Consider the following 72,089-nt stretch of genomic DNA (forward strand, 5'->3'; position numbering starts at 1 on the left):
CATTATGGTGTCACAGGCTTGGCGTTTTGAAAGTGCTAATTAATTTTTACAGCCAGGGTCCCAGCTGGAAAGCACTGTAGAAAAGTAACGTAATTACATTTCCACATCACCTAAAGATGAGGGTTTGCAGACAGAACATTTGGCCATGCTCAGACAAACCCAATCGAAACCTGAGACGTCATCTACTCTGTTTCTTTAGGAACAGGGTTATGTCATGGCGAGACATTACGATGCCAAAGAAAAAAGAGACATAACTATTGGCCACAAGAGTTCCTAAAGTAATTTATCAGTCCCGGCAGCCTACTTGTAGTCTAAAATAATGTTGTCTAAAGTTACCTTGACTCACTGGACCTCCAGCCAAAAAATTAAGTCAGACAGAAAAAGAATTCATGGAAAGTTGAAAGGTTTCTATACATACATATATTTTGTCTATTTACTGTACAGAAAAATACAGATATAAGCTTCTTTTGACCTTACAGTCTCCCAAAGACTTACCATTCAGGTTTTCCTTGTATATCAAGTAGCACAGTTAGGGTTGGGGAGTTGATCAAATGGAACTGTCATTACTTTTGTAATCACACAACAAATTGTAACTTCAGCTATTAGCCAGCTTCACAGTGACCTAGTTAGAAGTTCTATTAGTGAAATTGTTGAGATCTCTCACCATCCACTGTCACCCGCCTTTCACCAGTCAGGCAAAGATGGCTTGTAATTAAGATATTTTTGCATTTGCACGAACTAGTGGAAATGTATTCGCTTTTTCTTTTTCTTTTTCTTTTGGAAAAAGCGAATAACTTCCCAACGCTGCTCCTAAATAAGACTGGAAGTGCAGCAGAACTTTAACAATAAATGTAATGTAAACTTTTCCTCTAGAAGTCTATTTGCTGACTTTATTCTGTTTAGTTTGCTTTAATCAAGATGAAAATGATTAAATGAAGGAAATGGATGACTGGGAAGACACACACACAAACACAAACACACACACACACACACACACACACACACACACACAGAGAGAGAGAGAGAGAGAGAGAGAGAGTTTTGACCGCCCACCTCTCTCACCAATGTTAAAACTAGGTCTCTTTATCAATTTTCATCCCTCCCACTCTCTCTCTCTCTCTTTGTCGTGCTCTCTCTCTCCCCTTCATGCACACTATGTCTCTCTCCCCTTCTGTCAACAACCCTCACTGGTGATGTCAGAGCTTAATTAACCAATCACCAGGAAGCCAGTCCATCAATGTCACACACTTGGCCAATCATTTGCCACATTCAAATTCTCCACAAGCCAATCGCAGCAAGCCTGCCTCGGTTGGTTTGTTGTAAAACAAGGAAAAAGAGTCTAATCTGCTTACATGCAGTACACATATTAGGACAGCATGATGTGCTTTCATGAATAAAGGAAGGTACTCAAACAATATGGGGAGGTGGGAAAGTCTGGTCCATGTTTGACAAGTAGTCCCTGTCTCTCTCTCTCTGTGCATGTGTGTGTATAGATATACATACATATATTTTCCTCTACCACACACTTAGACACACACATCAGTGCCAAATCAAACAAAGTGACTAATTTTAAAAATTTTATGTCAGTAAAAGGCAGCTCCCCTTCTGTATGTAAACACCTGCTGTAATAAGAGCCAGACCATCCTGAGAGACAGGATGATGATGTTGATCATGTTTTTTTTCCCTGTCAAGTTAGAATAAATTCAGAACACATTCATTACATTACAGCCTTCTCACCCTTTAACAGTAGAGTATATTTTCCATCTCTTTGTATTGCTGAAGTGCACTGCATCTCATCTCAGTGTCAGCTGTCACAAAACTGGCTCTCTAGAGCAAATGTGAATGACTTTTATGTGTTTATGCATGCATAAGCACATAAAAGGTCATTCACATTTACTTTAATGTGGCCTTTTTCACACTGATCAACAGCTAAAGAACCTTTAATGTCACAGTGAAAACTACATACTGGATACACAGTGCTGTGCAAAAGCCTTGAGCCACCCCCTTATTTCTTTGCATTTTATTTCCAAGGAGCCAGACCTTCTTATCATTTTTAAAGTGATATTGAACAACAGTTCTCCAGCTTTCAGAAGGTTTTCTTTGGACATTGGGTACTTTTCCACTCATTTTCGGTCCAATCCTTGTGTTCAGCTTTTTCAGAGGAATGTTTTTTTTTTTGCTTATATAGAATCATTCAGACATAAAACAAACGTAACGTAACCTAAAGGATGAAGTGATCTGGTGTCTACACATATTATACCAGACAACGCAGCAGATAACCAATTTTAAATTGTATTTTTTGCCACTTTGTTACTAGCAACCTGTCAAAAAACACTTAATTTGTTCTAATTTCTTCAATTGACTCTACAAAAGGTTTCAAAGTTAACACAGTTTGACAGGCATAAAATTGTGTTTTTGTATCAGCAAGGTGACTCCCAAAGAGCTATTAGCTAAAAACTATATCTCAGCATGATGTGTAGCATGTCCTTAAAAAGTGGAGGGCAAAACAAGAAGTGGCACACCTATAAAAATATATACAGCAAATGAAAGGTATCTGAAAGACATGTCCTTAAGAAACAGGAAAAACTCCAGCAATAGCCTGACACAGGGCCTGAGAGATGCATTAGGGCCTTCCATCTACTATTCATTTATTGGTTACTGAAGCTTTGCTAGAAATCGCCTTAGTGGAAGTTAAAATGACAGTAAACAAGTAAAAGTTACGCAAATTACACAAGAACTGAAATGAAAATCAGTGGCAATGGGTCTCGTGGAGTGATGAATCCAAATTGGAAATTTTTTACTCAAATTATTATTCAAATTATCAGTGAATGGTGTTGGTGATCATGCCAAAATTGATGGAAATATCAATGTAGAAAAGTGCCATCAGATTTTGATCAATAATGCGATATCATCAGGAAAGCATCTGATTGGCGACAGCTTCATTTGTCAGTATGACAGTGATCCCTAACGGGTAGAAAAACACACAATAGAACATTATCATTATCTGCCTCCCCACAGCAGAGACCTCAATATTATTGAAGTAGTGTGTCCTAAGAGAAAATGGAAAAGAACCCTGGAAAACTATTCCAGAAAACTACTGACAGAAATTCTAAGAAAGCTTAAATAAAACTGTTTAGGCTGTGTTAAAGAATAAAGATGATCATACCAAATATTGACTTTCAAGGTTGTCAGAATTGTACAAACTCTGTTTTGCCTTACTCCTTTAAGTATATTAGCCCATGTTTCAATAAACCTGTTTCCTAGTTTCCTGACAAAATCCATCCATCCATCCATCCATTCGCTTATCCTTTTCAGGGTCGGGGGGGGCGCTGGAGCCTATCCCAGCTGTCATAGGGCGAGAGGCAGGGTACACCCTGGACAGGTCGCCAGTCTGTCGCGGGGCCAACACACAGGGACAGACAACCATTCACACTCACATTCACACCTAGTGGCAATTTGGATTATCCAATTAACCTATCCCCACAAGTTGCATGTCTTTGGACGGTGGGAGGAAGCCGGAGTACCCGGAGAGAACCCACGCAAACACGGGGAGAACATGCAAACTCCACACAGATGTGATGGTGGAATTGAACTCAGGACCTTCTTGCTGTGCGGCAACAGTGCTAACCACCGTGCCACCGTGCTGCCTTCCTGACAAAATATCAAGAAATAAGGAGTGGCTCAAGACATTGATAGATGGTAAGTAAGAGATGGTAAGAGATGGACAAATCCCTCCACATTCTGAAACTGCAACTATGTTTAGATAAAAGTCTTCTTTGTCTTTTGACTGTTCCCTTTAGGGGTCACGACAGCATATCATTTGACTCCATCTCATCCTATCGCTAGAATCCTGTTCTGTGACACCATCTCTCTGTATGTCCTCCTTCGCTACATCCATGAATCTCCTCTGGGGTGCTCCTCATTTCCAACTGCTGGGCAGCGACATATTCACCATCCTTTGTCAAATATATTACCATATAAAGCACCTTAAGGCAACTGTTGCTTTGATTTGGTGCTATATAAAGAACAAAGAGAGCAAAGCACTCTGTTGTAGAGATACGGTACTATGAGGTCTTTAAGATGAGATGGGGCCTGATTATTCAAGACCTCATATGTGAGTATGAAGAGCAGCTACATACATATATACATATTTGTTTAATATACACACTGACGGCCATATCCTGAACAAAAGTAATGCCATCCAGGGTAAGTATCTGGTTAGACAACTAGTTTCTAAGATTTTTAAGGTCAAGTAAAGTAATGTTAGTTTCATCTGAATTTTTGCTCTGTGCAGAGGACACACCAAACACCTTCTACATCTGTACTGTTCCAGTCCCCCCCCCCCCTACTCCCAGAGCATGCTTCGGCATCTGTATGTTGTGCAACATTCTTCTTTGTTGAACTCTCACTATTTAATTCTTGCCTCTGCCTTCACTTGCTTTCTCTGATTTCTAAAGTCCTATTACAGACTACCATCCAACGTTAGACAGCTATATTTTCCCCTGATGCAACTTTGAAGTCTTCTGTCTCTTTCAGATTGCACCTTCTGCAGAAGATGTAATCTAGCGGTCCCCAACCTTTTTTGCGCCACGGACCGGTTTATGCCCGGTGTTGTGCAAAATCTGTTAGCATCCATACTTCTGCATTTCTCTCCTTAACACCCTACCTACTCTTTCACAGTCTTCTCCATTGTCTTTTTTTTTTTTTAATAAATAGACCAGTTTTTATATAGCTTTTCTGCTCTATCTGAACTTCACACAAATTGTACATTCACCAACCTGCATCTATCTAACATTCAACATTAATGGGGTTAGTATCTTGGTATGCAGACTGGAGGAGACTGGGATCAAACCACCAACCTTCCGGTTAGTAGGCGACCTGCTCTCCTACCTGAGCTACAGACACCCCACACAGACCGCTCTTATCATCAATCTGTTCCCCCATAGATCAATCAATCTATCTATGAAACTGTATATAGTAATGTATATAGTAATAGTGTTTTTACAGCTTAGTAAAAACTTAGCAAAAACCTTTTGTAGACCCCTTGTAAGTAATCACCCCTCCTGCAGCCACCTGTGTTAGGAATCACATGAGATAAAAGGAGCACACTTGTGTAAAGTCTAAGAGTTCCAGTCTCTGTGTATAGACACTATAGATACTCATATATTTGTATTGTAAATATGTGTATTTGTCTGTATTCTGAGTATATTTTTCAATCTGTAAAACACATCTGCGTAAATAGTTTGAAGACTTCACTATCTTTTTTTTTTGTGACTGCTGCCTTTAGGGGTCGCCAGATCCTATATGCAAAAGTGCTTTCGGTTCTGGAAAAACGCACCTTCATTTTGTGTTGTCAGCAGCTGAGGTGGCAAAAGCACAGACTTTCTTTACTTACCTAGATGTACAGATAGCTGCAGTACTTCAACAATAAAAAGCTGAAGTACTGCAGCAACGTTTTTATTTAAGTAAAAGGGAAAAAGTACAGGCTTTCAAATGTACTTAGATTAAGAAAGTAAAAGGTAGCTCCTTAATGGATAATTCTACTAACAGCTTTTGTGCAAAGGTAGCTGAACCTTGGGATATGTTAATATGATAATAAAATAATATTAGTACATGATAATACAAAAATTGTTCAAATTTAAAGTCTAATTCTAATGAATTTACTTAGCTTGAAGTGTGTTGTCTAGGACACATGCAGTGAAAAATATTTTATATATATATATATTTATCTTCCCCTGATTTGTAGAGGGTGACTTTACCTCCACACATAAACAGTAAAATAAGATCAGTCAGGCGTTGAAGTGGAATTCAGCAGGTTGGGAAACCCGAAGGTCAGTGTAGTGGTTCAGCATGGAGAAAAGAATCACAACTTACAATAATTTCTAATGTGAGCTTCAGTGGGTTTTCTTAGTGTACACGTTATGATCAACTGACCTGCTGCTCTTTGTGGATTTACACAGCTAAACTTAACAAGATGTCTGCAGTTTCACTAGCTTTGATGGTTCATGTCCATCCTCTGCACTGAAAGTCTTTATACTATACAGTATGCGGTTGGTATAAAGCTGGAATTCAGTGATTGAGTCTGAATTCATCATTGTAAATGAAAATTTATTTCTGCATTTAATATAACCTAAATCTTACCATGAGCACCAAAGCCACTGTGCACAAGTCCAACACAGAACTTTACTGTGAATTCACCACAGTACTCCAAACTAACCTGTTTATCCTGAACAAAACTACCCAGACCACGCCCACACAAACGAAGTCCTTTAGAGTGCTTATTAATATTCATTATGTTAGACACTTTTGAACGCAAATAAATGCGGCATCCACGGGGATGAACTAATTGAAAGTAAAAATAAAAGTACAAGAATATATAATGGCTAAGCAGACCATCTGAAACCAGGACAAATATAGTTTTATTATCTCTCTTGCAGACAGAGAAAACAACATTCATATGTAAAAATAATAATTAGTTTCTCTTTGGCCATATTTCTCTCCACTAACAAAACATGTAATGTCTTTTAAAATCTTTAATTATCATCACAACAGTAGAATAGACAATATTCTTTGTAACTCTGGCCACAGGATCCTGTGCACTTTTTTATTTATTTATTTTTATCTTTTTTAAGCTCCCATTGGTTCTAAAATTCATTCACATGTGCAGACTTTCCTTAAATTAGATTTCCTGCATCTGTACCACAGTGCCTTCTTAGTGTCATAAAACATAACTGCATTTGCTTTTGGGCTTCAAAGAAGCATTATGGAAATCATGAGTGTAACGAGTCAATTGAAACTCAATACAACAAACTTTTAGTATTACCTTCTGTATTCTTGTAGTGTTGTAATAGAAATTAATTTGGCTTTGTAATATTGTTGACACAGTCAAACACACACACACACACACACACACACACACACAATGTGAAAGGGGGGGGGGGGGGGGGAGCATAACTCTTCAAAGAAACCCAGAAGCCACGATCAGTTCGGTGGGACTGAGAACAATGTTGTTCCACCAATCTCTTGCACTTCTTTTGATAATTCAGGTACTGGATAGCTGCCTGCATATTACTTATGATAATAAAATAAGAAGTGTCATTTGGCTTGCTAAATGGCACCTCCACATATGGGCTATGTTTACTCCCAAATGAATTAAATACTTGTCACACACAATAGAAAAAAAATGTCACAAAAAACACACCTAAGGCAGCCTATTGGCCATCACTTCAGTAACATCCATCCCTTCAGTTTGGCCCTGTAAAATAGCTTTGGGACTGGAAACATTCTTTTTGGAAAATCAGATTTGTTTTCAGTCATTTCAGTATAGACCATTTGATCTGCTCCTTGGCTGACTGCAAAACCTGCAAAAGTAAAAAAATGAAAGAAAATTATATAATAACAAAACATGAATGACAACTGCTTTATAAACAAACAGAAAATGCAACCTTTGTGTAGTATGCACATATATCATTTAATGTGTTTATTCTAACTTCTGATATGTATTTGGTTTAGGCATCAGAAATAGTTCGTTTTAGGAAAAGATTGGGTTTAGACTATAGTAACTTAGTTATAACACTGCTCGTTCTGTTGCTCTCATATATGTGTTACAGAAGTTTTTGAAACCTTAGCACAGTCCAGTATTACCCTTTACATTACAATATAATGTCAAAAAGTATCTTACCGTAGAATACAAGTCTGTTTAGTAAAGGTAGAGTGGTTCTAATGCTTTACATAACTGAGAACTCCTGCACAGTAAAGCATGGTGCTACAGTACGACTGTTTAAACACTAGAGGGCAGGCTGAGCTTATGCTCACAACCATGTGAAGTCATGCCACCATGTTAAAGCGCAACAAAATCGTAATACAAAACACATCTTTGTTCTACTGCCACTAAATAAATACAGTGGGTTAATGTTTTCAAAATCTACATGTTTCAACAGCTTGTTCTTGTATGTTCTTTACTGGTTTATCTTTTAACTGTTTTTCAGTCCTTAGAAGAGGTTAAATTACAGCAGTGAGAAATCGGCCAGCAGGTGGCGCACTAAGCTCAAATTTAAAGGCCCTTGATTCAGTATGGCATTTAAAGGCAGCCTAATGTGCAGCGTGTCTATTGTGATGATCATGTAAAAACGTTAGATGCACGTTAGAGTCAAGATATACCGCAAGTTGTGTTTAGTCAATAGCATTGCATTGGTCAAGATCTACAAGCTGTCAAATTTCTATCATCATGTACAGGCAGCATAATTAGAAACTAATGGAAATGAGATGAGAATGTCAACCAAGGTATGAACGTTCATAGCTTATAATCTTTTCAAAAACTCTTTTAATTTGAGTAAATGGGGAAAACACACGAGTGGACATGATCTCTGAGTTTAGTATTCAGCTCTCCTCCATCTGTCCATCAATCAAGATAAATAATAAATGTGCATGCCAAATATTCTCGGCCAAAAAACTAACCGCAAGTTGCTCTCCGATGCATCAATCGGCGCATGAATGAATGTCAGATATAAAGCACTTTAGCAGAAAAAGCATTAAAATGCTTGTATGAATGGGTGAATGAGGCAAGTTGTAGAAAAGCACTATATAAGAACCAGTCCATTTACCATGTGACTAAAACTTTGGAAATATGTGAGGTCAGGCATTGTCTGTTATAGCTCAAAACATAATTGTAATTGCTCAGTAAGCAATTGATACGTCAACTAGAGAATCTCCTCTTCTGCCACTAATGGTTATCCTCCTTTTCTTCATTGTGGTGTGTCAGTTATAGAGCATTAGCTTTTTTGGGGGTGACATTATTAAATGCCTTTATGTCCTTCCAGTGCCTCTAAAACAGCTCCGACCCACTGAAGGATTGACTTTACAATTAAAACTGCCTTGAAAAGACTGTTGTTGCAAATTGGTGCTATATAAATAAAACTGAACTGAATTGAACTGCATTTGTGTATGCATGTGATGCCTTCATGTTTGTGTGTGTAGCTTTGGCAATGATATTCACAGAGTCTGTTTGCTTGTGTATTACCTGAGCCACGCTTTGTTCAGTTAATGGGTTCTCATCCGCCTGTAATCAAAATGACATGAAAAAAAGTCAAATACTTAACACACACACACACACACACACACACACACACACACACACACACACACACACACACACACACACACACACAGTGCATTAGATCTGTGGAACAAAGAATAGCACACTATAACCCAGTGACATTCAAACAGTGCTAGTTAACAGTTCAACCAGTCACAATTCATAGTGGAGCTTGTAGCCATGCTTGTGGTGTAGCTTCAGGGCAAGCACCGTCTGGTATGCAATCATTCACTTTAATTATCTGATTGACACAGTTCCCAGAGAATAACTCTTTTCACTTGGATGACGTCTTCAGTGTTACTCTAGCGCCACCAGCAGGTCATAGTTATCAAGTATAGAAAAATAACATGTTAGTCCACATGCTCTCCCACCATGCATTTACCTTTTCTGTTTTGCCCATTCCTCCTTCCTCCCTTCACTGAGTCTTACTCCTTCTCATCCATTCATTCTTACTCTCTCACTCACTCACTCTTTCTCTCTCTCCACGTCACTATCTTTCACATTGGCCTTCTTCCTCTCTCACCCTCGGTCTGTCTGTCTGTCTACAGCAGCTGGCTCCTGTCTGTTTGTGCCTCTAGGTTACCGGTGATGTAATCAAAGAGGACGAAGCCATAGGCTGGCTCTGACATTAGCTGACACCAATCAGAAGAAGAGAGAGAGGGAGAAGGACAGGAAGAAAAGTAAAACAGGGAAGAGAAGGCAAGAAGCAAGTCAAAAAAGCTAAAGGGAGCTACAGCAAATCTTGATGTAGCCGTTCTAATCAGACCAAACACCTGCATTGATTTGTATTTCTACAATCTAACACACTTGTTTTCTGTTTGAATTTCCAATGGTTATACTGATACAATAGGTTTTGGGGAATAACTGACAGAAATCTTACCCTGTAGTTGACTTTCTGTAGGACCTGCTGTGGATCACTCTCCAGAATCACCCTGGCAACAGGAAAAACAACCAATAAGGGTAGAGTTCTGTATAAGCAGGACTGGGATTGCTTATGGGATCATGGCATTTTACATACTAAACATTTTTTTATTTTAATAATAGAAATACCTATCATCATTTTGCCTATAAATATCAGGCAAAATGATCAAAAGGAACTCATATTGACTATTCTAGTTGGATAAACTTTTCTTTCTCTCACCCCCCATCAATGATTTCATCCACAACAAGAAACACTCCTTCCATGTTTTCCAATAAACACCTCCGCTCCACATTTTTCCTGCAGGATAAATAAAAAAATTACACGCGTCATTAGACGAGTTACTTAGGATCTCATATGATCATCATCATTTTAAGTTAAAGTTTTTATTCCTCTAACTTAAGTAACTTAAAGTATTCACATTTCTGGCTTTTTAAAAACCCATTATTGCTTTATTTTTATTTTTTGCCCTCACAATAGCTCAATCTCTCCTTAGTCTCAGTTACTCACACACTGCATTACTATTGCATTGGTTCCCATAGCAACCATACCCATCATTGTTTGACTAATGTTGCAATAAACAGTGAGGGACTCTGATATGAGCTTTAACAGGTTAAAATGAAAAAGGAGTACTATTTGTCATTTAGTTTAATTTATTTATTAAATATAATTATTTATATTTCACATTATTTATTATAACACTTTGATGCTACTGAGGCTACATGGAGGACAAAAGCTCTAATTCATTTGCATGAAGAAAAGTCTGAAAAAGAAGATTGTGAATTTCTCTATTTGGGCTCTGATTACCTCTGTATTGTTCTAAACATCATTACAAAATATCAATGAAACCACTCACTTATGCAGTTTTTGTTTTTTCTTGAAAACAAAAAACTTTTTTTTGAAGACGGTACCTGAGGATGTGACTGGTGGAGTCAAACAGGCAGTTAAGTACTGACATCAGCATGAGCTACCAAGAAAAAGAAAAGTCAGTATATGAGATACAAAGATATAAATCAATGCAAATTGATGTTAAAGCAGAATCAATTAGATTTCATGGCCTAAATAAGCTAAATACTGCACATTCAACATATACCAGCTTAGCAAAGTATATAGGTCAGAGGTGTCGAACTCCAGGCCTCGAGGGCCGGTGTCCTGCAGGTTTTAGATCTCAATCTGGGTCAACACACCTGAATCAAATGATTAGTTCATTATCAGGCTTCTGGAGAACTTCAAGACATGTTGAGGAGGTCATTTAGCCATTTAACCTGCAGGATACCGGCCCTCGAGCCCTGGATTTCGACACCTGTGATATCGGTGAATATGCTGCTCATGAGAAGTGTTCTTTTATTAATCATTATAGGTTTAAAACTTTCCAACCAAGCTGTAACCCAAAATAATCTCCACACAACTGCAACATATAGAACAATCCCTGAAAATAGCTTAAAAAAATCCATAAATCCCACAGGCTGTACAAATGAAAGAGACTGTAGCTAACTGAACCTTTATGGTAAATGTTACTGCCCTGAAGCACCTCAATTTGAAGAGCAATTACTAGACTAATTAAGTAGATTTCATGGAGTATCTTATTTTTCCTTGAAAATAATCTTTAGCATTTTACAATAGAAATCATTATTATGTGAAGGTATCGCCAAGTTTTCAATTGTAGTGTATAAACACACAACTTTTTCCAGGTTTTTTTCCGTCTTTACTTTTTTTTTTTGCATTGCACCAAAGAGTATTTATAGAAACACATAAATATTATATTTATGTATTTCTATAATACATAATACAATAAAATATATTGTATTTTGTCTACAATATATTGTAGACAAAATACAATATATTTTATAGTCTTATTTTATATTATATAGTAATATTAATATAATATAATATTAATATAATATAATATATAATATAATATATAATATAATATTAATATATATGTAATATTATAATATGTATAATATAATATAATATTTTATAGTCTTCTAGAAATTTGGACAATTGACTTCATTTGATTAACTTTAAGGAGTATTTTACTTCTAACACTGAATTATTAAAGTTCAAATAACCCCCAACAACGTTCTAACAGAGCAAAGAAAACCCCAGCACTGTCTTTGTTTCTTATATTCCTAAAATGTTCATTCTTACTTTGGCTCAGTGTCCAGTGGACATGCTGACCTATTCAAGGTTTTTTGTTTTTTGCTTTCTTTGCCTGTTTGTCTTAATGTCAGTGAAACATTAATCTGACTCTGAGAATGCTGCATAAGAAATGCAACCTTTCTGTGACACCAGAGCAGGCAACTGAATTTAGAAACAACAAGTAATTACCTTTAAACTGTCTTGTGTGCCTACAGCTGAGAATTCCATAAAAAAATATTGATATGAGCCTAACTCTTGTTAAGAGGTTACTACTGTAACTTATGTGATTTGTGTGAAAAATAATATTGGATGAATTTGTTGTTTAAGAGCTGAGAAGAAACAAGAAACCGTCTGGTGACATGGAACACATGCCATTCTGCCTTCAGAATACAAAGCAGAATAAAATTTAAAAAAATAAATAAAAAAATAAAAGCACGCTTATGTGAGTAAACATTTGAACAAAAATGACTGAGCTCCTTTTAAAACATATGCAGATAAACTTGACGTAACATATTCACAATGAATTTTAATTTTATTACTGCAGATGTACTTTATTGGCAGACAAAATTTAATTCACCTCATTTTCCTGAGCACTTCCCACAACGTAGAAGAAAAGATCTATACTGCTCTTGTACACGATGGTCATGCCTTCCAGAAAAGCTATTTCATCTAGATAGAGAATGAGACGTGACAGGGTTAGCATAAGCATGACTTTATTAATTTGCTTCTATATAGAAGTGTAAAATAAAGTTTATTCAGTGACACAACTGCCAAATATATAGTGACAGGCAAGCAAAGGGGTGAGAGGGAAAGAAGGCAGAGACGAGTGACAGAAAAGCAATTAGACAGAAACTTGATATAAAGAGAGGAAGGAGATGAGTCGGAGAAACAAATGATACAAATGAATGTTGGGAAGGAGTGGAACTGATAGATAAAACATAAAAGGGGAGAAGAAAGACAAAGCAGAAGTGGAGAAAATAAGGAATGAAGATTAGGACAAAAGGAGAGATAATGGCAACGTGTTAAAGAGGCCAGGGGTAGAGACTCAGGTATCAGTTGGGTGAAACTTGGAATCCTACAAAAAAGCTTATGGGTAGGTCAGGTTTTTCATCCAAATGAATGAAAACCCAAAAGTTTTACAAGGGTAATACCAACTACAGCGTTCTGCCACAAATAATGGTCTAGCATGGTTTGGCGGGTGGAAACCAGGTCAATGTAAAAAGTGATTTAGGTTACAAGTGACAAGAGAGTGTGTAACAGTCTGGACACTGGAGACGTCTGTGAACATTCAGCACAATACAAAGGGAGGGAGCGACGGGTGGGGGTGGGGGCGCATGCATCACACACCAGAACAGATCTACATAAAACAGAAGAGAGTGGAACTTACTGTCTGCTTTGTGTGTCTTGTTAAAAACATTCCTTTCAAAGGTTTTCTGCTCCTTCATGGAGGGGTAAAGCTCTGGGTCATAGTACTAAAACAGGAACTTTTATGAGTGACTCAGTTTACTTACATAGTGCGTTGCTAATAAATTCTAAACTTGATAGTTAAACTTTACCAGTTAGTATTTACTGTTACAAACAATGAAATCAACTCAATCAAATGCACCCCTAACCCACACAAACATATCAGCGGCATCCTTTGCACTCACTGTTAGTTACTTTAATCAAGTTGAAGCTGAGAAATCTTTTCTCAGGTTTATCTACTTCGGCCATAGCCACTTATTATTTCTGACTGTAGGTAGACGACTCAGCTGGTGATAATCAGGGCAGTCGTTATTTGTGAATCAGTCACTGAAAACTCAGATTTTGTTTTGTTTGGAAATTTCCAAGCTAGTTGGTAAGCTAACTGACTGGTTTCATATTTACTCTACAGACATCGCTTGTCCTATTTTCTGTCTTCGCTTTTCATTCACCCCCCCCCCCCCCCCACACACACACACACACACACACACACACACACACACACACAGCAGGTGACTGTCTCTCACTGATCCTGGTCCTGATTGAGGTGCTTTGAAGAAAGGACGTTCTTCTACCCTACTCTCACTAAGTGCTGCTCTTAATCATCAGAGGTCTCTTTCTAATATTGTACAGCAATAATTATTTGGAACAGTTCTGAAATAAACATTGCAGATGTATAAGACAACAATAAGGCTGATCAAGGCACATCTTAACAAATATATTAATGTGTTCCTCAAAATACTGTTTACATTTTCTACAAGAAAAAAGTACAAAAAATTCAGATACAGGGCTTTGAAGTAAATTTAAATTACCCTCAGTAGTAAATGGTTATTGTTTATTGTGCAATGTAAATTTCATGTTTAAGTCATATAAAACTTATGTCCCATATTGTGACTTATTCATGAAAGTACTCCCTTTCATATTTTTGTCATACAAAACAAAGTTTATATTAAAGCGCTTCCATTTTTTCCCTTGTGTAAAGACCACATTGAACTCACCTTTGACAAAAGTCTGTTTCCATCATTGTCGAGAATAAAAACTGCTTTAACTGTGTAGAGGGACGGTTCCTGCAGCGATAAACAGAAAGAACATTGAAAATATTTTAGCTTCGCTGAGTCATCTTGGGGAAACATCTTGAACATAATAGCATAGCTTCAGTCACATCTGTTCCTCTCATACCTGGATAACACTTAAAAGAGCATTGCAGCAGCAGCCTCTTTTAAATACTCTCTCATCTACTTACACACACTGAAGCTGCCCAATCCAACCAGTTTCTACAATTTATGCTGCAGTTTATTCAGTGTTTTAATCTTTGTTGTTTATCCTGGTTTGTTTTACAGTTTTCCAGTTCTGGGAATTATCACATATTTCTACTTAATACATTTTCCATTCTCCTGCATCCACATCTAGACAGCTATCTGTCCATCCCTGCGATGATTTTTCAGACCCGGGACAAAGTTCTGTTATGCACTGACTAGCACAGATTCACAGTCAGAGTGTATCACAGAACTTAGACCAGACACTTAGCTCATCCAAAGTCCAGTATTCCAGGCTCACATAACCAGAGTCCTAAAGCTGTAGATGGCTCAGTCTATCCTTCATTTGATCAAACGTGTTTCTTGTTATGTTGATGCTGACTGAACTTTAAGTGATGAGTAAACATACACGGACATACTCCAACATACTGTAGTTATAGCATATAGCATTTGTAGGTAAACACTACATAACCAATGACAAGTACTGCAAGTCTTTTACTTTAATTTGTCATGTAACGAGGTCATTCTTAATACTATTTTTTACTCCTTTCTTTTCCTTTCTCCATACACCCTGGAAGCAGGTGAAGATGCAGCAGAAATACCTACTCTTAACAACATTCTGATTAGCAAAGTGCACGTGAGGTGTATGCTGACAACTGACTGAAGGAAAGCTAGCAGCTAGCTCAAGTCACAAGGCAAGGCCATAAAAATAAAGACTATTATTTGCTACCAAGTGCAGAAGGAGTTCTCAATATTTTTCCAGGAAACCAGAAACTCTAAAGTATAAAAAGAATATCTTTGATCATGGAGTGTAGGTTATGTCAACCTATAGCCCAATACATATTATATTAAAAAATGTTACATCAAATAGTTTTCATTGGGTCTTCAGAACATGTTTTAGCCGGTAAAGATGCCACTGAATTATGAATTAGTTACTAGGAGACAAATGTACCACTGTCCAATTAAACAAATATGAGTTTCAGGCATGAGAACAGATCCTATATGCTTATGTCTCTGTTCTTAGCTAGTTTGCTAATGGCTACAAGCACGAGTACATTCAGCAGTCACCTAGTTAGTAAGTTTTATTAAGTGCTGAAGGGTCCAGGTGCAATATGTCAGCCATTATTAAGTATTGTGCAGTCTATGTTTAGATAAACAGCAAACTTAAACTCATTAACAGATATCAAGCTGAAGAATCATATTTTGGAAAGAGATTTGAATACTGAAACTTCTGGTGCAATCTGCCTCTGACCCTGTCTTTCATATCCACATTGCATAACATTATGATCACTGACTGGTGATATGAATAACACTGATTAACTCTTCATCATGGCCTCTGTTCCACCAGAGAGTCTGGCAAGGGCCAAATTGTGGTGGCTAGATGACTGTCAGAGCATCTCCAATACTGCAGCTCTTTCTTGGATGTTCCCAGTGTATAGTTTTCAATATGTATCAAAAGTAGGGATGGGTATCGAAAACCGGTTCTTGTTGAGAACCGGTTCCCACTGTTTCAATTCCTTGGAATTGTTTGCCATTTTTGCAAACGATTCCCTTATCGATTCCAGTCGCCCCGAATGACGTCACCACGTTGCGGAGCGTCATTTACCTGGCAGGAAACGGCGCCTAAGCGGCTTAAACGCTCAAAAGTTTGGTTATACTTTATGAGAACGGATGACAACAGGGCAACTTGCAATACTTGCAAAGTAGATATTTCATTTGAGGGAGGAAACACTGCGAATATGCAAAAGCATTTGCTCACAAAACACGCGATGACCTTAAATGAATGTCGTGATTTTAATTCCGCTCCGGACTCGTGAATCTCAACCCAGCAGCAGCGGTAACGTTTGCACGTCTTCTCCCGTTAATGCGGCAGGTAAATAATCAACTAACAGTGCATATTATGTTAGCGCGATCCGCCTTATTACAAAACCTGCTATTACTGTGCATTTAGTGACCATGATGAGACAGAGTCTGGCTGGCTCAGATGCTGGCAGTTCTCGCTGCAGTCTACCGGTAGCGTCTCCTTTCAGGCCAGGATAGACGAATGTGACTAAGTTTGAGCAGTGACTAAGTTTGTGGTAAAAGGCTTGCACCCATTTGCCACAGCAGATGCCCCGATTTTCGGTAAGTGAATGTATTTAATTGTAGGCAGGGACATTACTGGATATTCTTGTGTAATTGCTACAGAATAATTTATGTTATACTTTGTTATTCCTACAGAAGAATATTTATTTTATTATTTTACAGTTTTTTTTCCCCGGGGACCCTGTGACACCCCATTGAAGAGCCATAGGCTGGATCTCTTAAGATCTCACTGTTGGGTTTGTAAGGCCATGCTACTCCTAAATTTCTATCTTGTTCAAAGGGAAGATATAAAACAAAGTTCTAAGCTAATTGACTTTAGTGTTCTCCTTTTTTTAAAAAGAATCAATAAGAGAATTGATAAAGAATCGAATCGTTAAACAGAATCGAAAATGGAATCGGAATCGTGAAAATCTTATCAATACCCATCCCTAATCAAAAGTGGTCCAAGGAAGGAACAGTGGTGAACCAACGTCATGGGTGGCCAAGGCTCATTGATGCACATGGGGAATGAAGGCTGGTCTGTGTGGTCGGATTCAAGAGACAAGCTGTTGTAGCTCAAACTGCTGAAAAATGTAATGCAGATTCCGATAGAAAGGTTTCAGAATACACAGTTGGAGCATCATGGCCGCAGAACACTCAGGATGCCATGCTGACCCCTATTCACCGTGGAATGTGGCAACAATTGGAATGTGAATATCAGAATTGGACCTTTGAGCGATGGATGAAGGTAGCTTGGTCTGCCAAATCTTTGAATTTTTTTCACATCAAGTGGATGGCATGTATGTCACTTACCTGAAGAACACCTGGAACCAAGATGCACTATGGGAAGAAGACAAGCTGGCAAAGGCAGTGTGATGCTTTGTTCAATGTTCTATTGGGTTCTGCCATTCATGTGGATGTTACTTTGACAAATACTGTCTCCCTAAGTATCCGGTCTTTAAGTGATGACGTATCAACCCTGCTTCTGGGTCCAAACTACTCTGCGTTTATTAAGGCTGTTGTGTTTTTAACATGTTTTAATGTTTTGTATCTTGTTCTATTTAATCTGAACAAGCCCCTAAAAAAAGGCAGTGATCACTGTCAGCCTCTGTTTTTATTACCACTATACATTTTAAAGCTCAGTTTTTAAAACCTTATGATGTAACTACAGCCCAGCCCATGCAACAGTAAATTAATGACTAACCTCGTATTGTGGATGGGTTATCTCAGTTCTCCTGACTGAAGTTTGGTCCATTTACAGCATCTTGCCATGCGATTGCATGGTAGGAACACAATTTGCAAAATAAAGGATATTTTTAGCTGATGCTGTAATAAAGGAAATGCTAAATGTGGCTCATTTTAAAGTCAAACATTGATTTTAATAAAAAAAATGAACTGTACTTTATCAATGACCTCTTTGCTGTTTGGTACGGAGCCCCTCTGATGACATGGTCCAAAATATAAATAAATTGTGGCCACAAAATACTACTTCGTGCCCTTGAAATAGTATAACGTGCCCACGAAATACTTATTTGTGGCCACAAAATACTATTTCGAGGGCACGAAATAGGTATAACGCACGCACGAAATGCTAATTTGTGGGCACGAATTGAGTATAACGTGGCAATGAATTATGCGTTTGTGGCAACAAAATAGATAACGTGCGCACATCATATTGATACAATTCCTGGACAGCTGTGTAGAGACATAAGCATAAGAGTAGGCTAAACCTATACACCATGGACAGAGACAGTATGATTGAGTTTTATTTTAGGCTGGGAATGAGCTACAAATGCATTTTGAAAATCCTGGCATTGCAAGGAACCATTATTACGGAGAGACATTTAAACAGGATATTAAGATAAGATAACCTTTATTAGTCCCACACGTGGGAAATTTGTTTTGTCACAGCAGGAAGTGGACAGTGCAAAAGTTATATAGCAATTATTATTATTGAGAGCCCAGTTGCTTTACAGACGTAAGTACGACCTGGACGCCGGGATAGATTTTATTGCCAACCAACTGCAAGGGCCTGGGAAGGATCACGGTTATCGGTCAAGTGTTTTGTGCCCACAAATTAGCATTTCGTGCGCACGTTATACCCATTTTGTGCCCACGAAATAGTATTTTGTGGCCACAATTTATTTATTTTTTGGACCATGTCATCAGAGGGGCTCCGTAGTTTGGTGATCTATTATGTTTCTTTTTTGCTGAAGGGTTGTCGGATGTTCAATACTGATTATAAATTTTACCCCTGTGGCTGATACTTTTATTGTCCTCTTAATTTAATTGTTCTGGTACACTGTTATAATGTTAAACTTTTGAAAATATTTTGTGGCTCATCTACACCTTTTGGACTACAATGTCAGTCTCAAATCTCTGAGATCAGTTTTGAGCTGCAAAACTTGCGCTTTGTGTGGAAGCACAGTTAGCATGAACAAATAAACGGGGTTTAGTGATTTATCATTGTAATAGATTAGTCTCCTCTTGCTAACCACCTTGGCCAACATGTTGAGAAGATAACATGCGTTATTAATAACTCCTTTAGTACATTGACAAGCAAAGCTCTAATGATGATGGCGATGGAGAAGCAACAGCAGCTCTCACCATGTCTGGGCCAGTAAATTGGGCTAGCTAACCAAGTACAGACTTAGCTGGTTTAGCATCTATGTGAAATGAATTTGTTGGCTGAATATTTCACTTGACCTTTTTTTTAATTAATATTTTTAATCCCCTGTGTAGATATTGAGAGTTAACCATGTTCCCCAGTGTTTTAAATGTGCAACTTATAGTGGGGGTTTTTTTCTGAAGGATCAGTTGTTTTAAATGACTCCACTTAATAACAGTGATCCAAAAGAAAAGAACCAGAAAAGGCCAGATTAAAAACAGATCATGTAAATGTAACTTTAATTTCACAGACATGCAATAGTAAATAGGGGGTGTAACCCTATTATTAAGATGCAAATGCATGAGAAAGGAGCAAGACACATACAAGCAAGAAGGGGCAGAGATGAAACCAGGGAGGCAGGAAAAAGAAAGAATGAGTCTGAGAAAGACGCATAATCAAAAATCTCAACGGAAGTGAAAGAGCAAGATGGTGAGAAGAAGTAAGAGAAAAGTAAAAGAATTACTCAGATAATTTACATTAGCTAGACGTAAATCAAATTATACAGCTGGCATTGTAAGAATCATACGCTGACGATGCAGTTCTGAGTATTATCAGAATAATGTACTTATATTACTTTATTTAGGATGTCAATTTAGAATTGTAGTTACAGTTACATTTATCCAAAAGTATTTGGATAAATATCCATCAGTGCATGGATGGGGATGCAGTAGGCCAACATCTATACCAGTAACATTTGGGCAGTAACCAGTGGCATCTGTAGTATTTTAAAGAGTTGCATTTTTACATGACCTACCTTATACACGAGATACATGTTTTTATATTTGACTTTTGCTATTACTTTTCCATTGCTCACTTTTAGTTGTAAATCAGCCAGTTAATTGTAGAAGATTCTTACTTTAAACATCAATATCAATATAAACCACGATCTCTGAACATTTAGCCAGTGGAAAATGGTTGTAACACAACTAAAAATAGTACACTGATATCAATAAACACATTATCCCTGCTTTCTGTCCTATATATGAATGTATTCCTCTTATAAACATGTAAGCAGCAATTTGGTGCTGTGGCTGTTCCAGCCAATTTAGAGCTGAAAGAAAGGAATGGAAAATGTGAATCTTTCACTTAGATTAAGTTACTTTGTTGTAGTACACATGGTGATTACTTGAGTAGCAAAGCCACAATGTAAAAATACTCAACACTCACAGACTACTTACACAGAAACTACTGACTAGAAAAGTGTAAATAGATAAGTATATTGAAAGTAACAGCCCTTATATTATATGATATTCATTCATTATCAAGTAGATTTCTCCTGTTATAGATATTCGAGTTGGGGCTGTTGGGACAATAAAGGATTTTGTATGTAAAAAATGCCAAAGTTCTACAGTAACATGCAGTAAAATGCAAAGTTTCTTTAAAATACTTTAGTAAAATTACATAAGAAAGCTACTTTTTGCCTTTGTTGCATATTGTTCAACAATATATAACAAAGCAAAACATTGTGTAGGAGTATCACTAGTTTTGTATGCAAAATGATGCAATTTACGGTCCTTTATAAGGAAAACGATGATAAGCAGGCTAAGATCATACTTTTAAGAGCCGAGAAAGAGTAAACCAAGAAGAAAGAATTAGGACAGATAGAGGTATTCTGGAGAAGCACGGATGAGAGAGAAAGAGAAACTTACACTCACACACGCAGAGAGAGAGAGGGCGAGAGGGAGTGAATAAATGGTGCGCAGGGCAAAAGAGGAGCGAGCGAGCGAGAGAGAGAACAGTGGACGTGGCACCTGCTCTGGTCTACACGTCAGTCCACATATGCTCAACACACGCAGGCATTTAAATACGCAGACCGGCTTTAACCATACCGCTTGTTCCATTAAACACTACAGTGTCCGCTTTACACGCGTGATCCGTGCAGGAACCGAAGCTTTGCTTGATTACCGTGTAGCGCCATCCTGTTGCGCTCCACGCTGGACTCTGTGTGGATAAGTGTGTAACAGCTGTGGGTCAGCCGCTCCACGGTAATGGAATTTACTTCACAACGTAAGAAGTTGTCGCGCTGTCAGCACCATCAGCAATAATATTTGTACATATGACATACACATAGAAAGAAAAAGTGTGACTTTAGCTTCGTGACAAACAGTTACCAGGCCTGCGTGTCCACAGTCAGCTCCAGTCCGAGTCCACTAGCATTAACTTAAAAATAAAAGCTGTTTCTGCTTTATGGACAATCTGCACCCAAGCCCCCCTCCCAGCCTCCCTCCCGCCTGTCTACCACCCCCCTTCTTGCCGAACACCTTAACTGCTATAGTGCAACAAATGTCCCGCACACTGCTAACCAAAATATATAAACCGCCGAGCACATTAATATCCCATCCACCTGGAAATGAAAGCACACTGGTTCCCGTTCTAGTTGGTGAAACGGCGGAGAGGCTCACCGGAGACGTGGAATCCATTGCTGCTGCTGCTGCCGTCGCTCCGCTCGCTCGGTGTGTTGACGTGGACAGCTCTGAGCTGTCACGCCGAGATCAGCGCTTTTATTTTTTTTCTTTCTCTTCTTTACGGAGCCGCCCGGGCGCGCTCACGCGCTCGCAGCAGCCAACCGGATAGAACCATAGGAGTGAAGCGCGATCCCGACGCTTCGCCCTCCTCCCACTTCTTGTCTGTCTGAGCCTTTCACGATAAAAGTCGAGATGCTCTTAAGGAGTCTACTCTGGATAAGAGCAGTTCATGTGCCACATGTAGCAGGCGGCAGTCAAACACACCACCCCGCACATGCTAGTTCGATCCACATCTACAGTAAAATCATTCCTTGATCCAGTTATTTACTGCAATACTTTTCCTAATCCTAGTGTGGTGATGTCACGAATATTCCACGGGGGGGGGATTGGTGGAAAGTATTTTTAGATCTTAACAAGTTAGATGTGGAAACTGTTCTTTGTGCATTTCTGCTATGATGTAGAAATATAATGACAGCTGACTGGTGAATTTGGAAAAGCAAACATTGTATTTTTACAGTGTAAGAAAATCACAGTCAAGGCTTTACATGTTCCGCTCTCCCTGTAAAATGAGAAAGATCACAAATAAAAACACTGTAAACCTTTTATAGAGGTAATTGGTTATTCTTTTGTGTTCTATTAGAAAAACGTATTCATTACTAAAATCAAATTCTTTGTTTGAATGATTCAGCTGAAATGTGAAGTGCACTGATCATGTTAAGTGGGGGTAGGTGATTATATTAAATACTGTCAAATCTATACGGTAGTCAAACCTCTCTCATATAGTGCTATGTACCCAGATCTTACCTGCAGAGACATCTCAACCTTAGGATCCTGCAGTGCATATAGCCATAGTCACTTCATTTGCATCCCACCAGCCTATACTGTTCACAAGCTCATGCCTTTGTTGTCACCACTGTGTTGCTGTCTCTTGTTTGATCCCCCATACTTTTGCAGATTTGGTCAAATAACCCCATGTAGGTTCTACATTTCTTTTTTTGTCAATGACATAAAAATGCAACAAGTGTTTGTTATTGTGGATTATGTAAGGACTGATTTTTACAGAAATCTGGTACTTTGTAACCTGCTGTATTTCTCCATAAAAGTAGCTATTATGTCTAGTAGCTGTGCTAATGTTGCTATCAATACCTGTATTGCAGAGATTCGAGGATTCAACCTCTAAATGCTCAAAATATGCATGATTTTCATTCCTGACACTTATCTGCACATTAGAATAAAAATAAATACAGAGCGTGAAGAATGAATATCCACACAGATTGTCAGTTGACCTGATATTGGCTGCTTCTGTGCTTGCCCCAAATATCTATTTTATGTTCTGTAGAAGACAAATGTCCTGTACATGACATTTTATGCAACTTTAACTTCCCAAATCTATCCCAGCTGACGTTGTTCACTCTGGACTGGCTTCCAGTCTGCTGCAGGAAAGTTTTGTTGTTTTATTTATTTATTTGTTTAAGATTCAATTAATCTGTGCATTATTCTTCATAACCAAGCAAAATAAAAAATTACTAACTAAAAGAAATAATGGTATGGAGCACAAAGTATAGCATTTGAATCAAGAATATAGTGATGCAGAAGTAGAGTAAGATACAGAAAAAATATATAGAAAAAGCACACTGAAACTGTACTTCAATAAAGTACTTTTTGGAAAAGTTACTACCACTAGTCCTATCCATGTTCTCATTCAACTGCATTGGGTAGTGGGGGTGGCAATGTCACTGTGGACAAGGTCTGGGTGCTGTCCAGTAAAGGAAATTTTCACTGGTAGAGAACATGGTGGGGAATGTGACTGTATCTAACTGAAGATGGTGAAGCAGCAACCCTGAGGTGATGAAGGCAGACCCATCATTTGAAGTAGTGGTCACACATTCTGTAGCCCTCCACTGCAACCCTAAGGAGATCCTGAGACAGCTGGAAGGAGCTAAGCAGGATGGACGGAGGACCATAAGAGGGTCGCAGAATACTCACAGCAGGATGTAATCTTAGACCTAAATCGGTCACTGGTGACCTGGTAGATGTGAAGAGGTTAAGCAAGCTGTACAATTAACGGCACCGCACAACACACTAAAATAAATAAATAGATATATAAAAAAAGTCCAAATTTGACACAAAAACAATCACATTTGATGAACATACAAAACAAAGGAAGAACAACCCAAAGAGCCATTTCAACAGTTATGTCTTAGTTTTTGCACATTGATACATGAATGTTTTAAATAAAAGGCGATTACTGGCACAGCACTTTGTCTGTTATGACTGGCTTTGAAGAATTACGAGCTTTTTTCGTGATGGCTTGCAGCACAATGCTTCCTTCAGAATGCCATGAAAAGAATAAAGATTATGCTCTCCTCCTCTGCATTTATCACGCTTTGTAAAGAGTGATAAATGCAAAGATATGAATTACTCCAACCATATCTCAAATTCATTTCTGGTCTAGAGTGATCAGTATGTATGAGCAAGGTATGTAAGTATACTGTTTCATATCCACCTCCCACAGAGGTCTCACTTTGTAAAATGTCATAGCTTGTGGTCAGTTTTTCAGCTGCCTCAGCCAGCAAATCTCACTATCAATGACAAAGGTCTGACAAAGGTCTCTCCTGGAAATTTAAAACAACAAAGAATAGAATATCTGTAAAATTGTTGTGGTTAATTTGTACTGGATCAAATTTGGTTTGATCCAGTGGGACTATTTATTTGGAAAGGTTTGAAAGAATTAGATGCTGGTTGAGAGATGAAACACTAGTATAAAATTAATTGTAACGGCATTAATGGAAGAGAGAAAATTGTGTTTTCAGATTAATGATGAGGCAGAACCATAAAGCGCTTTGAGGGCTCAGATATAGAAAAGCGCTGTATAAGAACCAGTCCATTTACCATTTACCATATTATTGTTGATATGTGGAACTATCTAAATCCTCTGTCCAAAAGGTATCATTCAAAGAAATCATAGGACGTATCCAGAGGTTTGTACCTTGAAGTCAAATAATTATCACTTGTTAGTATTTTTGAAGACAACACCTGGAGGGACAGAAACATTTTATTTTACGGTACATCTATTTCATAAGTTTAGTTTTACAAATTAAGATTGAAAACATGAATAGGTAACCCCAAAACCATTCCCTTCTTCTGAATACTCAAATTTATTTTTATAGTTTCAGTAACTATATAAAATTGAGAAAACAAAATAAAAATATTAAATAGATTAAATCACAAAGCAACTATGGGTGCCTTTCAAAAAAAAAAACAACTTTTTTTCCTGTGCCACGCGTGGACTCTGTGTAATATAATCGATTTTACTGAATACAGTCGAAACTAGGTGCTAATTGATAAAAATGGCAAACGTGGCAGTTTAACTAATGTAAAACATTTTAACATCCTAAAATATGCTCCACTTATTGACTGAGTACAAAACACAACGGGCTACAAGTGAGTGGTAATAAGAGGTATTAGTAAGGATACTTCAGTGTTCCCAAACTACTGCGTGGACGAGCGCGCATTCTCGCTATTAGGGATTGCGCGCTCGAGCCAGTTCGGCTCTGGAGCGTTCTTCCCCATTTCTTCGTCCCCCGTTGCACTCTGGGAAAGCTCGTGTATTTATCGCTTAGAAAAGATGGCAGGCGTGCAGCCGCCACCCCTCCGGAGTCTGGATGATTTCCTCCTGTGTTCGACCCGGTTCGCCACGCCAGATGTGCGTAACTTGGACCGCTGGAATAACCGCATCATTAACAACCTGCTTTACTACCAGAGCAATTATTTCCTGTGCGTGCTTGGCTTCCTGCTCATAGTGGGGTAGGTTTCGTTGTTCTGACGTGGTCAGCACCCCCCTCTCACACTGACCATTCTCTCTCTCATTCTAGTAAGCAGCAAAGTTTATGAATTTGCAGGGTTGTGCTGAACTCCTTTTAGTGACTTGCATTTCAGCAACAGCCAAAACGAACAGGCTCCATGATCATGACATCGTCTCTTGGCCATACAGTTTCACACACGAGAGCGAGACACAGATTTGGAGTAATGAACATCTTAGTCAGATCTGCCAACCTCCATTTCTCGTGGGAATGGAAGAAGGCAGCTGATCTCAACGATCTGTTACAGCACGTTAAAGGAAATGCCACACAGTCCGAGAACTAACATATTTCCTTCCAGTTCTATCCTTAAACCCAAAATTTGAGGTTGTGCACCAAGAGTGTGTGTTGTTTTGTTTGTTTTGTTTGTTTTTATAGAGTAGCAAATTGGGAACAAACAAGTTTTAGAGACCGGACAGTGAGCTCATAGGAAGGATGAAAAGCGTATTAGAAATAAACATCAAACCAAACAACCTCCACATTGGTTCAAGTTTAATTACTTTAATTGTGGACAGACCTCCTGCCTCCATAAACGTGCACTAGGAGAATCTTCTGGACCACACTGAACCAAAAGATTCAAATGCAAGTTGTAACTTTAAGGAGTGGAGCAGATGACTTGGAGGCATATCATCCAGTTTCAATTTGACTAATCAAGATCATCTTCTTATGTGACAAGTACATAAGGTGATGAAAGAAGTTTGTAGTAGTTTCTCTTCTGGCACAATATGGCTTGCTGGTATGCACCACAATTTAGATTATTTACACTGAATGTAAGAAAAGCACTGTTTGTGTTTTTGTTTTTTTTTCCTCAAGAAACTCAAATTACTTTCTTTAGGACATTGAATGCACACACTGTTCATCTGCTGTAGACAGTTTTTCAGACCCACGTTTTTGTTGAACTTTGAATTTAGTTTCCAACAGGACTGCTAACATATTCAATGAATTCATGTAGAGTTACTTTATATAGTACACTTAGTAATATCCAAAGTCTGTATATGACAATAACATAGAGAGTGAATCAGGACAACGTTCATTACAGTTAGTCCAAATAACAAAGGCAGACGACAGATCAGGGGTCTGTACCAGAAAGCAGGATCACTGACCAGTTTCTTGGTCTGAGTGAACGGGGTTTAAGCAGCTGATTTCTCAGTGACTGGCAGAACCAACAGAGAATCTCTCAGTAATACTTGTTTTTTCCTTATTAAGCATTAAGCTCCTAGGACCTGGCGTCCACATATGTGGACATCACATTTTGGGTTGTCTGGACCAAAATACTAAATTTTGCTCTACAAGGACCTGATATCCACTTACGAGGATATTATACTGCCACTGTTCTATCGAAATTTAAAACTAATTTCTTCATATGTGGATGTCATTTTTTTCAGAACCAAAAATCAGGTAAAAAAAAAATCACGTAATTCTTTATTTTTACAGTCATCAGGTCCCAATCAGCCCAAATAGCAAAGAGAAATTGAAAATGCATGACATGAAAGAGTTCGGGTCTTTGGAGGTCAAGATGCTAGTCTCATTATGTATATCCATTACTTACAGTTATTCCTGTCTCCTCTCAGGTATTTCGAGCCCTTCCAGCTTTTCACTGGCATGACGGTGGTCACCTTGTTGTTCACTGGCTTTGTCTGGGCTGCAGAGAACCAAGCTCCTATTCGCCGTTTCCGTAGAAACCACCCAACAGTCTCTATGTTGGCCATTCTTGTGGCTAGCTACCTCTTCATATCAGTGCTGGGAGGAGTGGCCGTATTTCTGTTTGGGATAGCCTTCCCTATATTCAGTAAGACAGAAAAATACACACTAAATCGTATGCTGCAAATTTGACCAGATTATGAAAACAAAGTTTGGCTGTTTTGGGAACCTGTGAAGCAGGCATTCTTTTCACAAGTGCATGGGCTTGGTTTTGATAAATCAACATCTCTAAAGACTTTCCAAACCACTGCCATGTGATACATTGGTTTGCTTTATTAGCACTGGAGTCAACACTTGTGAGTTAGTCTGACCGATCAGTAAATTTGTCTTCATTGTTGTTTATCAAGTTGCTTTTTAAAAGACATTTCTGGAGTAGCCAGGCATTAAAGTCCTGATGCATGATGACCAGCTCTACCTACTGAGCCACAGCTAGGTGGTAGAGCAGATAGCATCATAGCCTGCATAACAGCCCCATCTTTACTTCTGTATATGGTGTTTGCCGATCAGTCTTGGTGTTGCAATGTAAAAAACGTTGATGTTTTGACTCTGTCTCTTGCTCATATTTAAATTGAGAGAAGTTATACATATACTGAGTTTTTGTACCTGTGCTTTGATACAAAATAGGATAAATGAGGAGTTGCAGGTGAGCATTCTGGATAAAAAAAAAAGAGAGATGAGACATTAAAAGGACACGTTGTAAATTAATGGTTATTCATTATTGGGTTGTACAATTCTCTCATTGCATTAAAGGGAAATAGTATGACGTGTAAAGGCTTCTTGCAGATGACAGCCTCACGTTTCTGTTGGATTCTCCTGAACCACTTATTGCTTTGTCCTTGGGTTTTTATAGCAATTATAACTCAGGCCATAGGTTTGTTTGTTAGGAAGTTAGTTTAAGTTCTAAAATCAAACTTATGAAATTATGCTGTGGGTAGAGCCATCATATTTTTGGGTTGTCGCTCTAGAAAAAGACTTAAAATTCTAGCCAGAACCACAAAGTTATCAACTTTTTTTGCACAAATTTGCAAAAAAGCAGCTTGTTTGGGGAAAACACAGATAAGGTTCAAACATAAATCAAAGCATGAAAAATTATAAATATTATTATAAAATAAAGGCCTTTATTATTAGGTAATGTGTTACAGATAAGAAAATAGCTGCCTGGTCATCCAAAGATAACATGATTGTTTTTTGGTGTCAATATGGACAGCTGCTGAATTTGAGCAGAAGCTAGAAGAAGGAAAGCAAATAGTTTGCAGAACTTGTTGAGGACTTATTGTGTGTCTGAATGCAGTGTGTGTGGGTCTTATTCAAACAAGAAGCAGAAAAGTTCTGTTGTACAGAAAGTCTTGTCTCTCTTCTTTCCAGTGGTTCTCATCCATGCATCAGTGAGGCTCCGCAGTCTGAAGAACAAGCTGGAAAACAAACTCGAAAGCATTGGTTTGAAGAGGACTCCAATGGGAATTCTTTTAGAGGCCTTGGGACAGGAGCAGGAGGCAGGATCCTAAACAGAATGAAGAAGATGATGGTGGACAATTGGGGGGAGAGATGAAGGTGAAGATGTAGGTGGGCGATAGCAGGGAGAGAAAACAGAGCATCACAACATTACCATAGCGAGAGAGGGGGAGTCAGCCAAAAAATGTCAAGTTGTGATTTGGTTTGTTAACTGATCAAAATCAGAAGTAACAGCATGACTGACAGGTGACAGTCTCAGAAGTCAACAGATATGAAGTCATTTCTGGTCTGTCTTTGCACTTTAAGCACATTGTTTTGCAAAGTCTGTCAATTCACTACATGTGAAGTGATGTAACCATGTATTTAGCTTTCTGTGGATGATATTTCCATAGAGCTTGATAAACTCTAAATATTTCTGGAAATTACTTAAAAAGAAAAACACATACACTCTCAAAGTGGCTTATTTATATCCGTCCAGTGTGTAATATCTAGAAAATTTATTTTTACATCAAAATATGTATTTTGAAAAGAAAAAAAAGAAAGAAACAAAACCATGATTTGTGGGTTTTATTCTGTTGTGAGATCTGATGCCACAATTTAATTTTGTCCTCTGCACTCTTCAAATCAACCGTCTGAACCAGAACAAAAACTGTGCTGCATCCTGTCTCACACTGAATACCAAGTAATCCTTTTTATTTCCATATCCTAAAGTATGACAAAGCTTATTCCTAAAAGCTGTCATATGAGATTATTAGCAGAATTCATGTTAAACCAGCCCAGCCTGTTTACTTTGAATAATGAATCTAACCGCCCAAGTATCAATCCAACCATGTTTTCCTCATACAATTACAAATCAATTGTATAATGTTAACTTCAAAAATGTCTTCAAATATATTTTTCCCTGATTTTTAGTACTCTACTGTTTTCAGTTATTTCTTTTCCCCGTTGACATAATAGTATTATTAGTACTAAAAACTAAAACATCTAGGTTGCACAGGCAAAAACCTCAACTTAAGGCTTCGCAGTGGAACTTGTGTATTCAATCAGCGACTTTAGAGTGGCTACTTCCATATTTTATGTCAATTCTTTGGTAGAGCTGAAGTGTAACGTCCAAATAAATCTGACTGTCCTGCCAATACGGGACATTAGAAGTCAAAATTACAAACTATCTATCAATCCATTTGTAACAAGGCAATAGATGTAGTGTAACCTATAAACATTATAGCATTTAAGCTAATATGGTTTTGTGGAAGCAGCAACAGAAATTGACTTTATAAGATGGATATTTTGTATTAATACAACAAGCAGAGCCAAAATCTTGAAACACCCTTGGTATTGTAGTAACCCAACCTGTATTAACCAAATTTTTTATAAGTCAGTTTCCTGTTTTTGGTGCTAAAAATGGGGTTGTGCTACAAGAAAATCTTGGTGTGATATGAAGAATGAGGTCAGGATAAATCTGATTGATTGTAGAAATCTTTGAGGACCAGTAAGTGCAGAATAGGTGTATGAAAGAAACAAATTAATATTTAAAAATAATTATTATATCTATTTTCTCAAGAAGAATAAGCTTTACTCACATAGCTCCCCATTACATTCCACATCTTCTTATCACTGGGATTGCCCAGTCTCTCAGTGCTGACAGCTGATTAAACCATTTCAGGAGGAGATCAGTAAAGTAAAATTTTCTTAGAATTTCTTAATAAAGTTTTGTTACCATAAATAAAATGCATTGCCTGCTTTAAGAGCATTTGTGGTAACAGTACACTTTTCTCCTAGCCACACTGATGTGTCTCAGCACAGACTGTCTGAAAATCTTCTTCACTATTTTTCTGGACTGTAGAGAAAATGTTGATAGACTTTAGTGATCTCGCTTGTGACTGAATATATTATTTTAATCCTATTTGTGACTTTTCTTCTGTTCATTTCAATGCAAGTTTGCAAATAATGCTTCAAAAAGGTTCCTCCAGTACTATTCTCTTTAAACCAGTCATTATGAAGTAAACAATATAAGATTTTGTTTATGTGTGCACTTTTTAATGTTTAAAGAACTTGTTACCCTGTTGTATATGTGCCATTACAGATTTGAAAATCTCTGTTAGTACAGGTAAACACAGCAATCGTGATTCTTATAGATCCTGAACAAGTCATGCTTCTGCTAATCTTTTTTTTTAACCATCAGCCAAACCTCTTAATGGTTGGTCTGACCCTGCTTCACAACATAACTTTGGACACTTAAATCCGAGCTGCAAGAATGTAAATTGAAAGAAGTTTGTTGAATGACGATAAAAATGTAACAAATCCTGAAGTGTTGCCTTCAAATCAGCTTAATGTTTGAATTGTGTTTCTTGAACAATGTCCTGGAATGTTTATAGCATTTTTTTATAAATAAAAAAGAATGTCAAACTGCAGTTTGTGCTGATTTTCTAGTAAGCAATGCCAAAAATGGAATAAATTAAACTAAATTAATGTGCAAAAAAACATGATATAGAGATTTTCAAAGAACCTTTGGTTTGTCAGAATGATGTACCAAGTAAAATATCTTACAGTAAAAGTATGACAGCGAACGCCAGACAGAGGTCACAGTCAACTAGTTGGCAGGTTAGAATACAGAAGAAATTATATCAATCTATCTTACTTCACCAAATGTTATAAAAAGAGGCAGATTTTAACCTAGGTCTGTCCTTACATTGTATCTGTGGCTTTAATGTGCTCGGCTGTGGTTATAGAGCTGACATGACACCCAGGGAAATCACTGTAGCAGTTGTGTGTTTTTGGCCTGTGAGCAGCATCTGAAGGTAGGGAGCATCTACTATGAGGCACTTTGACATTGTATAGGTCAGGGGAAACTCCTTGTTTGCTGCAAGATGATGGAAAACAATGTGATTCACCTTAGAACAGACAGAGATTTATGATCTATATATTTTCTTACTTATGTAATTCTTATTTCTTTGTGCATTTCTGGTGACCCTTCTCGAGAGAGTGAGCACAACCTGAATGCTCAGTTTCAGGTCTGTTTCTTTGCGCTTGTTAACTTTACAGTGTTAATTCTAGACAAACACAGTGGAAATTTTTCGGTGTTAGGGATGTAGCCATATGATATGCTCTGCTGGTGATATTCAAAATATCATATTTAGAAATATGTTAGTAAAATTACTTATTAGTCCCTGTATTCTTATTTTGATTGCTGGGAGAAAGACACAAATCACGAGACCAGCAGCCTGTTCTTATATTTCACATTCACTAATAAATTATAGTAAACTGTTTGCGACAGACCGAAGTAACACGTCTTCAAAATCTGCCGTCAGCTTTGCGTGAACGGAGAGGAAACTTCACGGCCTGTATTATTGTTGTCGCAGGCATTACTTGGTGAGCAATATTTTGTTTATTTCTTTTAAAAGAAGTCCCCAGCTTAAGTAGGGAAATGCTAACACACACGCCAGTGGGGTTTTTTTTCCTAGGGAGGGCTTATTACACGTCACCACGAGGGTGCTACTTTAAAAAGGTCCCACCCTCCAGGGCAGTTCTAGTGAACAGAAACATAAGCTGCGGTAGTGTAGGAGAGATCAACAAACACCCTGAGCACACACTAAACCTGACTGGTAAGACAGCATCTTTTATGCCCACACTTATTATCGATATATTAATTACTTTGATGTGCTTTTGTATATTATTTTGTGTCTGTATACTTCTGTGTGAGGGTGTGTTTGGGAGTCGCCAGTGGAGTCACAGCAGTATCCCGGTAATGCTGTATAATGTACGCTACTAACGTGCTTACACTGTTAGGCTCTCGTTGTGTTATGTTTCTTTTTGTAGGGTACAAATAAAATGCATGTGTATGTATAAACGGCTTCTCAGGATGTTCTGGATGATCGGATGATCGGGGATAAAAACACTGTGCAACCTGCTGCTCAGGCTCTCCGACTAGATTCCCGTCATATTTATAACCAAGCCTAATTTCAAGAGGCAATGTTACATAATACATGTAAAATGCAATCGTATTTTACAAAGTAAGATTTAACATTTGACATGTACAAGAGCCAGCCGGACCAGTAAAGACACACATTAATCCAGTAGCAGAGAAACATTTTTCTGAATTATGATTACTTGATACTTGGTAATAGCCTAATACGCTTTAATTGATTCTTATGGTTATGATCATAAGATGAGAAGACTGATCAGATAACAACAACATTCCTCAATTCTAGCTTTTCATTCTTTTTCCGCTAATTGCTTTTTACATTACACAGAATTGTTTGATAAACTGAGAAGGGGCTAAAATGTTATGATTTAATATTGTTTTACCTGTTCATTTAAAATCCACTCACTTATGACCACAAATCAAAGTTAGCTACTGCTCTTCTGTGTGTAAGAGAGAGTACTGAATTCCTTTGCGTTCACACTTTTTTCACAGTTGTGGGCGCTAACAACTTTTCCGTAGGAAACCCTGAGTTTATTAATCATACTTCCCACAATGAGAAGTTTGCAGGGCTGTATTAGTTTGCCAGGTACCAAGTACAATGCCAGATGACTGTCTCAGTCAGGAGTTCTACACCACCTTCTCTAAACAGATCACCACAGAAGTAAAAGTAAACTCAATTCTTGGATGGAGTACATGGAGAGGGGTTTTCCAGGCAAACATTGGTAGTTACATCATGTGGCTGCAGTGAGTAACACAGGCGTTGTGTGCCAGGCAGGTGGTTACCAAAGACTTTCTAGAAGTAGGTCAAAGTTACTGAGAGCAGTGATACAGGCCAGCCCTGCCCTGTGCCTGCCTTATCTCCTCATACTAACTGTCAGAGCTCAACTGCTCTAAAGCAGGCTACACTGACAGTGGAAGATTACATTTGATAGCTGGAGTTAATATCAACATCATAATGGTGGGGGGTGTAGTACTAGCATCAATTATAGGCTAATCGAAGGGTAATTCTAGTGGTTAGAGCGTAGCAGTAAGAAAGTTCTAACTTTGTTACAGCTGTTAAAATGAATCAGACTTTGTGAAGTTGTAAATGGGACAGAAACTGTCTGGGCATCACAGTTTTGCAGGGCTTTGCACTCAAATTACAACACATTTTCATATGGAAGGGACTAAAATATATTTAATATATTTATTTGCAATGATTAAATAAGAAACAACATCTAAAATTTGCCAGATTGCCTTTTTCGGATTAGGCCCTGATCAATGGAGAATTGGTGTATTTTCCTATCTTCTTTACTTTCCCATTGAGCCACGATATAGAATAGAACCTAAAAGAGCTTCTTTTTGCTTCTTGCAGGAGAACCACGCAAAAGAAGAGACACCACAGCGGTGGTGACCAACATCAAGCTTTATAGTCTGCTTTTCTAAAACTACTGTCATCTGCCAAAACAATGCTGCACCTCAAGAAATACTTTACAGAAGGCCTTATCCAGATGGCCATCCTGCTGAGTCTCTGTGGCGTGAGGGTGGACGTGGAACTGGAGCCCTACCTGCCTTCCTCTTTGCATGACATGATCCTGGGTCCAACCTCAGCCCTCACCCAAACACAGTTCCACAACCTCCGCAATCACCTGGAGGAAGGCTTGCACCCCAAAAATGTAGAACTAGATGGGTTCTCCACAGCACAAAGGCTGCTGGGCTGGGTGCGCTCTTTGGACAGACTACACGTAAAAAAATGTTTTTCTTTTTAATCGTTATCTCTTTAGTCATCAATACTTTGCATTCCAATTATAAGTTCATGCAATTTTAAGGATTAAAGGAGCAGTTTAAAAGTATGCTTAGATATGATTATAGATAGAACTGTCATGTGAGTTTGTTCAGTAACAAGTTACAGCGGGCAGCAGATTTCGCTGACTTAGCACAAAAACCTGAAACATTTACCTCTTAAAATCCACCAGGTCACCACAGGAGTAGGCTTAAGTGTATTTTTACCCACACGTTAAACAAACATAGTTTCAGAAACTACAAGATCAGATCAAATCAGAGTGTTTTACACATATCTGATCTTCTATTGTAAGATTTTTGTTTGGGCATGCTATATAAAGAATTCTACATAAAGTAGTAGCGGTGCACCTAACTCTAATCCTATACAGCTTATTGTAGGACAGCAAAATGAATGCTTTTGGTAAGACTCCTGTGATCTTGTGAGAAAAGTTCATATAATTGTGAACCTTTCTCCACAGGTTCCACATGCAGAACTAGAGACATGGCTGGTCCAGCGGGAGCCAGAACCCCTCCCCATAAGATCTCCAGACCAGGCATCCTTGCTGGAAAGAACTCCTGCTGAAATAGAGAGAGAGTTGACTGCTCTGCCTGCGGAGCCACAAGCTGAACTTGAGGATGAAGAGGAGAAAGAGGATACAGAGGTACAGCAGTTTTATATGGAGTGATTTGCAACATTCAAATATAGGTTTTTCTTCTGTTTATTTTCATCTTCATGTGCCATGCTCCTCTAAAACCATTTTGACTTATGTCTGAACTAGGTTAAGTGCAAGTGTGTGCAAAGGTTTATTACATGTTCTCTGATAAAATCATCAATAAACAGTCCCATAAGAGAACACACAGCCTTTATACAGGGATGTCTATGCTGTAATAGTTAACACTAGGCCAAAGAGAATTAAGTTACAAGGGTTGACCTTTATCCTTGAGATAACAATGTGTTATCTAGAGGATAAAATCCTGTTCACATGCAGCTTTTACAGCTGTTTGTGAAATTGTTTCTTGACAATTGGCTCTGTCTGTTTAAAGCCTTTTCTAATTGGTATATTGGCACTCATAGGGCTGGGAGTAGGGAGAAATAGATGTGAACTGAGTGGAGATGATGAGTCAATAATTTTTTCTTGTGAAGAAAGAGAGCAGACCAAGAGAACATCTGTGTATAACACCTGCCAAGCTGCTGTGTTAAACGGCCCTGAAAGTTCCATTTTTGGTTCATGAAAGTGAAAGGATACCATATGCCCGATAACCACTGTCTTACACCTCAATATGCACTGAGGCGGAGGAAGAACGGAGTGAGCGTGCTTATATGTCCAATCCATTCAATAGTTTGATTTAAAACCACAAATGTCAAACCACAGGGGACCACCAAATCATTAGGTTGCACTGAAAATAAAAATGCTGCTTCTTGTCAAATATCAACAGATTTTTACAAGTCTGTAGGTCCACCCATATTATCACTGAAGTATCAGTGTAGATATGTTGGAATGAATAGAAACCGCTGGCCATTATTTACATATATACTATATGAACGAGTGATGTCGACTAAAGAGCTGTTTTTGTTTGTTGACTGTCACCCAAACTGAGCTTGATGTCATGAGAGAGAATGAGTCAGAGATTGATGAGTCACTAGGAAACCTCACCTCACCGCACATGACCTCACTAGGAAGCTGAAGTAATAAAATCAGTACAGTTGCAACACATGAAAGAATAAAAGCAAGAGCCTGCTGTTAGCTGTAGCTTTTCTTCTTTTCTTGTAGTACACTGTTTGAGTCTTTGGGGTCACGCACACTGCTCACTACTCTTTTAATGCCCACCGACTGGTTCAACTAATGGTACTAGATACTGAATAACTGCAAGTTGTACAGTTTGAGTTTTATTTATATTTTAATCTTAATTTATTCAGATATTTTCCTAGTGAATTTCCCCCTTGAGAATTTGTTGAAGCTTGAAGTTAGGGCCTGGCCTCATTGACAGGTGTGTAGACCCAGGCAGCTGCTGATTGGACTTCTCCAGTGTCTCTGTTGTTTTGGTACCTTTTGCTAATGGCAAACAATATAACTTGTTGTGTGATATAGACTCAGTTACTGAGGACTAAATGGAGGGATCTGAGTCTGTGCTTTGCACCCCTACAATTTATGGATGAAGCTTGCTAACTAAGCTTACTAGCGTTAACGGATAATTTAGTAGTTCAAATATAGTCACATCTTAAAAAAGAAAAAACAAACAAGCGGCTCTATAGGTCTGTGTGGTGCTCCACAGTGTGACTTGTTGAATCCATGTTGATAGTTTACTTCCAGTTCATATCTACAAATCCACTGGGGAAACAAGGCAGGTGAACTAAGGATGAATATCCCACATTGAAACAGAGCCATAAATAATAGTAGTAGTGTCAAAATGTTAACTTTAATTTTAGGTAAGCGAATGTGCTGATGAACAGTTCACTCCATGTTACTGCTTGCTGCTAGTTCCATTTAATAATGGCAACAGCTCTCACATGCCTGGTCAAGCTTTGACCAGAATTAAACACTCACATAACCTGTCTTAGTATCTGAGTACTGTAACAGTAAAAGGGCAACCACATCTCTCTCAGCTTACAGTGTTAAGGGTTTCTTGAAAAATACATAGAAAGATCACCATGAGTGTATGCTCAGAAAGGTGCATTTTACATTATTTAATCATCACTATAGACGGGGTTACACACACTAATTTATGACTAAACAAAACACTGTGACCGATGCCAACAAACAGAATGTACAGTATAAAAATAACCCACATGCTGGCCAGCATGTCCAGTCAGGACAAACACACACACACACACACACACACACACACACACACACACACACACACACACACACACACACACACACACAGCTATCCCCTCGTCATCAAAATGAAAACAAATATAATGTCAGCTATCAGAATCAACTAGCCAGCGTACACACAAACACAGTCACACTCATACAGAATGAAAGCCTTATTAGTGTCCTTCAGCCTTGTGACTGTCTGGCTTGTTTTGAAACCTGATCACTAACTTATTGCTTACTGACACACATCGGCATTACTCCGTTTTGCAATCCCTCCTGTTTACAGCAGCAGTTCAGACATTCACAAGCAATGAGCCGTCATGCTTGTAAACAAACGCACATTATTGCATGAGGTTTTAACTTGCACTTGTGGTAGGAAGTAAACAGGAGTAGCGAGCAGTGATGAAACTGATCATATAAATAAGTAAATAAATCAGTTACATTGCTATAGTCACAACTAAAACAATTTAGCAGTTATGATGAATGGAATGATATGGGCGCAAAATGAGACACTAAGCTGAACTCCTGTCATGCAGCAGCAATCTAGCTTTGATTTATATTCTGTATGTTGAAAGCCACATATTTGTCTCAGCTGACCAGCTGCTGGGGGTCTTGTGTTTGTCTCGAAAGTCCCCAACCAGGTCAGGAAGGTCGAAGATATTTTGAGCCAGTCTGTCTGTTTGTTGCCTGGTAAAACAGAAAATGCATCTGACAGATTTCAGTATGGAAATTACCCAGTATAACTGGCACACGTGTGAAACCTTTGGTGAGCAGTAGTTGCTGGATTTGTAATTGTAATTAAATAATGTATCTTTTATTAAATGTTACTGTTTGACTTTTGTGGTAAATTCTTACAAAATGTTTACCATCTTTGGAAATGAATATAAGTGGGCAACCAGGGAGATAGATATTCGTTTAATGCAGGGGTGCGGAACTTCAGGCTTCAAGGGCCGATGTCCTGCAAGTTTGAGATGTGTCCTTGATCCAGCACTGCGGATTTAAATGGCTAAATTACCTCCTCAACATGTCTTGAAGTTCTCCAGAGGACTGGTGATGAACTAATCATTTGATTCAGGTGTGTTGACCCCGGGTGACATCTAAAACCTGCAAGACTTCTGGCCCTTGAGGCCTGGAGTTCCCCACCCCTGGTTTAATGTACATTGTTTGCTAAACTGCTGGTTTGACTGTGAAAATAAATCTTGTTTTATATATATATCCCCTCAGCCTTTCCTCTCCTCGTTACCATCTGAACGATATTCCAATGTCACGGCTGTATGTCAGTGAATCAATGTCTTGTTTGCTCTTGGCATACAGATTGATGTCATCCATGTAGAGGAGGCTGCTGACAATTGCTCCATTCTGTAGTCAGTATCCATAGCCAGTCTTTATCTCACTGAGGGGGTTGAGGCCTATGCAGAGCATCTCCTTGGTAGATCTCACATGATAGTGACTTGAAGTTGGTTCGCCACATGAGTTCCTGATGAAACAACTGAAGGTCCTGATGTACAGTTCTAGGCTTTCCTGGATCCAGGTGTGGGGCATCTTGTAACCAATCCAGAAAGTGCACAATCTCTTGCTAACCATGATTAATAAACTACAGACACCACTATCCAGACCACCCCAGAAGGTCAGCTAAAATAAGCACCCATGTGGTTATTTTTTATTAGTCCTTTATTTATCCAGGTAAAATCTCATTGAGATTAAAAATCTCATTTCCAAGAGAGACCTGGCATCATGGTAACAAATGTCAAAATACATGTACTACATATGTATATAACATTAAAACAAATACAATATCCTGTACGAACATGTGAAAAATATACAATAACAGATCAAATTAAGAGCGATATTAAAAACAATCACATTGAGTAAAAGAGTTATTCTCTCGTTCTTCAAGATGGACTTAAACTCCCCCAAGGTAACCAGTTCTGATAATTTCAGTTCCTTCTGCAGATTATTCCAGGAAGCAGGGGCAGCATATTTAAAAGCCTTTTTCCCCAATTCTGCTCTGATTTTTGGGACAATCAATTGTATGATATTGTGAAAATGAAGGCTGTATTGGTTGTGGTTTTTACGCATATAAACACATAAATAAGCAGGAATCAGCCCAAGAAGAGATTTATAGATAAAGATGTATCTGATTTCTTAGTCATCCAGCAAAGATTAACGATAGGTTAAACTCACTTTTTTTTTTTTTTTTTTTTAGACTTCCCTCCAGGAGTGTTTCAGGTTATTGGAGGAGACCTTCCCCTCCACAGAGGAACAATGGGTAGGTTGCCACCATAGTCTGTTCTCTTCTCATTTGTTTTTAATCCTTTCCTTACGTTTAACAGTGCTCAGAATTTCTTTTGGTTGCTTTGACCTCAGCTAAATGATGTTGTTGGTGGAATGGGGGACCTGGAGAGGCAGCCCTCAGACAGAGACTCTCTACTGTTCCCCACTGATAATCCCTCCATGGATTTTGAGCTCCATTGGCAGGATTTGCTAAATATCATGGAACCTGAGGTGACTAGGAGAAAAAAAATGAAAATATATTTACTAAATAGAGTGAGATAAAATTATGGGATAAAATTAAAAAATCAAGATACAGTAAATTTAGATACAATTCTCATTTCTGCCCTCCAGAACACAGACATGGACATGGCATCATCAGACCACAATCTAAGTTCAGGACCATCTGGAACCTTTCGAGGAAATGTGTCTGGAACAATGTCTAACTGCTGTGACAATCCTGTTACAGAAGCTGATCAGGAGACTCATTTGCAACATGGTAATTAATTTCATAATAAACCATAGCTGTTTATGTTATGTCTATGTTTCCACAGCTTTTAAAAATATCTTGGGACCTTTTTCAGTAGATGCTTAGAAAAAATAATTAGGACACTGAGCCCAACTTAACAAAATTTTGTCTGGGTTTTTAAAAATAATACAAAACACTGATCACTTTCATAGTCAAGATTACAGATAGGAATTTGTAAGTTCTAATAACTTTGGAAAACCCTTAAGAAAACTCTAGAGAAACTATATAAGATCCGGACATTTTCTAAATATATGGCATAATTTGCTTTTCTTGTTTACAGACAATTCTGTGAATGTTTGTTCCAAACCCACAACCTGTTGTAAATAATATATGTATATTTTTGCCACCATGCCCACACCATCTTTCCAGGTTTATTAGAGCCTCAATCTGAGTCTGAGCCAGTCCTGCTTCCATTAACCCCTACTGCAGAATTGGATGACCACAACTCAGCATTAAACACACGGGACACTATGAATAACATTAATGGACATCCCTTGAATAGTCCTCCAGACCAAACAGATCTGCTTGCAGAAGAACCTATAGAAGACTTCAGCATGGAACTAATGGAAGAAGATAACATTATCAGTTTTTTATCACAAGTTGATGTGGGTAGGATGGAACCAGAACATCGTCCTGGCATTGATGTTAACTTTCAATCTTCCAATTCCACCCTACCTTTAGATGGAAATGTTATGACCCAAGACCTTGTGGGGTCTCCTTCCAGTCACCTACTGGGGTATGAAGACAATGAAGATGATCTTCCTGTTCCACTTAGTGATCTTTTAGAGGATGCTGCCATTTTGGATGAAATTAGATTGTTGGACCAGGCTCTGGAGGAAGGATTCAGTCCTGAGATGGCAGCCAGATTGGAAGATGAAAGCTGCTTCAACCATGAACTAGCAGAACAGGAAATTGGCAGTGATGATGACCACTTAGGCTCTAAGATTGCAGTCATAGAAAATCATGGTCGACCATCAACACATCATCATGGCAATTCCACAGGTAGGCAATACCATAACTATTTTATTTACAAAATCTGTAACACTTACAGTTCAGTACAGTTCTTTGAAGAGCATGATAAATAAAAAAAGTGCAGATAATGAAACTGTGAAACTTACTTTGATCTTACTTTTATCTTAATCTTCCTAGATTGTGAGGGTGAGCTAGATTCAGACTCCGGTCTATCCTTGGACTTCAGCCACAGCCTTGCTTCTCCATGTACTTCTGAGGCCTCCTCTTGTTCCTCTTCGTCAACGTCCTCTTCATTTTATGTCTCAGCTACGGGAAGTTCCTTCTCCAAAGATGATGATGAAGATTCTGAGGAAGACTTAGCTGGTTCAGATGTGGAAGCAGTAATGATGATAAAGCAGGAAGAGCTTGAAGAGGAAGACATGGGGGCAGTAGGAGGAGAGAATCATGAAAATAAGCTTGTTCCTGTCGACTATTCTGATCATAGTCTGTTTCATGGGTTTTCCTGGCTGGAGCATATTGGCCATGATCACACGTATAACATGCCCTCGTCCTCCGCCTGTTCTATCCCCCTCGGCAAGATGCCTACCAAACACGCTAAATCGACTCGACAACACGATAGTGTCAAACCTTACCCACAGTCCTTTTCTAGATCCATCTCAGAGAACAAAATTTGGAGTCAGGATGAGCGCCGTGCACGAACCCTGAAGATCCCTTTCTCCAATGAGCTAATTGTTAATCTGCCAGTGGAGGAGTTTAATAGCCTACTGTCCAATTACCAGCTCAGTGAGGAGCAACTTACCCTTATCAAGGACATACGACGTCGTGGTAAGAACAAGATAGCTGCCCAGAACTGCAGGAAGAGGAAACAAGATGTGCTGTTGGGCCTGGAGGACGATGTGTCCTCTTTAAGGCGGCACCGTTCACGTCTACTAAGAGAAAAACGGGAAACCCTAAGGAATCTGCAGGAAATTAGACGCCATATGGAAAGGCTATACAAGGAAGTATTTTCCAGGTTGACAAGGGAGGAAGGGAGTCCCATGGATGCTACAGAGTACATGCTTCATTTTAAACCTAATGGAAGAAACAGTAAAAAACAGAGTCAAAGGGACAAGAAGAAGTGAAGAGATATCAAAAATGTAAAGAGGTTCTTTAAAAGGAAGTGTGACCACAAAAATGAAGGTGGTAGGTTGGTGAGGAAGGAACCCAGGGTCATTTTTAAACAAATAGTCCTGAGTGTCCAAAACCTCAAAGAACCAAGCATGTTTCCCTAAGGGTCCTTACTTGTTGGCATGATTGATGGATTGGGAAAATGGAAGTTGAGCAGTAAATGGAAAAAGACTTGATTCTGGCTTGTGTTAAGCTTCAGGGCAATTTGAGTTTTTATTTAAGTGGGTAGCGAACCCGGGACCAGCATTCTAGAATGCTAGTTTAATGCCTAAGAATTTCTTATGCTTAAAAATATTGTGTTCAACAGCCAGTGTATAGAAAACGGATAGAAGGCCTGATCCTTGCTATCAGCTAATAGACCCCAAAAGTCGTTGACACTACACTGACTATGAGCCAGCGTACACGAGTTGTTTATAGTGATACAGGAAACCTGCACAGGGAAGACTTGGATTTGTGGGGCTCAAACCTGGGTATATTCAGTTCCTAGACTGCACTGTACCCACACAGTACCCTCAGGACAACATAGTTAATTTCCCAAAACTTGAAGACATAGGGTAGAATATTCAGATGTATATTTTCAGATCTAGGCACATTGGAAGCTTTGTGGTATTGCATATACCTTTTTTTTTTTGGCTAAATAAGCTATATCAGTAGGTTGTAGCATTTCATAGGACATATCCAACAAAAAAAAGATTAAATATTAGCAACATCATGTGTCATGATTTAGAATTATATGTGAGAACAAATTCTGGTAGCAGCACTGTATATTGTTGATGTTTCAGGACTGTTGGTTCAGAATGTGTGTCAATTCGGATGGACTGCTATGTAAACAACCAGGAAAATGAACAGAGATTTGCTCAGTTGTTAACGCAACCAGATGGACATGCTGGCTGATACTATTGTCTAAAACACTGGGAAATACAACTATCATGGCAGGCGTTCAGTGCTTCACACAATGTAAAGAATCATTGTCTGTGATCCCTGTAAGTCAAAGAAATGCAGTAAGACAACTACATAATCAGAATCCTGTTTTTGAAATTGATTTTAAAAAAAGGGTGAAATTTCCAACCTGCATACAAGCCTTGTTTGTATTCTATTAATTCCCAATGTGCTTGCTGGTATTCAAGGACATGGGAACTTAACTTTTTGTAATATAAAAAACATGAAAAAATAAAAATAAAAGTTTTACTTTGCGCCTAGCAGTGTTGTGTTTCTGGCCATTGATGCTGAAATATTGAATTTGGAATATATAACCTGTATACGTTTCATTCTGTATTTTTTCCCCTGCTGTTACAGTTATATATGTCAGGCAACTATTAAGGAAAAAAAATTGCTGAGAGGATGCAATCTTGCATTACAGCTAGTGCGCCCCAAAATCAAACACTTAAAATGGAAGGATAATGCAATAATGGTGAGGATGGCTGACATTATGCTAGCAATATTAATAAACACCATTTCATTGAAAGCTCTTAGTGGAAACTATCTTTTAAATTCTGCAGAACAATGCAATGTCATGTTATCACTACTGAATTTTATCCAAGCAGACTAAAGAGTCCGTGCACTCTCAGAGGTGGCATCATCTGCTGTTATAACTTGTCCTTCTACATTTTTCTAGTTTTGAGTTTAAGGTTCTCTGAGTGAGAGACTATCTCTCCACTCCGTGCATATGGAATATGTAATAGAGTGGAGAGATAGTCTTGATATGATAGAGAAAATGCTCCACACAGAAAGGCTCCAGATCACCACACCGTTCAAACCAAAGTTTCTTGCTGATAAACAGTTGTTTATCAATTTATTTATGAGCACATTTGAACAACAACACAAGTTGACTAAAGTGCTGTACAAACTAAAAAACAAAAAAACAAAAACAAACTATAAATGAATATAGAAAAATAGAAAACAAGACTCAAAAGCCAAACAGCTCAGTCACAATTAAAAGCTAGGGAGTAAACATGTTTTAAAAATGTTGAGTGTTAGAGCAGTCATAATTTGAAAAGGCAGACAGCTGGCTACTGCTAAATTTACACAAATTGCGCCAAATGAATATATAGGAAGTGGACTGATTTATTGGTTATGCTGAAAATATAGCCTTTGCCAGATGTATCCTTTTTGGTTCTAGTACCGGTATATTAATAGTATATTCACAATGATATGTAACAATAAGGATAGAGTTTGTAAGAAATGTGTATTGACCCTAAACAATTAGTAGCACAAAGGTATAGAACAGGTTTTATTCCAAATTCAAACTTAGAAACACAGTGTAAAATCTAAATACTACATGATATCCTGATGTTTTCCATCAGTAAGCAGTGGCAATCCTTAGTGAAACTTGTGGATCTAACATTGCTGGACTCAGACACTGTGAATGGGCGAATGTAAACTGTTTATCAGAGAAACAGTGTGACTTTTAGAACACTTGAACTTCAAGCTAATCGGTGTACATGTACTGTTACTGTTTTCTGATTTAAATAAAAAAAAAGTATCTTTAAGCATAGTGGAATTAATGGTGACGAAGGGCTTTCAATTTCACTTTGGTGGCCTCAGAATCTCATCTCTGCTTTTCGCAGATGATGTGGTTCTGCTGGCTTCATCGGGTGATGGCCTCCAGCTCTCACTGGAACGGTTCGCAGCGGGAATGAGGATCAGCACCTCCAAATCTGAGGCCATGGTTCTCAGCCGGAAAAGGGTGGAGTGCCCACTCCGGGTCGGGGATGAGTTCCTGCCCCAAGTGGGGAGTATCTCGGGGTCTTGTTTGCAAGTGATGGGAGAAGGGAGCTGGAGAGCGACAGACGGATTGGTGCTGGAGTTGCAGTGATGCCGACGCTGCACGGGTCCGTTGTGGTGAAGAGAGAGCTGAGTGTAAAAGCGAAGCTCTCAATTTACTGGTCGATCTACGTCCCTACCCTTACCTATGGCCAAGAGCTGTGGGTAGTGACCGAAAGAACGAGATCGCGGATACAAGCAGCGGAAATGAGCTTCCTCCGAAGGGTGGCTGGCCTCTCCCTTAGAGATAGGGTGAGAAGTTCAGCCATCCGGGAGGGGCTCAGAGTAGAGTCGCTGCTCCTCCACATCGAAAGGAGCCAGCTGAGGTGGTTCAGGCATTTCACAAGGATGCCTCCTGGGTGAGGTGTTCCGGGCACGTCCCACCGGGAGGAGGCCCTGGGGCAGACCCAGGACACGCTGGAGAGATTATATCTCTCGACTGGCCTGGGAACGCCTGGATAAGCTAGAGGAGGTAGCTGGGGAGGATGTGGTCTGGGCTTCTCTGCTTAGGCTGCTGCCCCCACGACCGGCCCCGGATGAAGCGGAAGAAGATGGATGGATGGAATTAATTTTTAAAGAATCTTTTTTCCCAAAAGTGAAATATTGTTCCTTTCGTCACAATGCATTAAGTACATGTCTGGAATACCGTAATTTTAATCTGTCTGCTCTTTGTTCCATGCATGTGACCTCTAAGACATTATAAACAGATGATAAAATTCTGATGATCTAATGTCATTCATCTCAATTATTTCAACAACAAGCGTGAAAAAGAAGCTTTACAAGACAGTTGTGAAACTTGCTATAAGGTATCGTTTGGTGCCGGTCAAAATAAAAAGACAGGAAGCAGAGCTGGAGAGTGGATGCTAGGGTTTTCATTGTTAGATACCCGGATGGACAGGATTAGAATTGAGTATGTCAGAGGGTTGAGTGGCTTGGACACATGTAGAAAAGGAATAGTGAATATATTCAACAAATTATGTTGAATATGAAGCTGCCAGACAGAGGAAAACCACACAGAAGATTTAATATGTGTTGAAGGACATGCAGATGCTACATCGACATAGGATGCTACGGCTAGGGTGAGATGGAGGTAGAAGATCTATTGTGGCAACCCCTGAGTATTCGGCCATTAGAAGTAGTTCAACAAATGTGGTTGGTTAAACTCTGTATTTAGGCGTTGAAGGCTAGGTGCAGATAAGCTGTTGCTTTGGCCTACACCCTGCCTGAAAGGCTTTTTTTTTTTTTAAACCTTTTTGTTTTGTTATGGCAGACAGACACATCCCTATCTTAGATTATACAGAATCTAGAATCTTAATCTGCACTTAACAACTCAGGATATTTATTTCAGCATCTCCACTACTTTTCTTATTCTGCATCTGCTAATACTGAGAAAAGTGGCTACTAGAAAAGAACACATTTTAAGTGTCTTGGTTGGTAACTGTATGGAGATTCTGCTTTTGCAGTTTTTCTGGTCAGAGTAATACATCTTTGTGTGCACCTTTAAAAAGTAATTGAGAGTCCAAAGCCCAAAATAATTAGAAAACAAAAACCTTTTATTTTTTTCAAAACAGCTAAAAGTAGATCAGCCATGATGCCAACATAGCAAAGGAAAATGAACATGCAACAAGACAACACAAGCTAATCCACTAAAAACAAACAAAAACACAACAACAAAAGTTTGACACAAGATGAGAAAACCTAAGTAGCAGACCTGGGTGCAGATAGTTCAGTTCCTTCCAGTCAGTGGTGAAGTAGTCAGGATGCAGGACGTGTCAGGACTTCACAGTAAAAACTTAAACCAGACTAGTTTAGCCTCTTGTGTTTGATTTAAAAGGCAAGAAACTGTTGCAACCTTTACCCAGTCTGTGTATGCATGAAGTACTCTTGTACGGCTTCCATATGTGACAGTCAGGGCTAAGGCTAATAAAAGGAGCGAAAAACAAAACAGGCACAGCAAAACGCCACCTGAAGTATGAACCGTTTTGAACCAGCTTACCCAGATATGCCAGCTACTGTTCTAACTTTAATACAGTATACATACATGTACACAACCGGGCTACATTCAACACAGAACACTTGACAAGTATTTTTAAACTGATTCTGCTCAGCATGCTAAAGTTTTAAAGATACATCCTAATTTATTCACCAAAATAAGTGTCAAGCAAAGAATGTGAAAGAATACTGTATGTTAAGTGTTGCCCGGGCAGTGCAAGCTCAAATAATACAGCCTACAAAACACAGGTAAATGTGTGTGAAGATATAAAAACAAATTAGTGGAAATAAAGATCATCTGACAAACTTTCAGCCATCTGCCACAGCAGTGAAACCCACTTGTTTGTTATCGAGTCAGAAGACACCGCCACCTACCAGCCAAAGTGGCAGCAAACTTAACAAGCTGCCTTTATAGTTCAGCAGTTCATATGGCCGTTTTCCTGTTCTTTCCAAGACTACAGAAGCAGCTGACCTTCAGTGGACTTAGTTCACTTAAATGTTTTGCCCAATCAGAAAAAAAATCCTATCCATTACCAGACTGAGACTAACAGGGCACAGGTCTGAAGATCACATGAATAGATGGGACCAAAATGTCCCCCCATGTCTCAGTCTCTTTCGCCTTTTACAAATTCAGAAGAAAGATCCGACTCACCAAGTGTGCGCAGCAGAGGTTACATGTTCCAACCCTGGCAGCACTTCAAGTCTATGCACATTGTCAAAAAACATGAAGTCTTAGCATACAAGACACAAGGCTCTTGGAAACTGTATGTATCAGTGACCCATGTTTTAGTAACAATGTAACAACTTTGACAGAATGTATCTGAAAGGGGCTTTAGTATCACTAAAATAGTTTTGAGTACAGACAGAGTGGAGAGAGTAACTTTCAGGAAACACTGCATACAATGTTCACAAGCAGCTCGTTTAAAATAATAACCACACCAGACAGTACTAGGTAACCAAACAACCAAGTATAACATGGTAATACTGGCTGCAGTTTGGGACTCAAAACCAGCGACTAACAGCAGGTAACATACTCCACTCTTCACATTTAACACAACCTTTACCACTTGAAATGTCTGTAAACTAGCGGCTAACAAGAGCCTGTTTATCCCAACACATAGCTTATAACATGAAGCTACTGTCATAGTAGTTGAGTGTCAAAATGTCCAACTATACTGCATTTTTTTTGGTGAAAATACATTGACTGGTATTAAATCCACATCTCAGAATAGTGGAAATTCCCTGGTCCACTTGTACTGTGACATCCGTAGCTGCCACGCTGGCTGGTAGGATGATTAAGGCCCCTCATGTAGTCTAACCTATCACTATGAACAGTCAATGATGCATGAGATTAAAATGACCACATCAACAATAATGAGAAAATGGGTGGCACAAAGAACAGACACTGAAAGGACATTGTTTGTCCATTCTTTCACTCCTCACTTCATCCCCATTCAAAAGAATTTCCCACCTTTGTATCCTGACAAAGCAGGAAGTAAACTTTGTCCTGTCTGTCACAATTTGTGATCTTCTTTTACACCCCCCCCCCCCTCTTCTTTTTCCCCTCCTCCCCCCTCTTCAAACAGATATCTGAAATAAGGAACAGTGACTGGAGGAGAAAAACTTACAAATCACAGCCAAATTTTGAGCTTGCTTCAAGGCAAAGAGGTAAGCTGACAGCTGGCTGCCACTTTTCACTAAGTGTAGGAGAAAATTTCATAATTTCCACTGTTTTCAGTTGAATATTGGTAAACATAGTGGGGGTTAAGGGAGGAAGTTAAGTATCAGCATACTTGTTTAAAAAAAAAAAAAAAAAAAGATGGTAAAAATAAATAATTAAAAATTTTTCGGCCAAGATACAGGTGGGACCATCTTTTGAGAATTCCTTGCAGGGCAGGAAAACAATTCTTATTCCCCCTCTGTCAGCCACATTGGCAGATATTTTTCATTGCTTTTGCTGCCAAAGTTGCTGCTAGAGCTGACCAACCTGGATGACACCTCACCAGGGCACAGTTGATTTCCTGCCCTGCACCTCCCTTTTTTCTTTGCACCCCCCAAAAAATCTAGTCTTTTTTGTCTTCCTCTTTCTTCTCCTCTTCTTCTGTGGGGTAGGAGTGCCATGTGAGGCGTTCCTCATAGAAAGAGATGACCACTTGTGGACATTTGACGTTTGCTTCCTTAGCTGGGACAAGGTCAGCCTCATCTGAGTTTTTCCTGTTGAGTTTTATTGAAGAGAGAAATCTCATTAATGTCAAGAACCAAACTTCTTATTTTGAAGCCATAGCCAATGGACTCACTGGCCTTTTTAATAGGCCCACCTGTTCAGCTATATTCTGACAGCTGGTGCGTACATGCATGCTGTGCTGAAAATACATTGTATATTATTCTGTAGATGTGGTTACACTACAGACACTTCTTAAATATTGACAAAAATGCCAGATCTTTTCTTGTAAATGTCCATATCCATGCAAAACAAAATGATTTTATTTGGCTGTAAAATCTCAGGAACAACCCAGTCCAACCAGACACAGATAACCTAGATGGGATATTGTCACTTAAAATCCTTCTCTTAATCTAAAATCATTCAACAGCCCTGAATGATCAGGACCCAATATATCTTAGACCTCACAACACTTCCCTCTCAGTCTGCAGGCTTATTTGTACTTCCTGGAATTTCCAAACAAATAATCACTTTTCTAATCATTAACAAAAATGTAAAATGAATAACCTTGAGTAACAAAAAACCCATAAAAGAGCTTTACCAAAAGCTCTTTGAGTTAAATTGATTAAAACTCACAGTTTCCCTAATAAAGTGCTCAGTTACACAGTACAATAAACTCTGGAATCCAGAATGAGAGGAAAAAATAACTTGCATCTATGAATTTATAAGACCTTTCGCTGAATTTGGATAACTTCTAACTTCCAAATGACAGAGCGGAGAAATAACGGATTCATTATGATACGTTTGTGACAATGAAAACTTACCACTTCATAAGGAACATCAGCTCTCCACTCGAGTCTGTCGCTCCAATAATCCTCTCAGGCTGCAGTCCTCTGCCAAAACCTCTGGCTTTCTCACCCTAGACACAGGAAGGCATTTGACAAAAGGTAAGGAAAACAAGCAGGCAGGGGACATCACTCCATAGACATTAAAGCAACTGTTTCTCAGGATTACCAATGATGTTTGGGGCATGTTTACTTATCCAAAAGTCTCAGAAAACAAAAAATTCCCAATAAACATTGATTATATCTCATTATAAACTCCATTACTAACCATTTCAATCAATATTTGGTGTAATGGTGTATACCCCTCACAGATCACGGTTCAATTAGGATAATTCACTCGTTTTTCATAAAAAACATTTTAAAACTTAATGTATGTTGGAAAGATCAACATATATCAATAGTTTTACATGAAATTGATTATTTTAAAGTTATTTTACAATTTCTATTTTTCTCTTTTTTATGCAGTGATGCAGAAAAAGTAACATGTGACATGTCTTCTGGGTTAAATTGACCCGCTGACTTAAAATCAAAACTAATGACTCAAAAGGATTTGTAGTGAAAGTAAACTTTATTTAAGCACTGTTTTAGATCCAGAAAGGATCAAAATACGAGATTAGCAATATGAAGACAGTGTGTGTGTCTGAGTCGCCACAGTACACTAGTGACAGACCATCAATGTTGTGACAGCAACACTATGCAATGTTTAGAACTAGAAATACACAAAAATTAATAGGTGGAACTGAAACAGGTGCATGTGTCTACACAGCACATGAGGGACATGTCATCACTGAATGTTTTGTGCAAATGAATTTTGCACTTTTTACAGAGGTCATGCTTGTCTTGACATCATCAGATGGCTTGCAGAACTGGCATCTCTGCTTCTTCCCACCAGCAGCAATCTAGAAAGAAGAGGATGATGATTACTATGTTTTTTGCTGATCTCAAGACACACACAACATACTCTCACAGAGACACACACTTACCTCAAGCACTGGTGTAATGGGTGAAGCCCTCTCCCTCACTGTAGCTGCAGCAGGTGGGGTCCTTGGCATGTACTGCCTCCATTGTATATGCGGTACCACAAGTGCCTTCCCCAGCTCCTCAAGAAAGATGCGCCTCTTGTACAGCTTTGACATGTACCACTCAGGAAAGATCTCCGTCCAAAGGACAAATGCGTCATAGGCAGACAATCAATCATGTTGTAAAAGATGACCAGTGGCCAGCGTGCAGTCATTCGCTTGGTCCTGTAGGACACTGTGACTTTGTCCAAGTTGTCCACCCCCCCTTAGGTGGCACTGTAGTCTTTCTCTTTAGAAGCTCCTGACCCAAGTTGTAGCTTGTGAAAAAACTGTCACATGTTATGCTGTGCTCCCTGAGACCTTGTGCCCCGATTCTTCTCTGGGACTCCTCCACCCAGCTTTTCAGCATGCATGTTCAATGCATAGCTAGTGTTTGCATCACATGCTGCCCAGATTTTTATGCCATATTTGGCTGGTTTGGTAGGCATATATTGCCTGAATGGGCAGCGAGCTCGAAATGCCACTAGTCTTTCATCCACTGTGACATTAGGGCCTAATGGGCCTTCGGGGTGCACATACGTAAATGAACCATTTTTATTTTATTTGTTGATTACCCTCATTAAGCCAAGTACAAGAAGTTCCATACTCAAAAAACCCTTTTAACTATTTTTTAAAAGATTTTAAAAATGGGTCAGTTTGACCCAGACATAACAGGAGGGTTAAAGCAACTGTGGGGAGATTTACAACACAAACAACTTTTGCGGGGGGAGCTTGACTGCTCAGATTCTTTACTGAGGTTCTCACCTCCTCCTTCTTTCTTTTGCTTCCTCGCTCTTCTCCATCTCCCGAGGTTTCACTGGCTGCTTTCCGTTTGCTCTCCTTCTTTTTCTCTTCCTTCTCTTTGTGTTTCTGCATGTACTCAGCAATAAGGTCGGGGCAGTCCAAGTTTTCTTCTGGCTCCCATGTATTGTCCTCACTAGATAACATGAGTGCAGATGGAAAGATGTGATTTGCAGATATTCTAGCTCAAATTAAATCAATCTTTAATCTAAAATTCCTAATTGTATTCCCTAGTTCTTTTACATTTTTCAGTCCATTGCCTTGTTCAATGAGCACGTCACCATGACAAATATAAAAGCTACAAAAAAAGCTGAAATTTGGTTAAGCTAAAAAAACAAAACCTCAGACATTTAATTTTAAAAAGTTAAAGTTTTGTAAAGTTCACTTTTCAATTGAACACAGTTAAACAAAACTAGTCACTACATTTGATAAAGATGTGTCAGAATAAAGAATCTAACTAAAATATGAAAGATACATTTGCACTCACTCTGAGAAGCCCTTCCATTTGAGCAGAAACTCCACTTTGCCCTTCACCACTCGGCGGTCCAAAACCTTTTCCACCACATACTCCTCTTCTTCCTCCTCCTCAGCTGCTCCTGCTACAGGGGCTGCTGTTGCTCCTGCAGCTGGTGGTGGAGCTGCTGCAGGCTGCTCCTCCTCCTCTGCCTTCTTGGGCTTCTTTCCTGCTTGGGTCGCCAGCTTGACGTCTGATAAGATAACCTCTGAAGGTCCCAGGAGGAAAAGTGCACAGGTTATAATGAACTGGTTAGAAAGTTAAAAGTATCATTGCAATTAAAAGACATCAAAATATTACTTTGTGGTCTGCATTATCTCCTTGATCAAAAACTATGAAATGTTGACAGCGCATATCTGATCAGCAGCAATTGGTCAGCCTGTAGATGACAAAAGTGGGTCTATGTGTTTAGCAGAGACTGAACATCTAGAATTTGCGTGAGAGGGCCGTCTCCAGGTAAAACAAATGTTCATGCAGATGATTCTCAGTTAAAATGCATGATGCTTCTACACTACCAAATTATTTTTCCCCACAACTCGTTCTACAGGTCAATAGATTACACTTATATGTTGCATACTGTCTTGATGCATGCTCAATCATCCAGGCAAGGAAATCCCAAGAAGTTGATTCTGCAGGTTTCTCCAACCTTAAACAAGTTACACATTAACAATCATAAAAATTAAACATATGACCCATTGCTGGTCAGTGGTGCTAGTTTCATTCATTATTCAAATGTACTGTTTAAAAGGTTGGGGTTACCTGCATCTAAATGTCTTATCTAAAATACATTTAGATCATTCTCATTTAAACCTTACTGACGGTAAAGGAAAAAAAAAAAAAAAAAAAAAAGTCAAGGTCTCTTTCAGCCAGTTTGCGTCACAGGTGAACTCAAATGGTGAAAACAGTCTTTGTTAGGAATGTGATCCCCTCTCTTTTCTTCTCATCCCAGCCCCCTCAAGAAACAAATTCCTCCAAGCACCCAGGTCATTAAAACATGACCAGCTACAGGACTTTTCGGAACTGGTCCATTTCCAAACTGCAGACAATCACTCAGTCTGTTTTTTTTCTACATTGACAGCATTCTTAGACAGTACCATAAGCTGGAACACTACTAACTGCATCTGCAGGTTTCCATCCAGCTTTTCAAATGTTACTTAGCCCTGTTTGTGCATTGACATGTTTCTGTTTAAAGTATAGCTTCCCTAACCCTAGTTCATGATCATTTAAGGATTGTTCTGCTCTTAATGCATGCATTGGAGCAAAAACAAACAAACAAAAACTCCCAAAACAAAATAAAACTAAAAACTGGGTTCTCAGAACTTTGCCAGTATTCTTGCTTCCACAATGTGCACACAGAAAGTGGGGGATCTTAAGAATTATGCAAATTATGAAAACGGTATAAAGTTTGGAGAGTGTTAGTTGGCCAATTTTGTGGAATCAACATAGGCAAATAGGAGAATACTAAATAGGATAATACAGTAAATACTAGCCAGGAAGAGAGGACGGTGCTGATGGCTTAATGGCTTGACCAAATCACTGTTTAATGGCATGCAGGGGTTCCAGCTGAAGCAACAAATGGTTGTTCGCCTATACTGCAGGCTAAACTTTCCCTGCGATTTCGAGCATCAAAGATGAATGCACCGAGGCGGTAAAACGCCGATGACCACACTGCCTACATACGTGTCAACTAATACGTTTTCCTATTCACTCTTTAAAAGACTAATGATATGAGATGAGCCTCAGTCGGCAGCAAATTTCTAGCGCGAAATCCTAAATGATACGCCGTTTAAATTTCTCGAGTCTGGTGGTTTGGTAGCGAAGAAAAGCGCCCGCCTCCATGTTGCCTGTATCACCATGAATGCAGTTTGCAGCATGCCACCACCTGCAAACGCAAACTGCGACAACCTGTACACACAAATTCAATGTTGAATTTGTAATCACACATACAACAATACCAGTGTTTCCAATCTATTTTCAAGTGCCAAAGACAACGAGTGTGGCTCGCAGTTTGTCCCTTATGCATGCACATGACGTGAGCTCCTTGCGCAGCACTAGCTTAAGAATGGACGAATGCTAATATAATTTCCAGACTAGTTGGGTTTACTTGAACTGGACTCGCCAGAAATGTAAAGTTCACAACATGAGCACGGAGACTAGCCAGACGATCTGCCTCCTGCAAGCGAAGGGCAGGAGGCAGATCGCGGGCACGTTTTGCCTCAAAATGCTAACGAACACGAGCCTTACCTTTGAAAAGAAAGCTTCGCGGCGGTTGTATGGCTTAATGGCAGGCCCGAGGGAGATTTAGCCGTATCCAACAGACGAGTAAAGAAACTGGATGCACGGCAGTGGCAACACAAGAATATGAGCTGGCTTTGCAGCGTGCTCGAGAACGATATTTGCAACGTGCTTTCTTAATGAGTCACACAATAGCCTCTGCCTCGATGCTAACAATCCGCACGACCACCTTCTGCCCGCCAACAGCACCACCGGATGTTACGTCAGTAGGTAACGTTACAAGCAAGGCATGGGAGTTGAAATAAGAGCTTGGCCTTCTTTTAAACCGTTTGTTCAGAACAGTACCACAGTGGATTAAGTAACATTTTGATGCAGCCTAAACTATCGATAACCAACCCAAGCAACCCAAAGGAGATAAAAATGAATGTAATGTGGTGACGCTAAAACCTGCATTTCCTCTCATATCCGCTTCAGACAGGCTTCGAAAATGAGCCAATGCCCTTGGACTTTGCAGAGCATACAAAAATGTTTTGGCTTCTATGGATAGCTTCCCCGTTTATAACACGTGTCGTTGGATGTTGACTAACTTTCCTTTGCAGAGTAATCGGTGACACAGTAAAGTTATTTATTACAGAGATGTGAAGTAGAGGTCTGCATTCCCGCGGCTGTCCCGCGGGAGCCGCGGGACCCGACCAGATTTCTTGCGGCGCGGGAATAAATTTCCAAATAAAATGCGGTAGCGGTCGGTAACTCTGGTGTAATTTGAACGGGAGCGCGCGGTCTGAAAATATAGCGTGCCCGACATTTTTTCGGAACAGCATATCTGTGATTTCCTCATTCTAATTGAGCACTGGTACGGCCAACTATTTTGTTCTTTTGTTTACAATTTTAAGTGACTTTTTTTTTTTCGCGACACTTTCCCTACTGTGTTGACAGAAAAATGTTACGTTTGTATTTTACATAAAAATAACAAGTAGGCCACAATGCTGTATTCGTTTTTATTTATTTTATTTTTGCAACACGTTTTCCATGTTAAAAGATAAATGTTGCATGTTGACAGATAAATGCATCTTGTTTAAGAAAAATAAATACAATCATTGCACAACCTGCAGTTTTATCTGTTATCTCTATTTTTTGGTGGTACCCCATTTAAATGTGAGATTTTGGAAACCAGATCTAAATTTAGCGGGAACGGTCGGGTCGGGTAGAAAATTATTCTAAGCGGGCAGCGGGTGAACAAAGACTGAATATACAGCGGGAGCGGTCGGGTGCGGTACAAAACCTTGCGGGAGCGGGCGGGAGCGGGACTAAAAAAACATTCCCGCGCAGACCTCTAATGTGAAGTATCTATCTATCTATCTATCTATCTTCTTCACATCTCTGTATATATATTAGTGATGGTAAATTTTTACTGACTTTGAATGAGTCACTCACCAAAGTGAATCGTTTTTTTGAGTCATTTGAGTCACTGAGTCAGTTGACCAGAGAGTGCAAAAAATTTACATTTTCCCTCAAACTTAATTTATTTCTCTTTTCATGTAAATCCTACTGCTAAGATGAGTGATTGAAAAAGAAAAAACAACTATTTTTATAGAGCATAAAAGAGCAAAAAAATATTTCTAAAGGGAACATTTATTTTATTTATCTTTATTTAATTTTATTAGTATTTTCCTTAAATGTGTCAAATATATATTTTCTCATCTAAATGTCCACTGAGCTGTGTGCCAGGGGGGCGGTAATGCTCCTTAACATTGGTTGCCAACCAAGAAGAAGAAGAAGCTGTGAGGGGGGGGGGGGGGAGTGAGTGAGTGATTTGCTTATGCTACGATCAGTGTTGGGAAGGTTACTTTTGAAATGTATTCCACTACAGATTACAGAATACATGCCCCAAAATGTATTTTGTAAATTATTCTGTTACGTTACTCAATGAGAGTAACATATTCTGAATACTTTTTATTACTTAATATGTTATCATGCTTTTTACAAGTACATGGATGTACTATTGCTGTGTGATTTATTACTATTATTGAAGGTTACTCGCCATACAAATATCAACAAGATTTTTAAATCTTAATATAAAATGAGTAACAATAGGATGGACATTAGGTAAAGATTGAACTTTTTGCAGTCATCTCATATAGAAAACTATTGCGCGCGTATATAAAACAGGTCCGCGGCTCCAAAACGTAGTAAAGGGACCTCTGGCTAATACGCCGGGTTCGTGTCGGGCTCGTAGCCGAAAAATAGCTTTACTTTGTTGTCTTGGTCAACTTTGCTAACGAGAGACAGAGAGAGGCATTGAAAGGCTGCTCCAACTGAACTTATTGTTTCGGAGGAAAACACGAACACAGTGTACAGTCGAGTCTCAATAGCTTACTTACAAATGGGCTCGTCAGGCACTCTTTTTGGCTGCACTGGTTATTATTATATCTACATGATTCCATCTCCCGTTTCTGGTTGGTGACAACTCGTACTGTTTGGCTCTCCTTTTTCTCCCTCCCTCACTCTCACAGACACATAAACGGGTATGGCAGTCCATTCTCCCCACAAACTACACTGCCCATGAGGCTACATTCCTTAGGGCCAACACTCTGCCTATTGCCTTCACATTAAAATAATTTTTTTAATAATAATTAAAAAAAATATTTCTTCACATCATTTATGCAGGCCACAAGTAGGGGTGACTTGGGCCGCAAGATTGAGACCCAGGCATTAGAGCCTGTTATTGCATGTTTTGTTTGGGTTTCCACTGGCGTGGAATTACCAAAAATAAAGAGGGCATAGCCTAACATATGAAGCAGGAAAAGACCGCCATGTAATCCTTTTTTAATTCGACAAGTAAATGTATTCTGAATATCACCTTTTTAAACGATAACTGTAACAGAATACAGTTACTCATATTTTGTATTTTAAATACGTAACGCCGGTACATGTATTCCGTTACTCCCCAACACTGGCTACGATTCAGCACAGGAAGGGAGCGGGTGAGTAACTCAAATGTGCTGTTAGCATGTTTGCAGAGCGATGCTACTGTGAACCGAGGAGCTATTGTATTGATGTGAGCTTTCTACTCAGGGTTTTTCTTCCAGTTCAGAGCAGCTAGATATATTTCTACTAATGAAATTAGTTTGCTAACAGCAACAGGGATGAGTCAGTGAGTCAGTTGGGCTTGTGAATCATGATTCACGAGTCAGTAAAGTGATTTTCAAATTGAATGATTCGTTCATGATTCGCACATCACTAATTTATATATATAAGATAAGATAAGATAAGATAAGATAAGATAAGATAGAACTTTATTAATCCCTCGGGTGGGTTCCTCTGGGAAATTCGATTTCCAAAAAAGCACAGCACCGACAGAAGTTACAGAGTTATACACACACACATATATATAAATACAGAGACAATATAAATAAAATATACGAAGGGGATAAATAGAATAAATAGGAATAAAAATAAAAATACAAGTGAATTGCACATTTCAAGTATTGAGTCTATTGCACCGTTGACTATTTACAAAAGTATTGCACAAAAGGTATTGCACAGTGAGGTGAAGAGGCACTACAGCTTAGTTGTTCCCCTTTCTTTCTCAATAATCGAGTAGTTGAATTGATTTGATAATTTCATCATTGCTTTTGGGCCTTTTGACACCTGCGAGTCTACTAGAATTTATCCTTAGAGTTGAGCAGGTTTGTGAGCAGGTTTGTGAGAGATGCAGCTATGGTAAAAAAAAAAAAAAAAAAAATCCTGCAGAACTGCCTAGAGGAAAACACTCAGCATACTCACTCCTATAAATCAAGCTACAGTGGAGTTCTCTTAAGAAAAAAAACCCTTAGGATTCATGGATCATTCCCATACTACAAATGCTGGACAATGCATTTCAGCGAAATGCCTCACCTGTATTCACACAAACTGCAACACAGCTCAATGACAAACTCATAGAAGAGTCACAGATACACTGTTCAGTCTGGAACCATTCAGCTTGACGGGACTTGAAACACTGCTGGACCCATAGCTGGACTGGCCATCGGCCCACCGGGCATTTGTTGATTTTTCATTTTTATGGGCTGATGGTCTTTTTCTTTCGTTTTTTTCCGTAACGGTATAAACACTGAAAGGTGGTGGATTGGCCAGATGAAGGGAGATGTGTAAAAATAACTCAGTTGTTTGGTAGTGGCTATGGCGGAGCTTCCACAGATTCAGTAACATTAGCAAGTGGTGGAGGCCAGCAGATGCAACACACTGGCAGGTGGATGACGGAATGGCAGGAGGAGCAGAGACCCGAGGCGGTGAACTGAACTTCAGGTAAGAAGTTATGACCTGCAGTCTATCTGGGTCAGATATAAACCAAGTTTAGGTGTAGTTTATTTTCGTTATGCTGACTTTTTACAGTCAGTTACAATAACTCGTACTGCGTACTAGCTAGCATGACGGAGTTTATATACTGCTGGGCGGGTGCTATGATATTATTGATGTTGAACTTGTTTTTATCTTATTTTATTTATAAGGTTAGTTATTAGAGTTGCCAACCGTCCCGTAAAAAACGGAATCGTCTCGTATTCAGAGAAAATATTGTGCATTTCGTATTGAGGTGAAAAGGAACACAGTTTGTCCCAGACTTCAGCTACAATGAAAAAGACACAAAGCTGGAGTTATTCTGTGTCTTTGTTGCACAGCTGCCTCTTCTCCTCTCATTCTCACCCCCCCCCCCTCTCCTGTTTCTACTTCAATCATGAAACTGATCAATGATCAGCTGATCAGTGTTTCTCTCTCTTGTTTGTTTATCGCCCAGAAACCAGTGGATGTCGCGCTAAACAGCAGCAGCACGTTTAAGCTTGATCAGCTGTTGTTAGAATTTATTTAATATTAATTTCTAGTATCAGCTGATGTTTGCTGGAGCCACAGCTGTAAAAGCTGCTGGTCATGATATCGGTTTGGTTATCTGGTGAGAAGGAAACATGAAGATGAAACCAGGAGATGTCCTTACTGAATCATCAGAGCTGAACAGGTGATGGAGAAGTTATGAACTGTTTCTGAGAAATAACACCAGGATCCTTTTCTAAGTAGCTGACAGCTGGTAACTGTGCAGGGGCGGGTCTAGCAAAGTTTTGCCAGGGGCCCAGGTAGGGCATTAACACAGAAAGGGGGGCACAAATAAAATACTTTTCTTTCTTATTCTCATTTGAAATGTCTCACTTTTAATAAATAATTATCTGAATCTTACAACAAACGATTTCATCTGATCGAAAATATATAGAAATCCATTATTGTACATAGTAATTTTTTTTAGGGTCCCATCATAATTTCTTCAGAAGTAAGTACTGTATATGATGCCAGTATTTTCCCACATTTTCTAGATACTGTACCAGTACTGTGTGTACAATGCCATCAAAAAGTCAATTACCGTATTTTCACGACCATAAGGCGCACTGTGCTAAAAGGCGCAGTCTCAGTTATGTGTGCCCTTACTGTATTTAACACACACATAAGGCGCACTGGACCATAGGGCGCATACAAGTACCGTATGCGTATTTAAAAATAAAGCGGGAGCAAACCTGAGTTCGGTACCTTACTCACATTTTTATTACCAGTAATCATCATCATCAACAACACACAAGCATACAAGTGTGCATATTTAACAATAAAGCAGGAGCAAAACAAAGTTTGGTACTCACATTTTTATCATCAATCAAACCCATCGAAGTCCTCATCCTCTGTGTCTGAATTGAACAGCTGCGCTAAATCTCCATCAAACATGCCAGGTTCACTTTCTTCACTGTCAGAGTCACTTTCCGTGCCGTGCGGCTCCTCAGAAATGATGCCGGCTTTTGCGAAAGCTCGAACAACAGTGCCAGCAGACATGTTAGCCCAAGCATCTACAATCCATTCGCAAATTGTGGCGTAACTCGCCCGGCGCTGCCTTCCACTCTTAGTGAAACTGTGGTCTCCATCGGTCATCCATCGCTCCCAGGCCGCTCGCAGCCTTACTTTGAACGGGCGGTTCACACCGATGTCCAGCGGTTGGAGTTCCTTTGTCAGGCCTCCCGGAATGACAGCAAGCTCACAGTTCATTTGTTTCATTAGTTTTTTCACATCGGCTGTGAGATGGGCACGCATAGAGTCACAGATTAAGAGCGATGGTGATGCGTGGAAAAAACCACCTGGTCTCCTTACATACACCTCCCTCAGCCACTCTTTCATCATTTCCTCATCCATCCAGCCCTTTTCATTTGCCTTAATGATGATTCCTGCTGGAAACTTCTCTTTAGGCAAAGTCTTTCTCTTAAAAATCACCATAGGCGGCAGCTTCTGTCCATTAGCATGGCAGTCAAGCACAACAGTAAAAGAAGACTTTTCATACCCCGTTGTGCGTATCGCTACCGTGCTGGTCCCCTTCTTCTCCACAGTGTGACTCACCGGGATGTCAAAAGTGAGCGGGACCTCGTCCATGTTTGTGATGTGGCTGGGCTGGATGTTTTTGTCGCCGATGTGTTTGCTGCAGTAGGAGCGGAAGATGGCCAGCTTTTCCTTATAATCCGCTGGAAGTTGCTGCGCTACCGTAGTCCTGGTCCGGATGGAAAAATGGCACCGTTTCATAAAAAGTGAAAGTGAAACTGCTTTTAGCCGAATGGTGACCGTCGAAACGCTTCTCCCGCTCGTTCTTTGCTCGATGATCCACCGCTCGAGTCTTTCCTCCAACTCGGGCCACCTCGCCTTATGTCCGCGGAAACTCAGCTGCGTTTTCTTGACCTGCCGGAGCTTGTTTTCCAGCTTCCTCCATTTGCGAACCATCGATTCGTTAATCTTAAATTCTCTCGCCGCTGCTCGATTTCCATGTTCCTCCGCGTAGCTGATGGCCTTCAGTTTAAACTGTGCTTCATAAGCGTGTCTCGTTGCCATTTTCAGGGTTGCGCCCACACTTCACCCTTTAGCGTTCTCATGGTGTTCTCTACTACGTCCTCCTTACAACACACAGGGCGCACTGCGCTATAGGGCGCGCCGTACTTTTTGAAGAAAATCTAAGACTTTTAAGTGCGCCTTATGGTCGTGAAAATACGGTAAGTTTTATTCTTTCTCAGCTGTCTTTCTATCTCCTTTCACTTTTTAAAGGTTGCCATGTTAGAAAAAATATTTTGCCCTGCCATGCTGTTTATTGATGTGGCAAATGAATGGTTTATCAAAATATATCTCAATCTGTCATCAGTAATCAGTAATTATCATGTCTCACCTCTAGTCTTCTCTGTCTTAATTTCAGGTTTTCACCATGTGTTGTAGATAGTTCAGGAGGTTAACTCGACCAAGCAGTCTACTTTCGGGTACTGTTTAGAATACCAGAATAGGGAGGATGGTGTAGGTTTAAGTTTATTAGATTGATACATATGTACCAACAAGACAGTGTACATCACTGTGATAACAGCGTTTGTTTTCATTCAAAGGCTTTATGGTTTTTCCTATAATACCTGGTGGGAAGGTCTCTAGTCAAAATGCCCGGGCCAATTTTTTGTCCCAGTCCAGCCCTGGCTGGACCCCAGATACAAGAGTCTTTTCTTTCTAAGTTCATCTAAAGTCAATGAAGCAATAAAATGTGTTAGCCCTGAGCTGACCCCATCAATTGCTATTGGGAGAAGATTGGAAAAAGCACAACCTGGACCTTCATCACAACATTTACCATTAGCACCCATTTCAGACATCTTCTTTCTTAGTTAATCTATGGCAGCAGGTATATATGGAAGTTTTGGAAAACAGAATGAATTCTAATACAACTGCGATAATTGAATCCAGTGATATCCGTCACAGGGCAGGATACCTTAGAATACTGACAGAATCAAAAACAGACTTACTACACTTCTACAAATTGGCTTTAATTTTTTTTAAGAGTTGAAATTGCCTCAGTGACAATACGCTACAAAAAAATTCTCATTATTAATAAAATGTGTAAACCGTACTTTCTCCCCTCACACACAAGTACACAAGCACTCCCACTGTCACAAGCACCCATTTCCTGAACAAAACTTTGACTTTGATCTCAATTTTTCACTTATACTTGCTTGCAAAACATATTTTTGTAAATTTTGCATTGGACACTGTATTTTTTAATCCTATTATTTTTTTGTTATAATCAAATTATCTGAAATAAATATTTTTCTCTTTTATTCAGTTAGCACTTCATCATCAGCTGATTATGTAAACAGGATCATTCATCACTCATTTGGTGTGCAGATGCCAGAATGAATGAACGAAGTTCTGACCCTCTCCACACTCTTTATCTGGGTTGCTACAATGATTCTTAAATCTAGCTACGAGAAACACATCAAAACAATGTCACTACAATGTCAAAATATTAAGGGAAACTGTGTCACACACTCCGTGAGGTGTCCTCTAACCCATCACTAGATATCATTAGTGATGGGATGTACTGTGCCGAAGCTTTGGAGCATGTATCAAGAAATCCAGGAAGTTTTTTATAAAGCACATATCGTGGCCTGTTTCTTTCAGGGTGAGTGATGTCACTGATCATGTCTGAGGCCTCGCTGTTATAGAAGGTGGTTCAAGTGTTACTGTTATAAGACACCCAAGAGGCCACTATAAACAGCTGAAATGACAGCAAAGATTATGACCGGGGGGGTCTGAAGCCTCATGAAATTACACTTTTTCTGAACCAATTACACAGGAAACTTCACGACTTCCTGTGGTGTCATCTGGTCATCACTAGGTATTATTGATGCATGGTGCATAAATGCAAGATGTTAAATAAGGAAACAGACACTTTCTAAATACATACTTATGCTGAATGGTATTATTTTTGCTTACAGTAATATGGAGAAATTTTCACCTATGACACTGTGAGAAATCCTGGAGTCCTTTTTGACCACCTTATGTCCTTCAATGTGCACATTCAACACATTGGCATATTAAACAAATATGTAGGACTGCCTTATAAATCAAGAATTGAATTCAAAATCCTTGTTCTTACATGCAAGATTTTGAATAATCAGGCCCTGTCCTAACTTAAAGATCTAATGCGCACCATATGACCCCAACAGAGCACTTTTCTTTCAGATTACAGACTTATTTTTAGTTTCTTGGGTGTTTAAAAGTATAAAGGGAGGCAGAGCTTTCAGCTTTCAGGAAGCTCTTCTGCAGTTTGGATTTGGGAGACAGACACCCTCTCTACTTTGAATATTAGGCTTAAGACTTTTCCTTTTGTTACAGCTTAGGGCTGTATCAGGTGACCCTGGTGTCTTTTTTTCTGTCTCCCTCCTCTCACCCCCAACCGGTCGAGGCAAATGGCCGCCTCTCCCTGTGCCTGGCTCTGCTGGAGGTTTCCTCCTGTTAAAAGGGAGTTTTCCCTTCCCACTGTCACCAAATGCTTGCTCATGGGGGGTTGTCTGATTGTTGGGGTTTTCCTCTGTTTTATTGTAGTGTGTCCCACCATTAATTCAGTTCAGTTCAGTTTTATTTATTATGTCCTTTATCCTGTTCTATGTTGTAATGAAGGTGTTTCCTTGCTTGCTGAGAGTAATTGAATTCTTTGTTTTAGGTAACAATGGATGCTTTTCTGGGCACATTTACCCTTAGTTAGCACTCCTCACTTTAGGAAAACATTTGCCATACCATTAAGAACCATACCCATACGTGATAAGTCATACATATTTATTAATTATTTGTTGACTACTTTGATTATTTATCATTCTTTTGTACAGCTACTCAGTGTATAATAGACAGATGCCATAAGACAAAGACATAATGTTAACCCTGGTCAAAACCAGTTTCTTTCAGGATGCTGACTCTGGAGATTATCTAAAACAAACAATCCCTGGCCATGCTCTTGGCAGAGATGAAATGCAAAAGCAGTGCTTCTGGATATCATGTTACATAATGGTAAAATGGTCCAATGAGGTTTAAATAGAACCTCCATTAATGGTAAAGGATGCAAAGGTAAGCCTAGTTACATCAGTGATGCATATCTCCTCGGATACCTGGCTAATAGAATTGGGTTAGAATTCGATGCAGAGTTTAAATACATCCCATGTGACCAGCCTTGTGGTTATAATGAGCTGCCTGTAAATAGATTTCTGGCAGCTTAGTAAAGAGTTTTGGGTGAAGAGTTTGGTCATTCAGGTGTGAGGCCCTGGGGCAGACCTAGGACAGGCTGGAGGGACTACATTCCTTTGTGGCTTGGGTATGCCCCACGATCCAGACCCGGAAAAGCAGCAGAAGATGGATGGATGATGGATAAAGCTATTTTCACAAAAAAAGAAAAAAAAAAGTGATCTAATGCAAAATGGTACCAACAGCACAAACAAAAGATTTAGAGGACATTAGGGCTGCCACGATTTGTCGACTAGTCACGATTACGTCGACTATCAAAATCGTCGACGACTGATTTAATAGTCGACGCGTCGTTTGAAGCTTTGTAAGATCACAAAAGACGCAGGAATAAGTGGCAGGATTTAAGAGTGTAATACCGGACTGAAACAGAAGATGGCAGCATTGCATGTACAAGGATGTCAGCTACCGTTAAACCCCGAAGAAGAAGAAGAAGCAGCTGTGTCCCAGAATTCATAGCGCGGCCCAGCGCAGTTTCCAACAATGGCGGCAGCTAGTTAGTTTTAATGTTACTCTTATTATTCTTTCTGGGTCACAAAATAAACGTTTAACATATTTTCAGGTGAGAATGTAGCTGTGTAAACCTCAAATATCTGCTCAGTTTATCAGGACACCACATATTTTCAAAAGCGCTCCGACGTTTTCGGAGACATCTGTTACCCACTAGCTCGTTAGCGAGCCGGGGGCTAGGCTCACTAGCACGTGAGAACACCGGACTCCCCGCAAATCGTTTTCAAACCCACCGCCGTCTTTCGCTACTCAGGTTAAATATATATATGAGTCACTTAGATAACTTAAAATGTTACTGTTTGGCTTTTTTTTAGTATTTTATTTGTTCCTGAGTAAATCAGTTTGTCTGAGATTAAAGTTATAGTTTTTACACAGCTGAATAAACGTCAAGCAGACAACTGGTTATCAGAAGTGTGAGATGCTCCAGAATATACTCCAGTGTCCTGTTATATTTTAGATAGCAAGGAGTTTATTAAACTTCACCGAAACAATCTGCAAATTTCATTAAAATTTAATAAACTATCATCTTTTCTTTATTTTTAGTTAGCACAGACCTTAAACACTTAAAGCTGTAAGCTAATGATAGTTATATAAGAGCAGATGCTGCTGGTGCAATAAGCTGTAGTTTTACGTCCAACGGATGATGATCTGATTAGTCGACTAATCGCAAAAATAATCGGTGACTAGTCGACTATCAAAATAATCGTTTGTGGCAGCCCTAGAGGACATAAGTAGTAATGGCAGTAACAGTAACTTGTGTATGGAGATTGACTCGCTTACAGAAACTGCAGTTTCTGGTATTTCTTTGCAGGCATCATTTTTCAACTCCAGAAGTTCCCACTTGGCTTGCACTAAGTAAACACAACGTAATAACGTTCCCTTCTGTATTCCTGTTATTATTTGAAAAGGAGAGTTTCTCTGACTGTTTCCTTTCTCTTTATATAGCTACATGTTTCTCCTGCAGAGTGCACCAGATATTGGAGACTTCAAAGAACCCAGGAGCTTTTCCATTCTACAGGTACAAGTAGTTCTTCTTTAGTCTTCTATCCCTGGTTCTCAGGATGAAGGTAAATGTATGCATTTTTCACAAGATACCCCGAGGAACCTGGTTGAATGCCTTCTCCAAGTCAACATTGCACATTCCCAGCTCAGGCTCCTTCCCCACCAGTGAGGTTAAATTCTGTGTACTACAAGCTTGTTTTGCAAACTGGATCAGGACCTGCACCTCTGAGTGCCACCCAATCCACTAAGCACTTAACCCCTTACGGCCACTTCTGTGGGTGGTGGACTCACAGGAAGACGTTCCCATGTCGTGTTTTTGGCCCACCAGATGCTCACCCTAGAGACTCTATCAGGAGGTTAGTGTAAATCGACTGCAGTCTTGCCCTTCACCTGGGATCAATCTGCCATGGAACAACATAGCTCCTGGGATCACTGGGAGACACAAACTCCTCCACTGCAATAAGATGGCAATTCATAGAAAGCTATGTGTTAAAATGTTGTCTACAGGAGAACTGAAAGCTTGGAGCAGACAGTACAAATAAGTTATAGTATAAATAAAAGGACTGTGAGCACTGAAATGTGCGTGTTACGCTGGGCAAAAATGAACACTAACGTGCGTTACAATTTCTCTTGAATTAACTTGCCTTCCAGCTCTCATGTCCTATGAAGCATTTTTGTCGTTCTTAGCCCATAATCCAGTCTGAAAGAGCAGGACCGGAGTTAAAAGAGCTTGCTGATTTTAGGGTGAGGCTGCTCTCTTGGCTCTTGTACCAGTAACTCAGACCATGGTGAATCCTGGATGGGTTGCCAGTCTGTCACAGGGTTAACACAGAGAAACAGAATGACTGGCAAGCTATCAAGGACGCACCCTCCCTCCCTATGGCAGCCGGAATAGGCTCCACCCACCCTTCACCCACCTCGAACCTGAATTGAATAAGTGGAAGAGAGCGGAAGGACAAATAATATAAAGAGCCTGTTCATCTTTATATCACAGTTCTTCTGTTGAGTATAAGAAAAATGGAAACAGCCATATAATGACTGTAGTTCCATCAGAAAACGACAACTGGTGGCTGCAAAAAGTATTTATAAAAGTCCTGACGTTTAAAATTTGGCTAAACTTATACAATTACCACATCTAGTGGCAAAACAATGAAGGTGCAGCTTTTAGTATTTGTTTTGAAGAAGAAGAACAACTACTACTATTATTAAAATGAACATTTTAACAAACATTTAAAGCCTTTTAGAGGAAACATCTTGTCACAGGATAAACATCTAGAAACATATTAAAATCTAAAATTAAAAATAGCAATACAAAACAGTGATGGGGTAAGCATGAAAACAAACAAAAAAGTAAAAAAGAAACCCCCCCAAAACAAATCCCCACAGTCATATAAAAAGAAAACCAAAAGGAGGAGGTCTTCCTTAAAATATCATTGACTGTTGGACTAGGAAACAAATTAGTCTCAGACAGGCTAAGAAGAGTAAAAATTGAAAAAATGTAAAGAAAAAAAATGTAGCAATAGGAAGAATATAAATATATATGAAGTTTGGACAGACATAATTTCATTACACATTTCATTTCATTTCTCCCCATGTCCTTTAAAAAATATGTATTTAATTTTAATTATACTGAAAGATAATGTTCGTCATGTTTTATGACTGCAGTGCCAGTACTAACAACCAGATGTCGGCATTGTGAGGCTTCGCGTAAATGATCTCCAGCGTGAAAGCGAAACTTTTTGTTAGATATCACAAGCCGCAGTGATCCTTATTAACATTACAAATATACAACAGCTGTTTACTCTTTGTGTGTTTGAATGTAGAAGTGAAAAACTGTAGTGACACATAAGTGAATGCGTGGGAAGCTCTGCTCTGAGGTAATAAAGTCAAGGAGAATGCTGAACACTAAATAACTGCAGGAACTGTTGAACACCACAGACTGCTGGTGTGTAAGAGCACTAGAGCATCAGCAGGGGATTTCAACACCATAAAAGAACCCAAATGAAGTAATATAATACCTCTCTAAATGGTGTGGAAATACATAAATATAATGTCATTTGGTGAACACAATATGATATAATTTTAAATATGCAACCTGGCTACAGGAGAAAGATTTATTTCTATTCTGAATGTATTTATTTATTTATTTATTTATTTTAATCTTCCGTCTGAAACATCGACCTTTCACTATTTTCTGTATTTTCTGTTACCAACTCATTCTATGCCAGAAAACCTACATCTCTAAATAAATTGCCTAAATTATTTGTTTTTCTGTTATTAATTTACCATTATGTTATGCAATTACTGCACACACCTTTTCATTAGAATATATTTAAAAACAAGTATTTTAATTTTATAATTCATGATATTCATTTGAATATGAATGTTATTTTAATTATTAAAATAATGCTATTTTTAATATTTCAGGGTTACTTGTAATGAATATAAATATATATAAATAATATAAAAATATACAAATAAGATGCACACACACACACACACACACACACACACACACACACACACACGCACCTTTTACATGTGCTTGTACACATTATAATATAACAATATTCAAGAGCAACTGACGCAAGTATGTCTTCAGTTCTTTTAAATTCATTTTTTTGCTGTACAAATATACAAAAATTAGAAGACGGACACATTTATTATTATTATTATTATTATTATTATTGACAATGTTATGAAAGCAAAAACAGTAATTATAATTGTAATTATGTTTAAAAAATAAAATTGTATTCAACATTCTTGTGCACCACTCCAAACCTAATAAAAGGGACTAGTTTCCGTTAAATATTATTTTTCAAGCAGCAGAGGGCGCAGTGCTGCAGTCCAGGATTTCAGGTCAAGGGACTGTAGGCAGATTTGTCTGATAAAATAAGATTAGATTTTCTGTTTCTGTCAATTAAAAAACAAAACAAAAAAGACCTTTCACCTACCTTCTTGGTGTGAGAAGTAGTCAACTAATGAGTTACCTGTCTGTGTTCTGCCTCCTGCATGCTCTTGCTTCACATGAGAAAGAGCAAACTTGGGACAGTATCCTAGTCTGAATATCCTGACAGAGGTTGGAGTTGAAGAATGAAAACAGCTTAATGGACTTGCTTTTCTACTGTACATGAGCACTCAAAGCTCTTTATACAACTAGATAAGAATAGATACTGTGTATACTCCCCACATAGAGCCTATTTAATAGGATAAAAAAAGTAATACCAAGAATTAATAATTTAATAACAGTAAAATTAGACATAGGATTGACCTTCACCGGCCTACATCATAAACCCAAGTTTCATGGAAACCAAAACTTCACTGCTGCTTTTCTTCAAATCTACCGCTTGGAATTCTTACACACACACACACACACACACACACACACACACGCACGCACACACGCACGCACACACACACACACACACACACACACACACACACACACACACACACTCAGCTGAACATATGCACCATCTAAAGAAATGATCAATATTAATGGTGAGTTAAACATCTAAACATCAGCTGCACCATCAGTTCACCGCAACACTTAACATGCTGTGCGAGCATGAGATAGAGAGAGTTGATACTGACTGGTGCAGTGGTGATATGAAGCAAATCTCAATAATCAACACTGTGAAATTCCTGAACCCCGACCCTGCAGCTGACTGCACATAATTTTTAGATGTAAGGTGGCAGCTGAAGGAACCATTTGTTTATCTATCATTCCTAAGAGACTACAGCATTGAATTGGCTATCATGCAGGTCACCCTGTTATAACCCCTTAGCCACACTCAACCTTTAGAACATAATAAAGGTAAGGCACCACTTTACGAGCACACCGACACTACTTTTCCCATTAGGAAAAGTTTTTGTTTTATCCTGCATACTGGTCTATGTAAAAAGGCTAAGCAAAAGTGACAATATAAAAGTCAATTCTTAAGGGTGAAAAATAATTCAGATACAAGCAGCCTTTGCTAGTTTAGTTTTTTTAGATAAGCAAACTAAAAGCAGCAATGGCAAAAACCCAAATGAGGAGCACACCAGTGAATACTAGTACTAGTACTGGTGACATGTGGACAAAACACAAAGACCATCTTATAAACAAGAGTAAAAAGATATAAACACAATCAGTGACAAGCACAAGGGTGGAAAACAATTTGGAAAGACAAGGAAAGTAATACTTAAAAAAAACCCAGGAAAAATACTTAAACATTCAAACCTAGCGTTAGTTTCTATGGACAAGAATCCAGGTGGAGGCTGAAATGGGAGTTATCTTTCAACGAGCTTTATTATTGCAGTCGATACATAAATTCTGAAATACATTAATACTTACATCTTTAAAATAAGCAAATATTTAACCAAGACTCAATCTTAAAATATAGCTTCAGTTTTGTACTAAACTGATTTCCTGTCCTTGCACATAATTTTGCGCCTCTGACTTTTTAATCAAAGAATCTGATATTTTGTAATGCTCATAAGTGGAAAAGCTTGATCCATGTATATATAAACGTAACAGTTTTGCTTTTAGGCTTTCTCTGGGGCCTGTGTTTCTAGACCAGTCTTTATTTTTACATTTGTACTTGCAAAATCCAGTAAAAATATTGAATGCAGCTCTTTTGGAATGGCGTAAGCTCTGCAAGAGAAGATTCAGTACATATGCATTTATCAAGCTTTGACAAGTGCAGAGATCAAAGAGGAGAGGAAACACAGGAAATACATGTGAAGATGAAAACACAGCAAGTGATGGGAGGATGAGAGATTTTCATCAGTGGCAAGCAGGCAGCTCAGTTTTCCTTCCAACCTTAAAATGACCTGAGAGTGGATGGATGGAGATACAGGAAAAAAACAGATAAGTAGAGAGTAGCTAATGGAATTGTAGAGAGAGAGAAAATGAACATACTCACACACACCGATTCCAATCTAGTGAAGACATTCATTGCTTTCAGAATGGCAGAGAAAAGAAGAAACCAAGTGTGTGTCTGTCTTTCAAATTACCATGACAAAACGCTTGCCACCATGTGTTTAGCTTTAGGAGAAGGTATTTTTGTTTGAGTGTGACTTACTCAAATTCTTGCAGAAAGGGTAGTGAGGTCATTGAAAGGTTTTGGAAAGCAAAAGCTTTTTTTTTGCATGGTGCATGGTAGTTCTAGACATTAAATAAAAAAGAAGTCAAACCAACCAAAGTCACATATATACGACAACAAACCTTCCGAGGTCTAAGTCATCAAAGGTGACGACCCTAACCCTAACACATTAAAACATTGATTATTACAGATATAATTATAATTACTTATTGTCAGCAGATTCCCATCCCATCTCCAGACAGCTGACAAGAACCCAGGTAAACAACAACAGCTGGTTATATGCTAATATTAATAAGATTAAGATGTTAGGCTCAAGCAGTGACTTATACAGAAAGGCAAACAAAGACAATCCCAAGTTTTCTTGCTGATGTACTAAAGGAGTTATTAACAAACTTTTCCCACTCCATCTTCTCTACATAGAAGACTTATACTTCCCCATATTTACAGTTGCTTCCACAAACTGTGGACATTGATGCAGGTGATTT

The 72,089-nt window shown here is 38.9% G+C and overlaps 4 protein-coding genes across 5 annotated transcripts; 2 read left to right on the plus strand and 2 right to left on the minus strand.

Annotated features, from left to right (window-relative positions):
- Positions 1-6,407: 6,407 nt before the first annotated feature.
- On the minus strand, positions 6,408-22,079 carry copz2 (COPI coat complex subunit zeta 2). 2 transcript variants are annotated; one of them, XR_014906135.1, is made up of 10 exons: positions 22,007-22,079; positions 14,615-14,683; positions 13,543-13,627; positions 12,733-12,824; positions 10,925-10,980; positions 10,236-10,313; positions 9,975-10,026; positions 9,618-9,726; positions 9,020-9,058; positions 7,338-7,361 (listed from the first exon to the last, which is right to left on the minus strand). XR_014906135.1 is itself a non-coding variant. In XM_085351330.1 (9 exons), exons 1-9 carry the CDS (start codon positions 22,022-22,024, stop codon positions 7,314-7,316), a joined length of 537 nt encoding a protein of 178 aa, XP_085207456.1. In that variant the 5' UTR covers positions 22,025-22,079; the 3' UTR covers positions 6,408-7,313. The 2 variants fall into 2 exon arrangements, 1 of the variants encoding a protein (XP_085207456.1); XM_085351330.1 differs by lacking the exon at positions 9,618-9,726 and having other exon boundaries at positions 6,408-7,361.
- A 3,600-nt stretch (positions 22,080-25,679) lies between these two features.
- On the plus strand, positions 25,680-29,383 carry praf2 (PRA1 domain family, member 2). The gene is made up of 3 exons (XM_085352031.1): positions 25,680-25,876; positions 27,501-27,718; positions 28,996-29,383. Exons 1-3 carry the CDS (start codon positions 25,698-25,700, stop codon positions 29,133-29,135), a joined length of 537 nt encoding a protein of 178 aa, XP_085208157.1. The 5' UTR covers positions 25,680-25,697; the 3' UTR covers positions 29,136-29,383.
- A 3,241-nt stretch (positions 29,384-32,624) lies between these two features.
- Positions 32,625-45,845, plus strand: nfe2l1a (nfe2 like bZIP transcription factor 1a). The gene is made up of 8 exons (XM_085351331.1): positions 32,625-32,684; positions 34,359-34,728; positions 35,245-35,427; positions 39,794-39,856; positions 39,955-40,092; positions 40,213-40,357; positions 40,757-41,389; positions 41,537-45,845. Exons 2-8 carry the CDS (start codon positions 34,453-34,455, stop codon positions 42,478-42,480), a joined length of 2,382 nt encoding a protein of 793 aa, XP_085207457.1. The 5' UTR covers positions 32,625-32,684; positions 34,359-34,452; the 3' UTR covers positions 42,481-45,845.
- A 3,031-nt stretch (positions 45,846-48,876) lies between these two features.
- On the minus strand, positions 48,877-52,276 carry cbx1a (chromobox homolog 1a (HP1 beta homolog Drosophila)). The gene is made up of 3 exons (XM_085351332.1): positions 52,111-52,276; positions 50,267-50,361; positions 48,877-49,495 (listed from the first exon to the last, which is right to left on the minus strand). The coding sequence occupies exons 1-3, from the start codon at positions 52,219-52,221 to the stop codon at positions 49,345-49,347; spliced, it is 357 nt and encodes a 118-aa protein (XP_085207458.1). The 5' UTR covers positions 52,222-52,276; the 3' UTR covers positions 48,877-49,344.
- Positions 52,277-72,089: the final 19,813 nt, after the last annotated feature.

This window comes from Diplotaxodon limnothrissa, linkage group LG4 (genome assembly GCF_057381915.1).
Source record: "Diplotaxodon limnothrissa isolate DT_005_m linkage group LG4, D_limnothrissa_male_GT1.1, whole genome shotgun sequence".
Lineage (NCBI taxonomy): Eukaryota > Metazoa > Chordata > Actinopteri > Cichliformes > Cichlidae > Diplotaxodon > Diplotaxodon limnothrissa.

Bases quoted from the DNA above. Each gene is read 5' to 3' on its own strand.
- copz2 (XM_085351330.1), bottom strand. The intron at 10,981-12,732 runs GTGAATTAAATT...TTTTCTTGGTAG, and splicing joins GAAGTGCTCAGGAAAATGAG to CTCATGCTGATGTCAGTACT. The intron at 10,314-10,924 runs GTACCGTCTTCA...TTTATCCTGCAG, and splicing joins TCCACCAGTCACATCCTCAG to GAAAAATGTGGAGCGGAGGT.
- praf2 (XM_085352031.1), top strand. From the start codon at position 25,698: ATGGCAGGCGTGCAGCCGCCACCCCTCCGGAGTCTGGATGATTTCCTC. The intron at 25,877-27,500 runs GTAGGTTTCGTT...GTCTCCTCTCAG, and splicing joins GGCTTCCTGCTCATAGTGGG to GTATTTCGAGCCCTTCCAGC. The intron at 27,719-28,995 runs GTAAGACAGAAA...TCTTCTTTCCAG, and splicing joins GATAGCCTTCCCTATATTCA to TGGTTCTCATCCATGCATCA.
- nfe2l1a (XM_085351331.1), top strand. From the start codon at position 34,453: ATGCTGCACCTCAAGAAATACTTTACAGAAGGCCTTATCCAGATGGCC. The intron at 35,428-39,793 runs GTACAGCAGTTT...TTTTTTTTTTAG, and splicing joins AGGAGAAAGAGGATACAGAG to ACTTCCCTCCAGGAGTGTTT. The intron at 40,358-40,756 runs GTAATTAATTTC...CCATCTTTCCAG, and splicing joins GGAGACTCATTTGCAACATG to GTTTATTAGAGCCTCAATCT.
- cbx1a (XM_085351332.1), bottom strand. From the start codon at position 52,221: ATGCAGAAACACAAAGAGAAGGAAGAGAAAAAGAAGGAGAGCAAACGG. The intron at 50,362-52,110 runs GTGAGAACCTCA...TCCTGTGTCTAG, and splicing joins GCAAAAGAAAGAAGGAGGAG to GGTGAGAAAGCCAGAGGTTT. The intron at 49,496-50,266 runs GTAAGTTTTCAT...AAAACTCAACAG, and splicing joins CTGATGTTCCTTATGAAGTG to GAAAAACTCAGATGAGGCTG.